Genomic DNA, 72,089 nt, shown 5'->3' on the forward strand with positions numbered 1-72,089 from the left:
GATCTTATTAACATCCAGGGATATAATCTAAATAAATGGGGGTCTAACAATGACATCCACGTAGGATTTTTTTGACCCACCGTTGGAGATGCTCTTAGCAGCCATGCAATTATCCATCTTACAACTCATCTCACGTGCGTATCACGTGATTACCTTCCTTAGAGAGAGTTTCATGATGAGATTCACAAACTAATCTTCTCCGTGGCATTATTAGTAATTTTCCAATTATATTATTTTCTTTTCTCTAGAGACAGAAAATACAAAACAAACAAATTGATTCATTCAAAAAGAAACAAACAAAAAAGAAAAAGAAAAGGAAAAAGAAGAACAAAGAAATTAAATTCAGGGAGAAATTCTCGATGAAGATTTTCAGAGATGTGCGTTCCTCACACCCAACTAAATTATTGAAGTCAAAATGTTTTCTAGGGTTTTATAATTCTTCAATTTACTTGTACTTTGGTTATAATTCTTCACTAATTGATCTTCGATCTGATGTCCAGGTTTGGACAGTGTGGATTATTTGATTAGTTTTCAGAATTAAGGTATGCAATTTTAAGCGACTTCTTGTTTTTCGTTAAGTTCAGTTTTATTGACTAGGAGGTATATATACAACTTCAGAAAACACAATGAGTTGAAAACTTAGCTTATTAGGGTATATTGATCTGGATATGAGCTCATGGGAACTTTATATACTGATTTCTGAACTATATGTCAGAGAAGTGTTATATAATGTTGAATTTCTGGAAAATACAAGAGAAACCCTTTCCTGTGGCAGAAATAGAAAATTGGAAGAAATGAGTGTCAATTTGTGTTTGATTTCAAGTTGTTTCTCAGTGCTTATAACTTCACGATCAGAGCTCTTACGGTAGTAATAACGGCAGAAACCATTGTCACTCAAGATTTCAGTTTGGTTATGTGCGTAGGATCAAAATGGCGTTCTCTTGTGTCAACGGAGCTGTGGATGGCCCTGCAATATTGCAGGTGTCGAAGTGGAGTCCATACGAAACTCGACTGAACCTTTCAGAATTTTCTGGAGCTTTTATTTCTCCAACTAGGGAGCTGCTGTTATTACTTTCATATCAATGTGAAGCTTTATTGATTCCTTTGATCACTGGTAACTTTATTTAAAACTATGCATTGTACTTTTCTTGTTGTTTCTGATTCTGGCAATGAAATTTACAATTAATTTAATTATTTTTCGTTCGTAGGGGAGTCTAGGGATACAGATGACCTGGGTAGGTGTTATCCGGAAACTCACCACGAGTCAAGTGATGAGAATTTACAGTCTTCAGGTTTGGTGGATTCTATTCAGTCAGATTCGTTGGATGATATCCCAAGTACTCCTGGAGCTGTAGAAGATGATTATGATGGTGGAAAAAATACATTTTCAAGATCTAAGCGTTATCCTGTTCTTTCTGGTGTCAAATCACTGGCTTGGGGGCACTACGGGGATGGTTACAATCAGCACAAAAGAGCTGCTTTTAGAGAACTTCTATTTGTGTCTGATGATCATGGCATCACTGTTCATGCTTTTCGTTACCTTGGTAAAACCCATGGAGAAACAAAACAATCGCCAGAGTGCATGGATGGAAATGGGAGGTGGGAGAAATGGGGTCATTCTGCCACTTCAGTTGATAAAAGTTGTTATACTCAGGCAACTGAGGATAGTGGCTCGTGTCGAGTAAATGGGAATGTTGGATCCGAACAAAGATCAAATGATTCCCCTGGTGTATTCATTAGCAATGACTCCTCTATAGAAAATTCTGCATCAAAGATATGGTTTTGTAACAAAGTTGAAACTATTGAATCTGGGAGCAAAATGTCGACAAAGTTCCCTGCAAGTCCATCGTTTCCTTGTTCAGCAGAAGTTGTTTCGTTTAGCATTTCTAGTAGCATTTCGGTATTTTTGGGCTTCCTCTCTCGGTCCGGTACTGCTTCAGATATGAAGCAACAACATGGTGATGGAACACTACTGCAAGGTTTAGCTGCTGATTCGGGTAACTCAAATTCAAGTTTTATAGACCAAGATGTCAACTATGATGAATTCAAATGCTTAAGGATATTCTCGAGCACGTCAAGTCGCTTAATTGGATTTGTCATGGCGCTAGAAAGTCCTGTCTTGGGCAGCGCTAGTGAAGAAAACGAAGTGAGATTTAGCAAGGTCTTAGTTGTGGTTACTACAATTTACCAATGGGGGATACAATGGGTTACCACACTGAACCTTCATGATACGTCACTGAGTCAGGGTCTAGTATCTGAGTGGACTGATTTTCAGTTTTCTGATAAAGGCGTTGTTTGTCTCAATGCGTCTGGTCTAATCTTCATTTATTGTGCAACGACAGGCAAACTTGTAGAATGTCTTGATGTTTTGCAAGTTTGTGGAATCAACTCAAAACAAAAGCTGCTGAGGGAAAGAAAAGCGACCGCTGGGGGTGGAGATGTGGGTCATAGAAATGCTGATAGGAAAAACGACCTAGATGATAAAATTAATGGTAATGCAGGTTACCTAAGTGAAGATCATTCCCGCTCTAAGAGAAATTTTAAAAAATTGATGGTTTCTTTGAGTTCTTCACTTTTGGCGGTTGTTGATGAATATGGTGTTATCTATCTAATCTATCCAGGCGATTATGCATCAAAAAAAAGTTATTCTGCTAACAAGTTGCTCCCACACTATGGGCACTCTGGACTCGATGTCTTTGTTCGTTGGGAGATTGGAGGTTCTGACATAGGCCATCATGAGAGTTTACATAACGTATCCTTGAGCAACGATAGATTCAACAAAGAAGATGGAAAGTCTTTGGAAAACCAAAAGTGTCACCTCCAGGATAATGGGGGCAATTATAGTTACTATTTGAGTGTTTTTTCTGCTGCTTCACAAAATAAAGATCAGGGAATTTCGAGTTCTATAGTATCATCAAACCCAGTACGCAGGATATTTCTACCTAGAAGTGGACGTAGTAAAGATGATACCATTTGTTTTTCTCCCCTTGGAATCACACGACTCAGCAAGACTTGGGATGTAAATGGCGGAAAGGGCTTTCACATTATTCATACACATATGCAGGTAGATTCAACAATCCACGAGGAGAATGTGTTGGCTTCTCCTCTCCCAAGGCGTGGCCCTCTGGATACGGAAGGAGTGTTTGTTGGTGAAGCTCTTGGTTGCTGTTTCCAAGGTTGTTTGTATTTGGTAACAGAAAATGGTCTCTTTGTTGTTCTTCCCTCAGTTTCAGTCGCAACAACTGGTAATCCAGTAGAATCGGTTTGTTATTGGCGGCCCAGTACCTTTAATTGCACTGCGGATCAGAGTGAAAAAGATTTTGGGACCAAGAAACTCAAAGAACTCTGGCCACCTTGGAAAGTAGAAGTTCTGGATAGAGTTCTTCTGTATGAAGGCCCTGAAGAGGCAGATCTCTTATGTTTGAAAAACGGTATTCCTTGTTCCAAATTTGATGTTAATTATTCAATTGTAACTACTTTGTTTATTTAAAGTTCAGCGTTTTCTTTATCTTTCGCCTTTTGTTCTGAAACTTACATGAGGAAACTTGTGAAAGATGGTTAAACTATAGAATGTCTTCACATATGAATGTGAACACATGATTTGGCGTTGTGCATATGTGTTCACGCATGAATGTGAGTTCATCAACACCAAATCCACATACAAGGCAACTAAACTATAGAATCATATGCACAGAAATTATTGGTCAAGGTGGTTAGAAACTTGTGAAAGATGTATAACTATTTCGGACAAGAGACTTTTTTTATGTTCAATTGTAAGATTTTTTAGTTAAAGGAGTGCAAACGGTTTAGAGTAATCTGACATTGTCTTTCTTTATCATCATCAGCAAATCGCCCGTAGGATATTCTGGGTGTAGAGAGATTATTTGTGTTAACTGAATTCTCATTGAAGTCCTTGGTGTGATCGAGGTTTCAAAGTTAGTGAAGATTGCTATATGAAATGTTACTCCCAGCTTCAAATCATGTTATATCTCTTTGTGTTTGTCTTGTACCAAACTACTTCCTTCAGGATTTGTGTGTCCTATATTTTATACTACCCAATTGGTCTGCCTTTTGATCTATGCAACGAGGTAGATGTACGGTACCTGAGTTTCCAGTAATCGGTCTCTCTCCAAGTCCATGGTTTTTGTCACTACTGTGATTTTTGTTTGGGTTGTTAGCTATGCTATTTAGCATTTTCTCATAATTGATACACGCTTTTGATACGATGAAATGAATGTTCAGTATATTGCTAATTTGCAGATTGTGAATGTCATATCAGGGTGGGACTTGAAAGTTGCTCGGTTGCGTCGATTGCAGTTGGCTTTGGACTACTTGAAAGCTGATGAAATACAACAGTAAGTTACCATCCTGTACCACTACGTCTTGTTATAATTTGTCGCTCAACATATAAAAGTCTTACTGGTGATTTAAATCACTTTCTAAGTGTTTGTTTTTTATATTTCGTTCGGAACAGATCTCTGGAAATGCTTGTTGATGTTAATATGGCTGAAGAAGGCATCCTTAGATTGCTCTTTTCTGCCGTTTATCAGATATTCTGTAGAGCTGGGAATGATAATGAGGTTGCTCTTGCGTCAAGGTACGTCATGCATGTTCCCATGTATTTGTCATATTTTTAGTTTGTGTGGTTCATTAACGCTCATCCTTACCTTCTTAATGTTAAGCTCATAGTTCATCTATATAGTTATGCTCCTGGCTTTCAGGTTGTATTTACTCGGCATTGGGGATAATTTTCGAAAATGTATTTCTGTATATGTTTATGGAGATATGTGGCCAACGTGAAACAAATAAATCTTAAACTATCCATTTTGTGCATTGAGGTTGAGTATGTGAGTATCATTTTCTCATCTTTCATTTTATTGATGCTTAGTTGTATCTCGCAGACTTCTGTCTTTAGCAGCAAGCTTTGCAACCAAAATGGTTCGGAAATACGGGCTACTACAGCATAACAAAGAGAAATTTCAGGTCCAGATTGTTTTAAATGGAGCACAAAGTCAAATAAACAATTTGAGGAGGCTCCACGAGATGACTCACTTTCTAGAGGTTATCAGGAGTCTGCAGTGTAAACTTGGTGCACGTTTCAGAATACCGGGACAAGGATTGGTATAGAGCGGATTGCTATTGTTGTATACAGATAAGTCTTTCCTCGTGTAAGTTTCAACATGGGTTGAACTTTTCTTTTTGTTTTTGTGACAGGTGGATAGAAATTCATTGCTGGATGACTCTCATCCTCAAAGTTCTAGTCTTGTTATTGTACCTTCGGAGCTACGAAACCCACTGGAACAGGCCTTATCTGCATCTGAGTTGGCATTTGAGGACACTGAAAAACTCGCTTTGACTCCTGTTCAACCCATCTCGATCCCGCCTACTTCTGACTCGGACACGTCCAATGCATTATCTGTTGTTGCAACGAAAGACGAGATTCAGGGGAGACTATTGATTCCCTTGGAAAATCCGAAGGATATGATTGCACGCTGGAAGATAGATAATATGGATCTGAAGGCCATTGTCAAGGATGCTTTGCACTCAGGTCGTCTCCCTTTAGCAGTGCTTCAACTACATCTGCAGAATTTCAAAGATTTAGTTACTGAGAAAGAACCTCAAGACACTTTTAATGAAGTCCGTGATGTTGCGAGAGCTATTGCTTATGAACTGCTTTTGAAGGTAACATATTAGTGATTCTGTAAACGAATGTGAATCTGTTATATAGTTTGTGCACTGATTGCGTGTGATCAATAGGGAGAGACTTCACTTGCTGTAGCAACATTGCAAAGGCTCGGAGAGGACATTGAGGTTAGCCTCAAACAATTGTTGTTTGGTACTGTTAGAAGATCTCTTCGAATGCAAATTGCAGAAGAGTTGAAAAGATATGGGTACCTTGGACCACATGAGTGGAAAATGTTGGAGAGGATAGCTCTTATTGAGGTTTGTTAACTTTTCTCCTTGGGGTTTCTGTTCTTTCTTATGTGCCTTTCGTCTTATGCCTTGCAATCATCTTTGGTTAATCTTATTTTCACATCTCTTTGGGTATTGGTTCTCTATTGAGTAACACTTGGTTGTTTTCTTTTGCCAAAGAGGTTATATCCGAGCAGCAGTTTCTGGAAAACCTTTCACGGTCGTCAAAAAGAACCTGGAGATGCTCCATCCAGTTTGACTTCGCTAGAAAACAAGTTGCACATGATGTGCTTGTTGTCAGTAAACAACTGTAAAATTGAATGCGGCGAGATCGATGGAGTTGTGACAGGTCCTTGGGCAAGTATAAGTGAAAGCTGTGTGTTTCCCGTGGTTGATGAAGATATAACACATGCTGGATACTGGGCTGGTGCAGCCTTGTGGTCTGACGCCTGGGATCAAAGAGCCATAGATCGTGTAAGTTATATTTTGTACTGCATTTTTAACCTGATCAAATATACACATCATCATTTTAAAACATGAGCTTGAATAACGCTGGTCCAATTAAGATAAATGGTTGGAATAATATTGGACTCAAAAACTTTCACACGTGAAATCTTTTTGTGTTTTTGCAATTAACCAGAGTTAGGAAAACAGAGGAGATCGCTAAGACCTCTGACAAGCCGAAGTGTTTCCTTGATCCATGCTGGGGCAAAACCTTCATGGGTTCATTGGGGATTCTCATCAAATAGATATTAGCTTGGGCATGGGTTTGTCACCACGTGTTGTGACCTTTTTAACATGTATAACTTCCCAAAGCTATATTTACCAAATAAACTGAGTCTGCTTCTGTTAGTGTCATTCAGTTGAAAACACTCTGATAGCTTCTTCACATGGTTCGGTGGTTTTCCTCGTTGAAATTGCGGTCTCATCTCGTTTGAAAACGTTATGTTGTGCCAGTCTTACTTTTTGAGGTGATTAATAGCTGCACCCTTATCACATGTTCTTGTCTACTGATATTGTATAAGCAGAGACTGTAGAGTTGCAAGAAATACTTCCCATCAACAATCCGTACTTTTAGTTATTTGTATGTATCTGATTATATATTTGTTTCTGTGTATAGCTTCTTGCATTCTGTTTTGGATGCTTTTGTATGTACATGAATATGTTTATATTGCTCCACAGATAGTGCTGGATAGGCCTTTGCTTATGGGTGTTCATGTATTATGGGAGTCTCAACTTGAGTACCATATGTGCCATGATGACTGGGAGGAGGTCTATAAGCTCCTGGATATGATTCCTTCAACAGTTTTATCAAATGGAAATCTCCAAATAAATTTGGATGGTCTAGATTCTGCTGAAACAGAGGGGTTCAATATGGTGTCTTCTCATTATGACAAGTATATTTGCTCTCCTGAAGAACTGGATGATGTGTGTATGACTGTGCCAAATGTTAAAATTCTGAAGTTTCCTCCTAATTATATGTGCTCGGCGTGGTTGAAAGGGCTCTTTGAGCAGGAACTTGCCAAACGATCAATTTTCTTGAAGGAATATTGGGATGGTACAGAAGAGATTATACCGATTCTGGCTCGCGCAGGCTTCATTACCAAGATATCTAAAACCTTCGTTCTGGATGAATCTATCGAGGATGTACCTGATATTAATTTCTCAAATGTTGGTGGAGAGTTTGACAGACATGCTGCTCAAGCTTTTCATAAACTCGTTATACGCCATTGTGCTCAACATGACTTATCAAATCTTCTGAACCTTTACCTTGATCACCATAAGTTGGTTCTAGATAATGATTCTCTTATATCGTTACAAGATGCTGCAGTAAGTTCCCTAGAATCCAGTGTGTTTATTTTTACAAGTGCACTCTAAAAATCCGGTTTCTTTTTCTTTGTTGTTTGATTTCTTCTCGCAATTTGTTCTTTCAAATTTGGTCTCGCTTTTATTGTGGGGTCTAGGTTTAGTTGATTTTCTGGTCGATAACAAACTGATCTGGGTTTTACCAATTCAAACTATAGTTTTCAAAGCAGACACATGAACATTCCTTTCTGTTATTTTGAACATTACAGTATGTCAAGATTTCCTAGTATTCTAAGTTCCACACTAGTTCGCTGTGCAGCCAAAGGTACTTAATTGTAGATTATCATGGTCACACCATCTTGTACAACAACAATTATTCGGATAATATCTGTCATATTTCCGTGGCAGAGAGATCGAGCAATAAGGGGTTCACTTAGAACCATCTTTGTTGACTATCTCTCTCTCTCTCTTTAAATTTTTTTAATTATCTATGGAGTCCGTTACGTAAACACTCGGTTCAATTTAGTTTTGGTTTTGGCGTCAAAAGGTTGTTGTCAGTTTTGAGTTTGTGGAAGCTAGTACAAGAACTTATCTGCTTGTTCATGGGTTTATGACGACAGTGTCTGATATATAATGTTTTCCTTCTGCTCTTCCTTTTCTTTGTTTGTGGTAAGTGTGCTTGCCATATGATTTGGAGAGCATTCTTTAGCACTTACGATTTTAGTGTTGATTTCTGCTTTATGTACTAATGCATGAAACTTTCCAGGGAGACTGTGAATGGGCAAAGTGGTTGTTGCTCTCTAGGGTTAAAGGACGTGAATATGATACATCCTTATGTAATGCCCGAGCTATTATATCAAAAAATGTAGTTCTTGGTAGCAAAATCAGTGTCTTAGACATGGAAGAAGTAATACGTACGGTTGATGACATGGCAGAAGGAGGAGGAGAAATGGCTGCTTTAGCAACCCTAATGTATGCTCCTTCTCCAATACATAAGTGCTTGTTCAGTGGAAGTGTAAAAAGGCGTTTTAGCTCCTCAGCACAGTGTACATTGGAGAATCTGAGACCTGCTCTTCAACGCTTCCCTACACTTTGGCGTACTCTTATTGCGGCTTGCTTTGGGCATGATGCAAATGGCATTTCTTTGGTTCCTGATGCAAAAAGTGGTCAGTTTTTTTCCTTAAATCTTGTTCGCTTTCTAGTTCAATTGGCATCTGCAGTATTCATATTGTCTAAAGTTTTGGGCGAAAGTACTTTCTTTACAAAACAAGCACAAATGTGATCTTTCAATTGGCAGTATTTGGCAACTCAGCTTTGTCAGACTATTTGAATTGGCGTGAAAGCATCTTCTCTTCTGCTGGGCATGATACTTCATTGGTTCAAATGCTTCCATGCTGGTTTTCGAAGGGCATTAGGAGATTGATACAACTTTTTGTGCAGGTCATTTTTTCTTTCTTGCACCTCTAGTTTGTTCTTTTGTCTTGTAGTGCTGTTGTGAATATAGTGTTTCAGGTCGCTTAAATAACTGAAGAACTTACTTGTAAAAAACGATGAGTGAAACAACCAAGGCTCATTAAGTTGGAGCATCTCGCCAGAGCAAATCTCACCTCAATTTAACGTTAAGTGAGATATAATCTTGTCCTTGACACTCAAAGGAATGAAGAGGTCAAGGAAGGTTTGAGGAAATCGTGTCTAACTCAAAGCTCAGCTTTTATTCGGGAACATACATTCATAGTAATTTTATTAAGTGAATGGCATGTTATGCAGAAAGTATACCCTCTATAAACAGATCAAAAAACTATTTGACACTGACACATTTTTTAACTAAAGCTGTAGTAGTTTCACACTCACTTCATCAAACTACTTTGGAATAATTTAGTGAAATTGTTAAAATGTCTTGGAAAAATACTGTTGGATCATATCTGCCCAGATGGTTCAGTAAACTGATTCAAGCAGTTTTCTACTGTTACAATATATAGTTTTTCTTGTTCCAGGATTACTTTTTTAGAGCAATGTCGTTTGTCATCATCTTTCCTGACAGGTTTTGTTCCCATTTTGTCTGAAAATTCAGGGACCTTTTGGGTGGCAATCCTTAGCAGGGGTACCTACAGGAGAATCATTTCTGCATAGAGACATAAGTTATTTCATTAATGCTCATGAAAATGGTGAGGTTAGTGCAATGTCTTGGGAAGTGGCTATCCAGAAAAGTGTCGAGAAAGAGCTATTTGCTTCTTCATTGGAGGTTTGGCCCTGCTCTTAAACGACACTATGTTTATATGTTCATAATCACGTTGAACGAAAAAAGTTCTTTATTTTTATTTTTTTTAATCTTATATATATATTGCGTAGTACCGTTTTTGTCTACTTCCATTTAAGGGTAACCTTTCCTTCTGTATTTTGTACTTGACATCCTATGTATTTTGTACTTGACATCCTATGTTATATGATGGCTTGTTGTGAACTTCTATTACAATAGCAGTATTACCAAATACATCTCATAAGGCGTAACAGACAACTTATGTCATATTAGCCATAGCAGGTGTGAGTCCTCCATTGTGGTAATACTATTTTAGAAAAGTCCTAGGGTCTCCTCTCCCTACTATCAACCAGTGGCTTTAAATTTTCACGCTAGTACCCTCGTTGACTTCGGCTTGACTAATGCTTAAACCCATATTCTGACTAGCATTTCCAAATTCAACTCTTTTCACTAGGGAGTGGGTTTCCATTTTATGCTAACTCAGTAGTGGTCATCTTTGATCCTCGTTTTCATTCAATGTAGGATTGTATTAGTACTATTATTAGCAGTCTGTAATTTATGAATTAAAGATGCTTGAACTAATTTAAGTTCGAAATTGACTGATTTTCTTGTTGTTGATTGTAGTAACAAATTTTGTTGGAATTTAGGAGATGATGTTATGATGCAATTGTCTGATTTAGTTCGATGTTATACAGGAGACAACATTTGGGGTGGAGCACTACCTGCATCGGGGACGTGCTCTTGGGGCTTTCAACCATCTTCTAGGCCTGCGAGTTCAGATGTTGAATGAAAACAGCCATAAAAAGCAGTCCGGCGCTTCATCTGGACAAGCAAATATTCAGTCTGATGTGCAAATGCTTCTTGCACCTGTGACTCAAAATGAAGAGTCTCTTCTTTCAACTGTATGAACAAAATCATCTCATTTTTTGGATTCAGTAAATGTTATGCTTATCCGTATTGTAGTTCTCAACTAAGGTTCCCTAAACATCTTAACCACGTCTGCCACTGCTTTGGCATGGCAGTTTAACATTATTCTAGTTGGACTATTGGTATAGACCAGAAGTTTTGATAGTATTTGAAAAAACCTATGGAAAATAGTTCCATTTGCATCCTGATTCATCATTGAGTGCAGAGAGTTATTTGTGATGACTGACACCAGGTGACTGGAATCGGGCATTACTGATAATGAAGGTGCTTGAAATTTTAGTTCTGTAAATTGTTTAAAGTTCCCCAAAAGTTTCATCTTTGTTTTTCATGTTTTCCCATTTTAGGTAATGCCACTTGCTATTTCGCACTTTGAGGATTCCGTGTTGGTTGCTTCATGTGCTTTCCTTTTGGAGCTTTGTGGCTTATCTGCAAGCATGCTTCGCATAGATGTTGCTGCCTTACGAAGAATTTCTTCTTTCTACAAGTCCAGTGAGTATAATGAGCATTTTCAGCACTTTTCGCCAAAGGGTTCAGCATTTCATGCTGCCCCCCGTGAAGGTGATATTACAGTTTCTCTAGCTCAGGCTCTGGCAGATGATTACATGCACTATGACAGTAGTGGTACTGCTGATCAAGAAGAGATTCCTAATATTGGAGTTACAGCCAGTAAGCGTTCTTCACGGGCTATACTTGCCGTTCTACAACACTTGGAAAAGGCTAGTGTCCCATTGATGGCTGAAGGGGAGACTTGTGGATCTTGGTTATTAAGTGGCAGTGGAGATGGAGCTGAGTTTAGGTCTCAACAAAAAGCTGCAAGCCAGCACTGGAGTTTAGTTACAGCTTTCTGCCAGATGCATCAGATTCCTCTAAGCACAAAATATCTTTCCGTACTAGCAAAAGACAATGATTGGGTACTCCCGTTCTCCTTTTGCTTGATATTCTCCGTTCTTAATATTACTTTTAATGTTGTTGACATTAAGTTTGATTATTTTTAGGTCGGGTTTCTGACTGAAGCTCAAGCTGTGGGGCACCCGTTTGATGCAACTATCCAAGTGGTAAGTTCTGTATCCTGCATAGCTGCCTAAAAATTTCTTATAGTCAAACCCAAATTTGTGTGTATGCGAACACTGAATTGTTACTTTTCAGAATATTATAACTCTGTGTGAAATGCATGCCACAGATTAAGGTTAATCCCAATTCATAAATTCATACTTTAGCAAGACAACAATGCTGAAATAGTTGCAGAATTCCTTTACGGAATTTGTTACATTTGTTCTCTGTTCTAACTGATAGATATGAAATGTTTCAGGCATCTAAAGACTTTAGTGATCCACGCCTGAAGATACACATATTAACTGTTCTGAGAAGCATGTATTCTACTAGAAAGAAACCTGTGTCTTCACCAAATACAGCTCCTAGGGGAAAAACAAATGAGATTTCCTTGTCAAGTGAAAACAATGGGATGGTTCCTGTGGAACTTTTTGGTCTTCTTGCAGAATGTGAGAAACAGAAAAGTCCTGGTGAGGCTCTGCTCTTAAGAGCAAAAGACATGCGTTGGTCTTTACTGGCGATGATTGCGTCCTGCTTCTCCGATGTCTCTCCTCTTTCATGCTTAACAGTATGGCTGGAGATTACAGCAGCAAGGTTAGCATCAATCTTTCTGCATATATCTGTATTTTGTAGCATATAATTTCTCTGAAGTATTGGAAACTGATGTATATATCGATATCCACTCATTTATTTTCCTTAGTTTCATCAACATTTGTTGGTCGTAGGTCTCACTCGAGAAGTTTTCCTTGCAGGGAAACGTCATCCATTAAGGTGAATGATATTGCCTCTCAAATCGCAAATAATGTTGGAGCGGCTGTGGAAGCTACCAATTTGTCACCAGGTGGTAATAAAGACCTTACATTTCATTACAGTAGGAAAAACGCGAAACGAAGATGCCTGATAGAGTCGTTATCGGCTGTTACTGCATCAAATGACTCTGGTAATCCTGGCGTTGTCAAGAGATCTGTTTCTACAGAACTCTCTCCTGAAGATGAAGATAAAAGAGAACTAGATGATGAAGATATCAAGGTTTTAAGTGATCCCGACGAAGGACTCACCTCTTTATCCAAGATGGTTTCAGTTCTTTGTGAGCAACGCCTTTTTCTTCCTCTATTGCGGGCTTTCGAAATGTTTCTTCCATCTTGTTCTCTCCTACCGTTTATTCGTGCTCTTCAGGTTTGTGATTAGGTTCAGAAGTTTGTTACATAATGCTCTCTTTAGCACTAACATGATAGGGAAGTATAATTTTTAAATTTCACTTCCAGTATGTTCTTTCATATGTCTTTGTTGTTTCTTTCTGATGACCGAAAAGTTTGGTTATTTCTGATGCTGGTCTTAGACATTTTCACAAATGCGGCTATCTGAAGCATCTGCACATTTGGCATCATTTTCGGCTAGAATCAAGGAAGAGCCTTTCCATGCAAGGGCAAACATAGGAAGAGAAGGGCAGGTGGGAGCTCCATGGATAAGCTCAACAGCTGTTACAGCTGCAGATGCGATGCTTTCAACTTGCCCCTCTGCATATGAAAAACGCTGCTTATTGCAACTCCTTTCTGCAACTGATTTTGGGGATGGAGGATCTGCTTCGACATACTTTAGGCAACTTCACTGGAAAATCAATTTGGCCGAGCCTGCTTTACGGAAAGAAGATGACTTATACCTTGGCAATGAAACTCTAGACGACGCTTCACTTTTGACAGCACTAGAAAATAACGGACACTGGGAACAAGCACGTAACTGGGCAAGGCAGTTGGAGGCCAGTGGAGGACCATGGAAATCTGCTGCTCATCATGTTACCGAAACTCAGGTAATAGCAATGCATTTAAGTGCAACTCCTTATTATCTTTCTTCACAGTGTAATAATATTTTATGTTGTATCCTTAACTTTCCTGCATTGTTCTTCTTGTAATTGGGATGCGGTTTATAAAGCTTTGTAAAATAATACTGTTAAGCTTCTGGGATACAAGTGTTCGAAAGCTAATGGCAAGCAGATGTGGTGGAGATATACCCTTCGAGAGTAAGATTGGGCAAAATAGTCGTATGTCAACTTCTTTATAGCAATTACTGATGATGAGAGTGACACAACAAAATAGAGGACCAAAATTGAGGTGTAGGTGGAACACTTAAGAGTTGCATGAATAAAGGGGTGGGGTGAGTTGTGGTGATGAGTGGAGGAGATGTAGCATCTGACCCAGAAGTACACAGACATTGTTTGTTACTGGTTCCTGTTAGGCACAGGTACTCCTCTCTCTTATTGGTTTGATGTTAAGAGGAAATGACTGTTGACAGCGGATCAGAACTAGTGAACTTCGGAAGTTGTGTATTCAGGTGTCGGGTGATGCTGTGCCAGGGAGATCTTTTTTAGATGCATAGATTTGTGCTCCACTCTTGTTAGATACACGACCCCTTGTGTTATATACTTCGAACTGATTATATTTTTATAATTCTGCAGGCTGAAGCCATGGTAGCAGAGTGGAAGGAGTTCTTATGGGATGTCCCAGAAGAAAGAGCTGCATTATGGGGTCATTGTCAGACTTTGTTCCTAAGATATTCCTTCCCCGCATTACAGGTTATACACATACTGGATTAGAAATCTTAATTGAAATGCTGTTAATCATTAGCTTACAGTATTTCCTTGAAAGTAATACTTCTTGCTACTTTTCTGCAGAAAATATATTAGCAGTTCTTCTTAGTTGTATTTTTTTTGATATTATACAGTGATATGTTGGTTGCAGGCAGGATTATTTTTCTTAAAGCATGCGGAAGCTGTGGAGAAAGATATTCCAGCAAAAGAATTGCATGAAATGCTACTACTAGCCCTACAATGGTTAAGTGGAACCATGACCCAGTGTAGTCCGTAAGTATTTTTTTCTTGTAATGGCTCAGAGTTTAGATGTAAATCTTATATTCCTGTTATTTTAAATTTTAAAGAGGTGTATGGTCGCGGAACATTCCAGAATGCTCAGTGGCAGGGCCTAAGATATTTCATCTTGATGGAGTGTCTGAGTGAAGCACCATTTTTTAAGTTTCATATCACTGAGAAATTCTGCCTCTCATAATTGTTCTTGTTTTCTTAACTGTTATTTATTTGTTAACCCAGAGTATATCCTTTACATCTTCTGCGTGAGATTGAGACTAGAGTATGGCTGTTAGCTGTCGAATCAGAAGCTCAGGCCAAGTGTGAAGGGGATTTTAGTACGCCCATTTCAGGTCAGAACTTTACGAGTGGAAATAGCTCCAGTATCATTGAAAGGACGGCTAGTATCGTTACGAAGATGGATAATCATTCAAGTTCAATGAAGATTAGAGCTACAGAACGACACGATATGAGGGAAAGTAACCATATACATGTACGCCATCCACAAGCTACTGATCCTACTAGTCCTCCTGCTGCTTTAGGGGGAATGAAAAAGAAGCGTAGACCGAAAAGCTATCTTCCATCTAGAAGATCACACGTGGAATCTATAGAAAAGAATAACGATCTTGATGATAGTATTAACTCCCCCAGCAATTCCAGGAGTAGCACCGAACAATCTAAAGGTTTGCCACTTCAAGAAGATGATGTCGGAGTAGAGGCATCTGTTTCCAGGTGGGAGGAGAGAGTTGGACCAGAAGAGTTGGAAAGGGCTGTGCTATCTCTCTTGGAGTTTGGACAAGTGGCAGCTGCTAAACAGCTTCAACATAAGCTCTCTCCGTTGCATGTGCCTGCTGAATTCTTAGTCGTGGATACTGCGATTAAGGTTGCAACCGTTTCAACTCCTAGCTGCAGTGAAGTGTCTGTGTCAAGGTTGGATGCAGAAGTCCTTTCACTTGTAAAGACATACAATATATTAGAGGACAACAGTATCTTCGATCCTCTTCAGGTTTATTCCAGACGCCGTTGATGTTTTTTACTGCGATGCTAATATCATATGCACAGTGTATCTGACCACTGTTTTATTTTACTTTTATTTCTCTTTTGGTTCATACTGTTCTGGTTATTTCATCCTTCGACTGTACTCATTTTTTTATGCATAATTGCAGGTACTGGAAAGTTTAGCTACCAAATGTGCAAAAGATGGTGGGAGTGGATTGTGTAGGAGAATAATAGCAGTTGTAAAAGCTGCCAACGTCTTGGAAATTTCATTTACTGAAGCATTTGGAATAAGGCCACTTGAACTGCTGCAGTTGCTTTCTCTCAAAGCACAAGATTCACTTGAGGAAGCAAAACTCCTAGTGCAGACTCATACCATGTCACCGGCTAGTATTGCGCAAATTCTTGCCGAATCTTTTCTCAAGGTTTGATCTCTCAGCTTTCTCTCACTCTCTGTGTAATAGGGTACCAAATACTAATGTATTGCTAACCCTTTCTGCATTCTTATAGGGTCTATTGGCTGCACACCGTGGAGGATATATGGATTCTCAAAAGGATGAAGGACCTGCTCCTCTTTTGTGGAGACTCTCTGACTTCTTGAAGTGGGCAGAGCTTTGTCCTTCAGAACCAGAAGTTGGCCATGCGCTAATGCGTTTAGTTATTACTGGTCAGGAAATTCCACATGCTTGTGAGGTAATATGTTTCTGAATTTGCTGCTAGTTTTTTTTATTCCCTTAATTCTAATTCCCATGATGTTGAACACATCATATGGCATGCTTTCAATTGCTTATTAACTAAAGAAAAGCTAAACTTGATGATGGGTCAATGTGGTCATGCTTTCAATTGCTTATTAACTAAAGAAAGGTTAAAATTCGTAGGAAAATTATAAAACAAAGGGGATGGTTCTTTCTGATGCTGATTTTTGTTTTGATATTATAGGTGGAACTTCTGATTCTCTCCCATCACTTCTACAAATCATCTGCTTGTCTAGATGGAGTAGATGTCCTTGTAGCCCTTGCAGCAACCAGGGTGGAATCTTATGTGTCTGAGGGGGATTTTTCATGTCTGGCTCGTCTGGTGACTGGAGTGAGCAATTTCCATGCCCTGAACTTCATTCTTGGAATTCTTATAGAGAATGGTCAGCTGGAGCTTCTTCTTCAGAAGTATTCGGCTGCAGAAACAACAACAGGAACTGCAGAATCAGTCCAAGGGTTTCGATTGGCTGTTCTAACGTCACTGAAGCTTTTCAACCCAAATGATCTCGATGCATTTGCTATGGTTTGTTCATGAACTCCCTTAGTTCCAATTCGATGTGAAAATTGAAGGAAACAACCATAAATTCTAAGATATCCTTTTGTGTCTATCGTTATAGGTATATAATCACTTTAATATGAAGCACGAAACAGCTTCTCTACTCGAGCAACAAGCCATGCACTGTATACGACTGTGGTTCCAACGCTACGACAAAGAGCAAACGGAAGACCTTTTAGAATCAATGCGTTATTTCATTGAGGCTGCACAAGTTCACTCTTCCATTGATGCTGGAAATAAAACCCGCAATGCATGTTCTCAAGCATCCCTAATTTCCCTCCAAATTCGCATGCCTGATTTCTACTGGCTAAACCTATCGGAGACAAATGCTCGTCGAGCTCTTGTAGAGCAATCTCGCTTCCAGGAAGCCTTGATAGTTGCTGAGGCTTATGGATTGAACCAACCAGGTGAGTGGGCCCTGGTACTATGGAACCAAATGCTCAAACCAGACCTGACAGAACAGTTTGTGTCTGAATTTGTTGCTGTGCTGCCTCTCCAGCCATCGATGCTTGTAGAGCTTGCTAGATTTTACAGAGCCGAAGTGGCGGCTCGAGGGGACCAATCACACTTTTCTGTATGGCTTTCACCAGGAGGGTTACCGGCAGAATGGTTAAAGCATTTAGGCCGGTCATTTAGGAGTCTATTGAGGAGGACAAGAGATTTGAGGTTACGTGTTCAACTGGCTACTGCAGCAACTGGGTTCAGTGATGTTTTGGAAGCATGCTCAAAGGCATTAGATAAGGTACCAGAAACTGCCGGACCACTTGTCTTAAGGAAGGGACATGGTGGGACCTACCTTCCTCTCATGTGACAAACTGTTCATGGAAATACTGTTAGATGACCTTATGTTGTAAAATGAATGCTCGACATCACGTGTAAAGCATCTTTGGGAAAAGACCACTGTCAAAATACTTGGGGATGTGAATTAAAATTCACAAAGAACAGAAAGTTTGGAGAGCTTCAAGAGGTTATTGTCCAAAAAGAGTTCTCATAATGGGAGAAAAAAGATGGGCCAAAAGCAATAGTAGTTGAGCCTCCGTCGGATTAAAAGTTTTGCAGGTTCAAGACACCTTTCAGATATTTTATACTTTTGGGAGTTTTGACTGATTCTTTGGAGTTCACAGCCCCGTTCTAGTTTTGTCTGTGTATTCTTTCTTTCTTTGTATTTCATACCTGTCGTTCCATTTTCTTTCAGTTTGTTGGCTGCACTTATAAAGAATGCACCCTTTTTTTTGTGTGTGCATCTGTGTGTATATGATTTTGTATCAGATGGAAATTTAGCAGCCGGAATTTGTAGAATATTTGAGGGCTATATATGGTTATGCATGAAACACTGTTAATATCATTCCCTTCCCGGAAGGATCTTTGATTCTACTTCATTCACATAAATATTCTGTGAAATTTTCATGTTCGTCTATACATATAGAGACCGCCGTCTTGTGGCTAACGTGGGATCCGCTCAAGGACCTGCCCGGTTTAGGTAATATCTAATGCGTTCCCCAACAGGGGGGTCATTTTCGGAGGAGAAACTATGCGTTTTTGGGACCTCCGCGCTCCCTGGAACCTCTTAATGGGTCCAAGTGAGTGCTATGGCAATCCGTGCTTACACCATCTGACAGTCATTTTCTCGCTTCGTTTTACTCCAGAATTATTGTGCGGACGGATATTTGTAGATTCACGCAGTAGGCATGTGAAAAGCACAACTTGTACCATTTGCTCCCAGGACTTCTGATGACCAAAGACCTACCAGAAGGAGGGGCAGTTGTTTTTTTATTTGTTTAATGTACAAAGAGCATAAAAAAATTAATAATGTTGATCAAAGTAGAAACAAATTTAGAATTAATCTTATCAAAATTTTCAGCCTAATACAGCGCCAAACCGACGAAGAATGATAACAACACCATTCTCGTTAAACTCATCAACTGAACCCGTTTTCCGGCATTCTCTATCTGCACTGGGAATAGACAGCTTCCTGTAGAAGCATTTACGGTTGTAAGCATCCCTGTCCCATGGAAATCACATGCTTGAACATCCTGATCTTGCATTTGGAAATACATATTATAGGCGTATGATATATTCCCATAATAATCCAAGTGGTTGCAAGATGATCCGTAGCCTAATGCCGTGCAATCTCCTAATGAGCATGCATAACTCAAGTCGTCCAGCACAGTATCTGTTTTGTTTTGTTCTTTGTTAAAAACACACCATTGTTTAGTCAAATACTGAACTCCTTGAGCTGTTATCAAGTACTTTTCTTGTCCTTGCCCTGTGAGATCCATTGCAAACTTTGGTTTTCCATCGTATCGAAAAATCCCCCAGTGTCGTTCGAATGGTCCAGGCGCAATACTTTTTTGATCTTCATCGAATAAACTGAAGAGATAAACATCCAAATGACCTGGCCTTAATGGAGTTCCTTTTTTACTGCTTGCCATCTTTTTTAGTAATCCACTGTAGAACTTCTTAGCAAGGCCGACAGTTGCAAATTTATTTCCATCCGTTGGCCAACCAATTTCACCTACAACTATCTTCAAATTGGGAACACCAGCTTTGGTTAATGCCCAAACTAGAGTGTCATAATTGGCATCGAAAACATTAGTGTACTGCACGCCTTTATCGATGATTGATTTCCCTCCGCCATCAAAAAATGCTAATTCAAAAGGGAAGTTTGGGTTTTGGTAGAGACTAAGAAATGGGTAGATGTTAACGATGAACGGTGCGTTATTGTCGTGGAGGAATTTAACGATTTGGTGCATAAGATCCTTAATGTCACTTCGGAACTGACCTTCCGAGGGTGTATCGTTTGCAGATTCGTAGACATCTGCATTCTGAGGGATACTAGCTTTGATCTTGTCACCATAACCGTGCTCGTTAAGAGCTCTCTGGATGTTCTGTAATGCTGGGAATGTTGTTTTCAAGTTAGAACCGTTATACGCCGATAGGAATGGTTCATTTCCAACAGCAACGTACCTACAGATGTTCATTAACCCAAAATGTCAATTTACATTCCAAAAAAACAACAACTAACATCTGGCCAATCTCCTTGAATTTTAACACCCAAGGTGAGCTAGGCGCTCGCCTAGGCGTCCAAGGGGCGCCTAGCTAGTAAAACGCCCCAAGGCGAAAACATGTGAGCAATTATTTATTTTTTCCTGGGCGCCTAACACAACATAGCCAACGGGTTTCGACCTTAGGTCTAGCCACGGATCACACCTTGTGTTTCAAAAGAGAAGACAAGATGGCAGTTTCCCTAGCAAAACAGGTCAGTTCGCAAAAATCTAAAACACAGCCGGCTGTAATGTAAAGGAATCTGCATTTTCACTTACTTGATGTTGACACCGCCATCCTTGATATGTTGAGAAATGTTTTGTTGGACCCAATCTTTAGCATGATCATATTTGCCAAAATGCGCCAACTTGTCATTAGGAATTGCAACCATAACTTCAATATCAGTCCCAGCAAATGCCTTGACAGTCCAGTTATCTGATTCAAACAATTTAACTTTCTTAATTCCATTAGCTTTTATCATTTCAACAACTGTTGATGGCAACATATGATGCGATGACATTCCTCCCCAATTCACACCCAAACTTATTGTCTCTGCTGCATTGGATGTGGCTGCCGAGACCCATAACACGCAAATGCAGGATAAGAACCCCCACATTAGGGTCTCGTCCTGACCCATGCTGCTATCACACTTCACGTAGAAAAAGAGATAATTTGAGAGAGATCAATCAAAGAGATAAAAGAGATGGAATGTAGATTAGAAAATGATGTTTTAAGAGAAGAAATCTGAAGAAGATTGAATATTGTTGGATGAATTAGGATTTGAGGTTTGTTTTCTTTCTCTTGTCGTAAGAAAATGTGTTGGTTGGAATTAAATCTTAACCAAAATTAGAGGAGAAAGGAGTGGATTATTTCTCATCCATGAATTTAACAGATAGACAAAATATAACCAGATGTTTTTTTGGTACCTAGTTTGCTGAAAAAACCTACTATCATTTTTCCGCGTAAATGTAAATGTAGTCCTCTCTGTATACAACAAAAGTAAAACACACACAACTAATTTGCATTATTATTATCTCATATCATCAAATCTTTAATAATAATATCTCATTCGTTCATTTAACGGGTTGTCTACACGTGTTTGCTACGGGTCAGATCTTATTCATGAGTCATGCTGTGACGAGATCATCCTCGCGACAACTTCCATAAAAGTACATCTTATATCCACTGGATGTTATAACAAAGATTTGTTTGTATCACAAGAAAACACATAAGAAATATATGTATTTATATTTTTTTCTCTAGTTATATTTTTATAGTTACGTCCCTTTATTTAAGAATCCTATTATTGGGGCTTGAATTTTTTGGAATTTGGGGGCTTTATATGCTATGTAACATCCTTAGGGAAATAAGGGGACCTAATTTTTATGAAAAGTCAAATATACCCTTGACCACTATTATACCTAAAATCAAAACTAAATTAAATTTCTAAACTAAAATTAATTCACCCAACCCTTTTTCTTTTTCTTCTTCTTCTTCTCAAAATCAAACGAAACCTTGAATTTTTTTTTAATCAAATCTCCATCGATTTTCAAAAATGTTTATTAAGATTTATTCTCAATATGACAAGATCATGACGATTTGGATCATCATAGACTTGTTATGATTCTATTGTTTATGAAGGTGTTGAACCACAAATTGAAGATTGAAGATTAGGTGAATGAATCTGTCCAAACACAATTAAATCCTCCAGAATGCTAAGAATTCAAAAACCCACCATTTATTTTGTCTTTAAATTGGTTTAACGGGTAAGATTGAAGAATTTAGGGTTTAGGAAAACTGGTTCTGGGAGAATTACGGCTAGGAGTTCTTTTCGACCTAGCCGTAAATGTGTAGAAACGGTTGGACTCAAAGAACTCCCAACCGTAAAATAACTATCACTGTTGAGACTTTTCTAGCCGTTAATTGTTCTGTATCTGTATAAAACAAGGAAAAATTTCCAAAATCGGCTGGGAATTCCTAACAGTAACCGTAGGTTCCCAGCAGTTCTATTAGTTTCCCAGCCGTGAAGTTTTGTGTCGGTCGGGTCGGAAAGTTTTCCTATTTTTGCTTAATCATGAATTTTATCACTAAACTGATTTCAATTTACAGTTACAAAAAGCCCACACCCAGGCAAAGAAAAAATAGAAACTGAGCCCATAACATAAGCCCAACTACAAAAATACAAAAAAACAACCAAGACCTGCAAAAACAAAAAACTACAGAAATAGATTTATTTAAAATCTGAAATACAAATTATCTTCATTCTCCAGGTTCCTTAGCCACTGAGGCTTTTCTTCATAGTACTGCACCTCTCCCGTACTGAGCAATACACCTCTCTTGGCCATTTTGTCAGCTGAGAAATTTACCTCTCTATATGATTGCCTGAATGATATTGCAGGAATGCACATCTTAATCTTGATCCATTTGTTCAACACTATCCAAGGAATCTTGTTGTTCATGAAAGCCAGCACCACAACTTTTGAATCCAAACTAAAACATACATCTACCAATTTTTTTGTGATAGCCCACTCACCAGCAACAATCAATGCCATGACTTCTGCCAAGTAATTTGGTGCAATCCCCAATCCACCTGAAGTTGCTCCCATGTAATCTCCATATTGATTTCTTGCAATAAATCCAATTCCTGCTAGACCTGGATTCGCTTTGGAGGCACCATCACATCATGTTAAAATTTGATTCTGAGCAGGGTATTTAAAGAATACTTGTTTCACTCTGGTATCATGGACTTGAATTCCTGAAACTCCAAAGAATAACAGTATAAGCAAATCATACATTGTCCCCCATCTTTTGCCTTTCATTCTAAAACCGCATTCCTTTGCACATCTTGTAATTTTTATTTTAAGCTTGTCTACTGATGGAGTTGCATCTTCATAAATAACTGAGTTTCTTGTAAACCACAACTCAACCATGACATTGAAAGCACATATATACCATACCTCCTTGATTGCAGGACTTTTCCTTTTAGCAAAAGACAAAATTTCATCAAAATTTATGGGACTGGGACAATGAAAGATACCACTCAGCCAATGCCACACAGTTTCATTGAATTCACAATGCCATAAAACATGCTCCATTGTATCCTGATCTTTACCACACAAATAGCATTTAGATACTGTGGAGAAACCTTTTTTCCTTATTGTTTCTTCAGTTGCACATGCACCCCTTAGTATTTTCCATAGATTTGTAGATGTGTAAGGGTGAATGCAAGGTTGCCATACCTGCTTAGTCCATGACACTCCCTCATAATTTTTTCTGATCATTTGAGCAGCATTTGATACAGAGAAAGTTCCAACTCTATCCTTGTCCCATATTCTTCTATCTTTCTCCCCCATCAAAACTGGCAATTCTGCAACATCAAAATAATGCCACATTTCTGCAGGGATGCACCATTCACCATTTTGAATTAGGTCCTTGACTTTCATTTCACTATTTTGCAGAATATAGTCATCTTCAATATGCATCTCAATCAAAGCAGATTCTTTCACCCATTTGTCTTTCAATACTGAAATGCTTGTTCCATCCCCAACAATCCACCTACTACCTTCTTGTATCTCAGTAATTACCCATTTAAGTCCTGGTCAAATTGAGGATTATTTATGATATTTTATCCAGGGGGATTTTGTGTTTCCCCTTCAATATAAATAGCTAATCTGCATTACCCCCTTTTTAGATCCAAAATTGGCAAAACCCGCTTTTTGTTATACCTGCCGTTAAAACCCCTTGATTGTGCTCGTACAACTCACTTGTGTATTAATTAATTAAAATTTAACAAGCAGAGTGCACGTGCGTTGCACGTTGGTCAACCTTAAAAAAAAATTATAACGGAGGTGCCCGCTAGACTCATAAACAGTTTTACCGAGTACCATCCCGATAAGAAATTCAATGGAATCTGGGACTCCCTGTATACCGGTAATAATGGTTCTTCTTTTTCCATCTCCCTTACGGAATCATAGTCGAAAATACTGTCGCTAAATTTAGCATTTTTCAAAGACCGATGCTAAACTCATCTCTAAAGTTCCTGAGAAAAACCTCAAGAGCACATCTATAGGCAGTTTAGCAACCTATCTAGCATTGCGATGTGTGTGGATAAAATGGGCCAATCAATTTATACGAAGATTTATTGTCGGTAAACTCAACATTTTTGGAAAAATAATGTGGTAAGTGTATTGCACCTAATGAAAAAGTACTCTCCCAAACGTGGCATCAAAGGAACATAGGTAACACGTGCTGGAGCGGCAGTTCCTCAACTCTAATGTTTTATGCACTTTCTTGTCTCTCTAATCTCATTTCCATTCTCCATTCCTTTTCTTGTTTCTTTTTTTTTGGTTTTTTTTTTGAGTGATCGCTCGTTATCTGGAGTAATTTCATAGATAGGTACTCATTAGCTTTCGGAGATCGAGATGGGAACTCGGGGTGAGGGTGGGGGTGGGGGAAATTCTCTCTACAAAGCTACCAATACCGCCTACAGTTAAGTTATCAAAACAGTTGTGTCCTACTACAACTGAGGAGAAAGAGTTTATGTCAAAGGTTCCCTATGCTAATGTAGTAGGTTCTTTGATGTATGCTATGGTTTGTACTCGTCCGGATATTGCACAAGCTGTTGGTTTAGTTAGTCGTTATATGGCTAATCCTGGGAGAACACATTGTTATGCGGTGAAGGGAATTTTGAGATATCTTAATGGGACATTGGATATTGGTTTAGTGTTTGAGAAGGAGCAGAATTTCAAGGTCTGTGGATTTGTTGATTCTGATTATGCGGGTGATAGAGATAAGTATCGTTCTACTTCGGGGTATTGTTTTACATTGAGTGGAGGACCTATCAGTTGGAGGTCTATGTTACAATCAATCGTAGCTTTGTCTACTACGGAGGTAGAGTATATTGTTGTGACAGAGGCTGTTAAGGAAGCATTATGGCTTCGTGGTTTAGTTAAAGACTTGGGGATTATACAACGTAGTGTTGTTGTGAACTGTGATAGTCAAAGTGCTATTCATTTAGCTAAGAACCAAGTTTATCATGCACGCACCAAGAATATTGATATTCGTTATCATAAGGTTCGAGAAGTGGTTGATAACGGGTTAGTACAACTATTGAAGGTTGATACTTAAGGTAATCCAGCAGATATGTTGACGAAAGTCGTTCCGAAGGTCAAGTTTGAGAAGTGTCTCAGCTTGATCAGTGTTGCTCATTGTTAATCCCCTAGGGGCATTAGAGGCTACAGTTAACTTGTGAAGATCAATCTCAGTTTGGTGGAAACATCGTCAAGGTGGAGAATTGTTATGTTTTCGATGTTTTAGGAAGGTTCCAGAATTTTCTAGAATTTTCTAGGTGTTTCCTTATTTTGGTATATCTAGAGGTTTCCTGTTTTAGTTAAACTCAAGGTTTCCTTTCTTAGTTATGTTTAGGTTTCCTAGTATAACTCAAATACTTGGAAGACAAGTTTGTAACCTATATAAATAGGTGTACAAGTCTTAAGGAAAAACACACAGCACAATTTAGATAAGAGTTCTCATACCTAGAGAATTTTAGGGTTTAGAGCGTTTTGTTCTAAAGAATTATTTTGGTGTTTGTGAACAGCAATTTGCTGCTCATAGTTTGGGATTTAATTCTCTGTAATTCGTACTAATAATAAGAGTTGATCGTAGCCGTTTGTGGACGTAGGCACAATGCCAAACCACGTTAAATCTTGTGTCTTTCTTGTTTCCTTTGGTGCATCTTATTTTCTGTTTTCTTTAGTTCTACGTGATCCAAACAACTAGTGTCTTGTGAAGAGGTTAATTCTAAGGTATTAATCCTAACAACAATCACCTTCCCATGATGCTTGAATAATTTTTAAAAAGACAGGATGAGTGGTCCAAACAGGTTGATATCTGAATGGAATATTATGTGGTTTATCACTCTGAGTAACACCTCCTAATAATGCTCCATGATCAGATGCACCTCTAACTCCTACCTTATAACACCAATTATCATATTTCCCCAACCATTGTAGATTATAAAAAGCTCTGTCCAAGTCACATAAAATTCTCTTTTTTCCCACTCTGTTATTACGCCATGAGAATTGAATTCCAGTTCTAGGAGCTTGAATTAGATTACAAGTTTCTATGCAATCCCTGAAATCCTGCATTCAAACTTTTAGAGGTTGCCTTCCACCTTTTTTTCATCACAAGATAGAACCACATTAAAATCTCTTATCACCAACCATGGTAATTTCATCTCATTTATATTTTTCAGCTCTTCCCATAAACTTCTTCTATCAATTGTAAGGCAAGCAACATTAATCCCTGTGACTAAAACATCCCCAACCTTCACTGTTATTGATTGTCTTGTAGAAGATACCACTGAAGGAGTAGATAAACAAGAATGCCAGAAAATCCATATATTTCCCTTTACAGAATCACTAGAATTATGAATAATCATTTTGTTCATACCAAATAAATTCAGCTGTTTTATGATACTTTTAGAAGCTCTTACTTTAGTTTCTGAAATCCACAAAAGAGAAGGACCAAATTGTTGTACTAAACTTCTTAGTTTGTCTTTGGTTTGAATTCTTTTCAAACCTCTGACATTTCAATAGACAACTCTCATAGAGATTGAGGAGTTTGAGAAGCATTAGAGCTTCCCACAACATAATTATTACCAACTGAATTATTTGCTTGTTTTCTAGTAATAACATTTGGAGCAGTTTTAGTTGTTTTTCCTTTAGTAGGTCTACTAATAACTTTAGAAATTACCTTCTCTTGTTTACCAGCTACCTCTATCAGAGCATTAAATTTACTTGGGAAGCAAAAATCTTACCACCAGTTGTACCATCTATTTGCACATTAGGCATTCTTGCCTTAGCTGCTTTACCAGAAACATCTTTCCATTCACCTTTTCTCCAAATTAGAATTAATATTTGATAAAACTTGAGCTGTAATCACTTTAGCAGATTCATCTATTGTTATTGGAGTAATAATTTGTATAGAGGGAATACTACTGCCAACATCTAGCAGTTTCTCAACAGAAAGACTTGGAAAATCTTGAATAGAATCTAAGTTACCATTAAAACCCATAGTACCTTCAGTATTGGATTCCAGTTGTCCACTAAATGGGATCAAAACGTTAGTACTTACTTCTTCCTGTAATCCTTGTTCTTCTTGAAGATGATTATTGATTTATTGAGGAGGAGGACAAATATCAAAACCCATTGTATTTTGAGGTGGAGCTTTCTTTGAAGTATATCTCCATTGTTGTTGAGTTGGAACATTCTGTGATTTTTCCTTCTGTGCTTGCTCTCTTCTCTTAATTTTACATTCTGCTACATAATGCCCAATCATTTTGCAGTGATTATAGAATTTAGGAACATTAGATACTCTAACTGCCTGTTCAAATTTACCATATTTTGATTCAATCCAAACTTTATTAGGAATTGCTTTTGATAAATCAATTTCAATCAAGATGCTAGCATAGTACCCAATTTCTTTCTTCAGAGTCATATCATCTACACGAATTGGTCTTCCAATTGCACTACCCATTGTCATCAGTATATTCTCCTTCTAGTATTCAATACTTAGTCCTGGGAATACAACCCAAACAAAAGCAGAAGAAGTTTTTTGAAGCTCAGGTTGAAAATCTCGCTCGTAATATCTGAGTCTAAGAACTTGAGATTTAACCTCCCAGAAACCTTCATAAATGTATTTCATGTCCACACGATTCTCTAATTTGATAATGAAAAAACCTTTACTAATTGGAATAATTTGACATTTACCACTAAGCTTCCGTTGTTTTCTCAAGTTTGCTTCTGCAACTGTCAATTTCAATTTGACAAGATCCAATCTACTTATTAAGCTAAACTTTCATCAATTACCACATTTGAAATAAAACACAGGAGCCGAATTGTTTGGTGGAACCCAAGTATAACCAGATCAGATATTTTTTGCAATCTCATATTCTGACTGAAACTTTGAATTTTCCGACATATTTATGTCAGATTTCAATATTTAAATAAATCATTACGAACGTTTATTCACCTGAAGTGATTATATGTAACAGTAATCTAATTAATTCAGGCGAAGTACTGAAACCAGAGATCGAGAAGAAAATTTCGCTCGATTCAGTCGCCGAGTTGTAGAGCTTGACTCGGTCAAGTTTGGAAAAAGTTGGCTTAAAATCATGATTGGAAAGTTTTCCCAGCCGTGAAGTTTTGTGTCGGTCGGGTTGGATAGTTTTCTCAGCCGTTATGATTTATGTCGGTTGGGTTGGAAAGTTTTCCTAGCCGTTATGATTTATGTCGGCTGGGTTGGAAAGCTTTCCCAGCCGTCGGTTGGCAAACGGATAGGTTGTGTATTGCTTCCTAACCGTAATTGTCTGAATGAATGTTTCTCTATTCTTATATAATTGTGTCATTTTTGGGAACCAATACATAATAGCATAAGCTTTCATAACATTTTTCAGTGAAACGAAAAGGAATACATATTTCATAGCATAAGCTTTCATTACATTGCAAACATGGGTCATAATAATAGTGGAAGAAGTCACCGTAGATACTTTGTTCCAAGACATGATACCAAGCATGAAGTTCAAACTTCTTGCCATGGACATCCTCATAATCAGCTTCGGCCATCTCCCACTGAAAAAGCAAAATAATTTTAAGTCGGTTTTACATAAAACAATTTTTGATGGGCCAATTATTGACAAACTTACTCTTTGTGCACGTGGCATATTAAAATCGATGGAACTACCAAGCCGTAAACACCATATACATTCATGAAAAATTAAAATTCCAAGACGTAAACCACTAAAAATTGAAAATCAGATGTTTCCTGGCCGTAATTCTCCAACTGCATTGAATTTGAGTTAATGCGTTTAGTTTTTCGGGGAACGACTAGTTTTTGGAAAAGCTAGCCGTGGGGTCATTTTTTTCTATTAAATGACCCTTCTCCAACTAAGAATTTCTGCAAAAACACACTCCCTCCATCTCTCTCTCACAATTGTTGCAAAAAAAGGAAGAAACATGGTTACTCCGTACACCACCGAAGAAGATATGACAATCGTTAGAGCGACGCTCACGGTGAGAAAGCATGACAAAAATCAAGGCATTAACGCGGGAGAAAGTGATGATTCTCAATGGAACTGTATATTTATGGTCTCTGTGGCCATAGATGGTATTTAAAATGGAAGATCGATGAACCAAATAAAGGATAGGTTCAAGGAGATTTACCTAGAAATGGAAGTTTTTAGGGTGCAATTGGCACGGGTGAAGGAGATGAGTCCCTAAATGTCCCTTTTCAATAGAGTGAGTATGTGCAAGTTTTCTAATCAAGTAAGTAAGTTTTGAATAAAATACTAAATTTACTTTGATTTGTTTTTTAGATCGCCCGTGCTCTTGGCCGTTACCAAGCTATTCGTCGCAAGGAATTTGAGCATGAGAAATGCTATTGGATCACGAGAGAGTTTATTGAGATTTACAACTACCCTTGACTATTTAAGTGTATTGCTCCATGTTTTATTTTTTGCATTTGGGTATAACTATTGAATGTAACGTGGCCTAGCCAAATTATGTAATAGTAACATTATTGATGAATGGAAAGTGAAAAATTTGATATAATACGACAACAAAATTTACAAAACCAACCATAGTAACGATTGGGTTTACCAACCGCAACTAGCCGTAATTATGGGAATCGCAGTTAACGGCCAGAATATCCTGTCGTAACCTGTTAAATCTCAATCGAAAAACCAGCTTCCAAACCGATATCGTAATTACGGTTGAGAAACTATAGGAACCCAGCCGATATGTGGTTTATGATTTGGTCGTGGTCCATTATTCAAACTGTAAATTTGAATTTTCAGTTTCTATGGTCAAAACGGCTAGGTCGTTTTGCATTAAAACCTAGCCGAAAATACTTGAAAAATTATGAAACTATTTCTTTTGAGAATTGAACAAACATAAAACAAAATAGACCAAAACGGTTTTTCATTCATTGAATCGGAAAAGCATACATATTTCATTATTGATAAGATAGATCATAACAATCAAAATAAACCCTTATTTGTATCGGTCAAAATCATAGGTAGTATTTTCTAAGATGCGATAGCTATCATTTTATTGAAACTCTTTCCCATGAACTGCCTCATATTGGCGGTGAGCCCTCGACCACTATGGAAACAAATACGATATGTTAGATAATGTTATATAGTGTTACTTAATCTTATCGCACTTGGCATTGTGGGATTGACTTCCTTTTGGTCTTTCATTTCCTTTTTGAAATCTTCGCATTCTTCAAAGACTTTCTCGAATCTCTCCTTAACGCTTGCCAAAATTCTTCCATTATGATTTCCTTTTAGTGCAACAAAAACTATGAAAACACGGTTCCAAAAAGACAAGGATGTTTGATCCACATCAATGTCTAGATCTTCATCATGTTGTCTGACCGTCGCCCATGCTCTAACAATCGCAGAATCTTCTTCATTGGTGTAGGGAGTCACCATAGTGTTTTTTCTTCTTTTTTTGGATGGGAAATAGATGAGAATGAATATGAGAGCTTATAACTAGAATTTGGGTGAGAAAGAGATGATATAATGGTCTCCTTTTACAGGGGTTAATGACAACGGTTAATTGTTTTTGAAAACTAGCTGTTGAGAGTGTTCATGCATTTAATGCATTGGTTGAGAGTGTTCAGGCCTACCAATGTCTAGGTATCTCAACCGTGTTTACTATTTACGGCTGGGTTTTCATCCGTGATTGAGACACAAGTGTCTCTGGATAAGTATTCGGCCAGGAGTTCATACTAACCCAGCCGTAAATTAGTACTACGGCCAGAAGTTCTTACTAACCCAGTCGTAAGTTTGTATTACGGCTAGAACATCTTATTAACGAACCGTAAAAGCTCTCTAACTGCTGGAACGACAACATTTTACCATCCGTAAGGCGTAAAAAACTCATATTTTTTCCAGTTCTTAAAGGATTTGAATCAATGGAAATTTCTAATGGGGGTTGATTACAAGGTGTTCTAGACTAGTTTCAGGATAGGTTTCATCAGTTTTTCTTCAAAGTTTTCAAAAAAGTTCATCAAAATCACCCTTCTTCTTCTTTTAAATCAATTTTTTTTTTGATTCTCAAGAAATTAATCACTAAATTAGTATAATCCATTTGGTAACCGTAATTAGTTTACTTAATAACCATAATTATCACTAATCAAATCGAGGGTATATTGGGCATTATGTAAAATAGAGGATAAGGGGTTATCAAAACCACTATTTCATGACCCACTAATCCCCCCAAAAACCAATCCCCCTATAGCCCCAATAATAGGATTCTTTGTATTTGCTTCTTATTGTCCCTCAAACTCATTTGTAATGGGAATATGAATCCTTAACTTCACTTTTTTCTATCATACTTTAACTACATATGATAGTTTTACCCAATGTCGATCACTTGTAGGGTCTAGATAAAAATGATCTCAATGTTTTTGTTAATCTTCTAGGCATATAGTTAGCGATACAATTTTTATGGAAAAATCATGTGAAGCGATCAAACAGGAGTGATAGTATTTTCTGATTGCTTCGAAAGTGGATACTATTCTTTGATTATATATTTTAGAGCATCTCCAATGCTAGAGGTCAAGATAATCCTATGTGGAGATCTTATTCAGGGATACAAAGTAATATTTGAGACCTCCACAAATGAGGCCGTTTATTTCTTAAATGTTCTCCAGGGATACCAAGTAATCTTTGGTATAACATCCAACGGATATAAGGTGCACCCTTATAAAAGATGTCACAAGGTGATCTCGTCACAACACGAATCTCTTATTCATTTTAAGTTTCACCGAGAAAGTTTAAAGATTATGTCTCCATAATCTTTCTATTTTCCACCCCACATAATTTTTAAAGTAAATATATCTTTTGATTATAATTTTTCCTATTTAGGCCTATTTTTATGTGCCAGTCAAAACACTCAGTATATCACGTTTGCATCCTTTATGGATATGGTAAAGTGGTAAACGTAAGTGGCTAAGTCTCAAGTTTTGTTGTGTCTTTAATTTTAGTTTCCGCAATTACAATTGTTGTTTTAGTTATAGTTAAACATCGACGTTAATCCAAACACTTGGGTTGATCCTTTAGTAATGTTCCGTTTTAGACTTACTGTTAGAGCATAGCTCGGTTGAACCCATCAAGCGTTGGTATGTCAAGTTTGGTTGTCATATTTTAGTGAATCAAAACTCATCTAAGAGTCGCTTGATTACGTACTAGATACAAATTCGTATAGGTTAGACTAGAGAGTCTAGGAATATTGAGACATACAAGTATTACTCGAAGACCTGAAGAACATGAAGAAGTAACGAGCTACAACGACGACATCATCCTTCCTCTTGAGGTTAATAATATTGACTTGAATTGTTTCATTCGTATCTTTCAAGTCGTGCTATATTGAAAACATAACTGCGAAGCAGTGAATGAATATTTTACTCTAGTAGTGAGACATGATCATATGATCATAGTATTAAGGAATTAGACTACGAAGTATAACGCTTATCTTTTTAACTTCGTAGATATGACATCGACAGAATCTTATGAATGCTGTTATGATTATGAGAAGGGATATTATGACTTTGGGTCCCAATTTTGTGACCAGTGTTGTGTTTGGGTCTTTGAAAATTTCAAATTAGAGTTTGGGTCCCAGGACTTAAGTCGATCGTCCAAAAGGGAGTTAAATAATCGAAATTACTAACTTAAATTCAACTTTTCATTTATTTACTATATATATCCTCATCTCCTTTGTTTTAGTACCGTCTGTTTTTATTCTTCTTTGAGGTAATTTATCAAACATATGGCGTGCCGTTTTTGGAGCTCGAGAAGGTGACTTCAGCTGGTTTTATGAGGCTCCTTTTATAGATTTTCAACCCTGTAAGCTCGAATTTGAGTACAACTCAAAATCGTAAACATCCATAAACTGAAGTTTCTAATATATCAATCATTCAACACCATTTTAACTTCATTAGTGAACGGTACCAAACATCACATTCTTCCTTCTTTAAAACTTGCTTAAAACTCGAATTTGTCAATTTGAACCAGTCTCGCTAAGACCCTTCAATGAAAATAGGCTAAACACGTAATTTCTCAGCCTAATTTCAGTTGAAAGTGAGTGACTTGATTAATCTCTTTATAGAGAAGCTTTAACCGATCAAATCTTCTATAATCTGTAACACCATTACAACCAGCTTTCGCTAGATATAAACAAAATTCACAACCTAAACCAGTTGTACATATCCCATTGATTTAATCTTTCTCTATTTTATTAATCTCTTTATAGAGAAAAACGAAGTTTAAAGAAAAATATTTTTTGTAATGGTCAAACGGTCAACGTAAGTCTTGGGACCCAAACTCTAATTTGAAAATTTCTAGGACCCAAACGCACCACTGGTCACAAAGATGGGACCCAAAATCAAAATATGCCTTATGAGAATGGGTAAAGGTGAAGATTTCATCCTAGGAAACAATGTTTTACATTCGTTTAAAGGAAGTACATTCATGAACTTGTTTTATGAATCAAAAGGGAAATCCCTAGGCTTATTGGTATGGCTATTCATTGCAAATCTTTGGATTATCAATATGTGTGAGATGGTATAACCGATCGTAACTTGTTATGTATCTTGGTACAACTAATCACAATGCCTGACTTATGATTTGGTATGACTAGTTTTGATTAATTAGTGTAACCGATCCTAAGTAATCACCTGAGATGGTATGATCGATATTTGTAATTGGTGTGACCGATCCTATTAATTGATGTGATCGACCACAAAGAGTTGTGTAATCGATCCTTGTAATTTGTAGTTGCAGGAAATCCTACAACACACCCCTTGTACTATCATGACTAGGGCTCTCAATGGGTACCCATTACCCGGACCCGGAACCGGACCCGGTATATTTGGGTCCGGTTCCGGGTCCTAAGGTTGGACCCATTAGCTACTTAGGACCCGGCGGGTAATTACCCGATTGGACCCGAATTTAAACGGGTCCAAACGGGTAATACCCGTTGGGTACCCGCGGGTATCGGGTACCCGTTTATTCATTCTTTTATTCATGTTTTTAGCAAAATTACAAGTATTTTTGCTAGTTTTAGCTTTGATATTTTACTCATTTAAATTTTTTCTCTTACATTTAACCTTTATTTAGTACATTAATAAGAAATAATAATAATTTTTTATAAAAATTACTTAAATCCAAGCCAAAAAGAGAAATATATTAAGTTTTTGAGATTTTTTAAATAGTTTTATTAAGACCCAATGGGTACCCGGAACCGACGGGTACCCGGGTATTTAAACGGGTCCGGTTCTGGGTCCACAAGTTTAGGAACCGGACCCGGAACCGTTAGGAACCGGACCCGACCATTATAAGTAGGATCCGGGTCCGGGTCTAGTGATACCCGGGAGGACCCGGACCCGTTGACACCCCTAATCATGACTATGATTTCTAGATCTAAACTTATTTGATATGAAAATAAAGATAAAAGTGCTAAAATTATAAAGAGAGACGCAAGATTTACGTGGTTCGATCAATGTGATCTACATCCACGGGGTTAGGTTTCACTATGATTGTTTGTAATTACATATGAATTACAATTGAGACTCCATTAATGAGTATTTGGAGCTCTTGGTTGAAGAAGGAAGAAGAAGGAGATAATAATAATACAAATTCTGTTTTCTCTCTCTCTAATTGTGTCTCCCTCTCTCATCCTAAAATGTGTATCCCTTTTTAATTATTATTCTTTCTCTCTCTTGCCATTCTCTTTATATAGGATATTACATAGTGGATGACAGCTCATATGTAGTGGATTACAGCTCATATTATCTCAGGCTCTCGGTACGTTCTCTCAGGATCTTGCTACATTCTCGCGAGATCTTACTATTGTGCGATATATTGATCCTACATCTTGCCTCTTTTTCCTTGAATATTACTTGAAGAGCGATCTTTAAGGAAAAATCCACCTTGTTGTAGTTGTTGGAGGAACGAGCGAAAGAATATTGGACTTGAAAAGTACGTACGTGCCTCTATTCTTTTGTGAAGTTCCGGAGCGTTGCAAAGTAAATAAGAAGTATTAACCCTTGAAGTATAAGAAGTATGAAGTATCCTTGAATAAGTATGCGAAGTATGAACTATCCTTGAAGAAGTATAAGAAGTACTCAATCCTCGAAATATAAGAAGTATCCATCCTTGACTGCGAATAAGATGTATTGCAAAATTATTACCCCGCGTTCTCTGCCTCATGTTGTGTTGTAATGCAAATAAGAATTTAGATTAGTATTCAACATTTCTTTTATCAAAAATTTTCATTTAATTGCAAGTTCAAATCGTTTTTCTTTGTTTTGATTTCCTTTGTATAACTTGTTTCGTCTCATCCGATAAACATCTTTCATGGAAATGATCCTAATGAGGTCTTATGCATCCTGTTGATGGAAGGTCTTACTAGCCTATTGATGAAAGGTCTTATTTTGCATCCTACTACTCTCCATGTTAGATATCATTCTCATTTGAAACAAAGCAAATTTTCAAGAGAAATATATAAATTGATCTGTGCGAGATTTTTCTCGTTTCTTTTGTAATTGTGGAATCTTTGTAATCCTGAAATTTGTGTAATTCTGCGATTATATCGCCTTTTGTAAATCAAATCAAAAATCTTTTATTTTCTGTAAAAGTAAAATGTTCAAGGAAAGTGGTACTTAGCTTTTATGTGATTCGCTGTTGTTGTCAATCTCGCGCGAAAAATACGGTGCATGAAGTATAAATGTCGCTTAGCAAAAATAGATGCGAGAGGCAAGAATTGAACCCGCGACCTGCTACATGCATATTCTCACACCATACCAATTTTGCTAGGCCTCTCTTGCGAAATAATCAAAGTTCTTGCGAAGTAATCAAATTTCAACTGTGTGAGAGACAATTTTGTATAAATTTCGTGTAACAAAAATAAACATGCGAGAAACAAGAATTGATCCCGCGACCTGCTGCTTGCATTCATGCCTCCTGACCAACTGTGCAAGCTTCTTCTTTGCGAAATATCTCTGCGAAATTATCATCAACTCTCTTCTGTGCGAAATAATCAAAGAAATATTTGTGCGAAAAAATACGCATGTGTTGGGACTTAATCACACGACCATGAACTCATTAACTTCGCAGATGACCAATTATGCTGCCTCTTGTTTGCGAAATAATGAAACAATATTGCGAAATTATTCATTTTCTCGCTATCTGTAAAAAAGAAGAAAACTATGTTCGCAGGCGAATTCGAACTTGCGACCACGAACGCACATACTGCTCTCTGGACCAATTTTGCAAGAACCTCTCTGTGAAATTAATGCATAACTTTTTTCCTTATTCTTTTATTCTCCCATGCAAATGAGAAGAAAATGAAAAATATGTGTCTCTGCGAATTCGAACCCGTGACCTATTTGTTGTTCGCTCAGCCTTGAACCATCTATGCGAATTTTCTGTTTGTGACAGAAATTGCAGCATCTGCCTCTTATCTTTTCTTCGTCTTTCCCTTGTTTCTTCTCCTGAACATGAAAATCTTCCACTGAAACTTCCATTTTTTCCTTGAATTTCACCACAACAACTAATTTTTTCTCTCACTCTTTCATGTCTTTGAATTGTTGATGATGTTTACTCCCTGAAAGTGTGATTTCTTCCATGAAATTTCCATTTTTGAACCTAAACTTTGTAGATCTAGAAAAATATGAACAATAGCTAATCTTCATGAAAATTTCTTGAACCAACAAGTTACAGGAAGGATAAATCCTTTACTCGTTCCCTGTTTTAGCGCCAAAAATGTAGTTGCAGGAAATCCTACAACACACCCCTTGTACTATCATGACTATGATTTCTAGATCTAAACTTATTTGATATGAAAATAAAGATAAAAGTGCTAAAATTATAAAGAGAGACGCAAGATTTACGTGGTTCGATCAATGTGATCTACATCCACGGGGTTAGGTTTCACTATGATTGTTTGTAATTACATATGAATTACAATTGAGACTCCATTAATGAGTATTTGGAGCTCTTGGTTGAAGAAGGAAGAAGAAGGAGATAATAATTATAATACAAATTCTGTTTTCTCTCTCTCTAATTGTGTCTCCCTCTCTCATCCTAAAATGTGTATCCCTTTTTGATTATTATTCTTTCTCTCTCTTGCCCTTCTCTTTATATAGGATATTACATAGTGGATGACAGCTCATATGTAGTGGATTACAGTTCATATTATCTCAGGCTCTCGCTACGTTCTCTCAGGCTCTTGCTACATTCTCGCGAGATCTTACTATTGTGCGATATTTGGATCCTACATAATTGGTGTAACCGGTCCTAGTAATTGGTGTAACCGATCCTAGTAACTGGTGTGACTGATCACAAGTGTTAGAGCATTGCTCGGTCGAACATGCATGTGTTGCGATCTCAAGCATGTTTGTCAATATTAGTGATCAAAACTATATGTCTTGATATCTAATTTACTTATGACTAAGTCTCGGTCTAGGATAATTAAGTGTGGTTGAGCTTCAGACTCCATCACGATCATCTTACGAAGACGAAGAACTACTCGAGGAACCAGTGGAACTTCATCCGACTAAAAAGGTATGTGGAGACTTGAACTTATCTATCACTCAAAAGTCTACTCTATCTCCTACTCTTGAGACAAAGTCGTATAAGTATGATAGTATTGATGCATACACATTTGCTATTTGGAGCCGAGTTTACTCGCCTATCTTTTTCTCGAAATATGTGTTGGTAAGCGTTTGCTTTAACCACATTCATCTTTACCCGTGGCGAAAGTCATGATGACGTTTCAATCTTGAAAATAGCTTTGATGACGATAGTCGTGAATAACGATTGTTATAACATTATAGAAGAATGTTTCAATGATTGAAATGTAGAGTTGAGATTACCAACTATGGATATAAGCATATATAGTGTGTTCACACATTAGTGTATAAATCCATGTGCCGGAAACCAAGTGTGTGCATATGTGTGCATACGGTATTGGTGAAGGAGACAGGTTGGGTACGCGTACCAGCGGAAGTTTTCAACCAAAAATTTCTGCTGAGTTTGTAGTTTGCAAACTAGTAAACCAGTCACCTTAGGTACGCATAATCGTACAGTACCCACGGAAGTTTTCGAACCGAAAATTTCTGCTGAGTTTGTAAAATCAAATCCGGTAGCTAAGGTACACATACCCGTACGCGTACCCAAACTGGTTAAGGAATGGAATCTTTGCAAACCGTGGGTACATTGTTCATGAATTGGTTCAAATGGATCAAACCGATTTTGTTTCAATTGTGTCTATGAATAAAGACCTAAGCAATTGAACAACTCTTCAACTAGTTCTTATGAGTCATTTGAACTAGTTATGAGAAAGATGAATACAGTTAATATGAAAGTGGTCATATGGCTAACCATTGGTTAACTATTTGTGAACCAACTAAGTGTACACATTTAGGTATGGTTACTCAAACCTAAATGAAATACATTTCATTTGTGTGTGAAAATCTAAGTTTCGATCTAACGGTTGAAAGATATTAGCTTGGTTGAATCAGGTTTTTCATCTAACGGTGAATATCGAATGCTTTTTTACCAAGGTAACTTGGAATGCAAACCCTGATTTAAAAACTATATAAAGGAGACATCTAGCAACTGGAAAAACTAATCCCCACACCTCTTGTGTGATACTAGTTGGTTTTTCTAGAGTCGATTCTCCTTTAACCTTAGGTTTCTTCTCGAGACCATGTAGGTTAACACCTGAAAGACTTCATTGGGATTGTGAAGCCAGACGAAACTACTTCTCTTGTTGTTGATCGATCTGATCTTGCAATTTTCTATCGTACAAGTTCAATTGAATAATTAACTTGAGATTATATCTCCGATAGGGCAAGATAAAAAGAAATCACAGACATCTTCGTCTCATCGTTTGTGATTCCGCAATATCTAGTTTCGCTACCATACGATTTAGATTATTGTGAGGTGATTCATAATACTAGGCTGTTCTTCGGGAATATAAGTCCGGGTTATCAATTAGTTCCTATTCACCTTGATCTATCAGAAGACGGAACAAAAACTCATAGGTTTATCCGTGGGAGAAAGATTTATCTATTATCATAGACTTTTCTGTGTGATACATATTTGTTTATTAAAGTCTTTGACTTTGGGTCGTAGCAACTCTTGGTTGTGGGTGAGATCAGCTAAGGGAATCAAGTGTGTAGTATTCTGCTGGGATCAGGGACGTAAGGAGCGAAACTGTACCTTGAATCAGTGTGAGATTGATTAGGGTTCAACTACAGTCCAGACCGAAGTTAGTTTGTAGTAGGCTAGTGTCTGTAGCGGCTTAATACAGTGTGGTGTTCAATCTGGACTAGGTCTCGGGGTTTTCTGCATTTGCGGTTTCCTCGTTAACAAAATTTCTGGTGTCTGTTTCATTTCTATTCTGCATTATAATTTTTTTATATAATTAAAATATCACAGGTTGTGCGTTGTATCGATCAATTGTGAAATCTAACTTTTTGTTGTTGATTGGAAATTGATTGATCCTTGGATATTGGTCTTTCGTGCCATCCAAGTTTATATCTCTAGTATTTGATAAAGACTCGCAGATTGCTTGAGTAATGATCAAAACGAGAGATAGAGATATTAACTCCTTGATATACTTTTTATTAAGATTAAGTTTGACTATCTAGTTGATTATCTTAAAAGTATATTAGAGTTAGTCCATACAAATCGCTAATCGAAATATTGGGTGAGGTTGTTGTACCCCCCGCATTTTCAATTGGTATCAGAGCAGGCAAACACGTTTAAAAGACCTTACAAGTCTGTGTTTGTAGCAATCTGATTCTGTGGACAAAGTAGTATCTCATATCTACGCATAGTGTATGTCTTCCCATACTTTTGACCATGTCAAGTGTCTTGGTTTTTCCTCAAAGGATAATTCCTTAGCTGATTCTTCCGAATCCAGAGAAAGAAACGAGACAATTGATAGGATGTCAGAAGTAGATAGGAATAGCACCAGAACCAAAGAAAATCCAACTGAGACGATTGATTTTCACAATAATTCTCAACTCTTGGATGAATTTGAGAAGTCTCTTAGTCGAGAACGTGAACTCTATAAAATTATTGAATCCTTCTCTAACAATATTAAAAGACTCACTTAAGAAAATCTGCTACAACAAGAAAAGATTAGTATTCTTGAGAATATTGTTAAAGAGGGAACAATTAATGAAAAACGTTTAATTGGGACATACTTCTCTGATTTGAACAACCTTCGTGTTGAAACAGAGAATATTGCTGCATCTCTTCACCTATCCCAAAAACAGTCTATCCCCTTAACAAAGGAAAACACTATAATGAGAAATTCTTCGGTGTCACGTGCTGAGTCTCAATATGAGTTACCTGACATGAAGAAATACTCACCAAAAGAAGTCCCTGCAAAATATAAACAGAAAACTTCCAAACGGGACATGGGTTTGAAACAGATACCTTTCAAAAATTCTCTTCCACGAACTTGTTCCTTATGTGGGAAAAAAAAATCATAGTGCTAAACGTTGTTTTTCTAGGAAGAAACAGATCCCTGATCTTCGGAAACTTCTTCTATTTACCATCAACCGAGTAAATCATCTGGCGGCATCAACAATGGATTTCACTCCCACAGAAAACCAGAATTCTCGTAAAAATATTTTTAATGACCACTCATTTCAAAGTCTTTACAGGGATCGTGTTTTTACTCATGGTGCAAAAACACAGTTTCCCAGTGTACATGAGAATAAAACTAGTAGATCTAAATCTAGAAGATGGAGACCTATCTCAGGTAATCTTCTGGAACCAATTTCTAGAGGTCCTAGACTTAGTTATCAAAAAATTCCATTTAATGGATTCTCTAAAAGGGTTGTAAGAAATGTCTATGGATTTGAAAACAGTCAAAGAAAGGTAAAAAATACAAAAGTCAGACTGTCGGATGCCACCCCCAAATCATCTCTCAACACTCATGATGAGATCATATCTCGTCCTGCCACCTAAGTATAGGTATTCTCATCCTTGAATATAACTTGAGAGATACAAGGATGTTTGTAAGAGAGATGCTCAAGTATTTTGTTGATTACCATCCGTAGGTTTGATGTCTGTTATACAGGTTGAGATTTTTCAGTTATTCTCTCTGTATCTAATGTAACTCTTTTGCTCTATCTTATCAGATATTGAGTCTTGTTTAAAAGAGATATTTTGAGAAACAATATGTATTTTCTTGGGTCCTTTTTTGACCTACTGATATTTTTGGGTCCACGAACGTCCAAGTATTCTTTAAAATCTAGGGTTTCTATCAAGGGTGTCTCCCCTGGTTGATAACATATATATGCCTTGTATGTGTTTATCTTATTCCCAGAAAAATATGCCTATGGGAACCTCTGTTGAACCTCAGCAAGAAGTAAACATTAAGATGGAAGGAAACTTCAAAGGATGTGATTCATCTCAAGATCTGATTCTGAAAAAGATGCTTGAAAGAAAAGAGTATAACTCCTGGATAGGAGAATCTGTCAAGGATTTAATCTTCGTTCATAATGAAGTTAAGAACGAGCTTGCTAACCTTCACTTGTGGTGTGATATGCAAAGACACACAAAAGCTTGCAAGTATACAAGGTCAAGATTTGTAATAAAAGGGTGAGTAGGGGTTTGTCCACAGGGAGAGGAGCATATAAGAAGTTTTCCTAGGCTAACAATGGTGACAATGCACTATGGCAGTGAGCTAAGGGCATGTAAATGGCATGAACCAAAGATGCAAGGTAAAGCAATAAAGAAACAAGCTAGGAAAAGAAGCACAGACAATAACCAAGGCTTGGAAGGTAAAGCAGCAAAGAAACAGCCAAGAAAAGCAGCAAATAACCAAGGCTTGGAAGCCAAGGGCAAGGGCAGGATTGTGCACTGACTTCAGTGCACAGTAGCTACAAAGTGCAAGAAAATAAAAGGCAGGAAAAATAACTGAAATTGCAAACACACAGGACTGAAAATATAAGTGACTGAAAGGGAATTGGTGGGTAAGCCAAGGCTTATGATCCACCTTGTGTCCTAATCAAGTGACATGTTTCTAGGTTATGTTCATTCCTAAGCATACAACTAGAAATGAAAGAACACCAACTTGCTCACTAGTCTACCCCTAGCATTGGCTGTCTTTTGACAGTACAGCCAATCACAGGCTCTATGAGCATTGGCATCTCTCCTTTGCACAATCAAAGCACAGCAACAGGAAGTAACTATCCTAGCTCAATTACTCTTGACAGTGCACAAGGCTTCACTGAGCCTTGGCCTGAAGCTGATTAGCTCATGCTAACCATGTATAAAACATTCACATTCATCATATGATATAAATTAAACACAAATTACAACATATCAGATAACTACAAACAGAAGCAATTTTCAACTGTCACTGATAAGCAACTAAAATTTGAAGTTCATAAAAAGTGTAGCAAATTCTCTACTGGCTAGTCCAGAGAGGTATACCGTGTCCTCTACATACTTCATATGACATCAATTTATACCCATTACACATAATTAGGTTTTCCCCCAATTTTCCCCCAAAATCAGTAGAACTAGGGTTTGGTGAAATTGATTTACCTACTGTTGATGAGATATTCGCTCCATCTCGTCGACCCAATCTTCTCCTGCTTCTTCTCGTTCCTCTCGAGCTCCAATTGATGCTTTAATCATCATATATATCCCCAATTTCTCACCTAGGGTTTCAGGCAGAGAGATGAGAAATTGAGGTTATTAATGATGCTAAAGAGATGGTACGTGATGGGTTTAGGTAGAATAGAGTTGGGGAGAAATTAGTGGAGTGATTTGGGGTGAGGTGGTGGTGATGGAGACGGACATGGTGGTGGTACGGGGCATGGCGGTTCTGCAGAGGGGGTGATGGAGGAGATGGTTCGAAGGAGAAAGGGAAGGGTGCGTTTGTTTGAGGTGTAGGTGCTCGGTCGCTAGGGTGTGAGGCGAGTGTATCGAGTTTGATGATCTGCGACGCTGAGCCGTGGGATAGGGAGATGAAAGACCAATCGGACGGTGAGATGAAGTGAAGCTTGTAGCGACCGCTGGATTTTTTGATACAACGAAGTTAACGGCTCTAGATGGGGTTAGGTATTGTAGTGTAAGGCGGAGATATCAAACGTTGATGAACAGCAAGGGAGCGACCGCTGGATCCAACAACCATCTAATCCGAAGGCTTGGAATTTCAGCGCTGTGGTGCTTGGCAGAGACTTCAGATTTTGATGCTCTATGAAGGAGCGACCATCGGATGCTTCTGAGAACTGATCTGACGGTTGTGAACGGAGGCGCTTTTGTGTGTAGAAAATGAGGTTGTGCGCACCATTCTTCGCGGCTTCCTTGCGTAATTTCTCCCGGCTTTTCACTACTTTTCTGCTCTTTTCGCTCCGCGACTCATCCGAACTTTATTTATTACCTAAAAATGCAAAATTAATTAATAAAAATATTTATTCTTGAAAACAATGAAAATACAGAATGTGGGATAAAATGTAGAATTAATGCATAAAAGATGAGTTAAAATGCCAACAAAAAGGGATAAATATATACATTATTTGGCACTCATCAACTTGCAGATAAACCAACTCATTGATGGACAAGAAAAAATCCTTGATAATCAAAACATCTTGATCATGAACTAGAAGAAGGTCATCCTTGATTGCGTTAAAGCCAGGCATCTTGCTCGCATCGTTGACCGAAAAAAAATGTTCTAACTCATGAAAATGGTATCTCTACGGTCAAGAAGATCAAGGATATCAGTGACTCCTACTTTGATGGACCTTTTCAAAGGTATGAAATAATCAAAGAAACCTGATTTATTTGTCTAGTAAAACTTCTTAAGAGAATTTTATTTTTGTTTTATCTTAAGAGAATTTTATTCTTGTTCTTGTTTTTGTTTTTCAAAGGGTTTAAGAAGTAAACCTGAGTACACATAGCTATGTCCAACGTTTTCATCTTCATGTTTTTAGATTTATTTATTTAAATTATAAAGTTGTTTGGGAAGATGATTTTTGCAGTATTAATCTTTATGGTTTTATATTGCAATATGTTATGGGATATGTTTGTTTGCATCCGTGAACTATTATTGTCCCATATGTTGTCAAAATTTATCTCGTTTGTATGTCGATATGCATATATTGATACAAGATCGATGAACTTTTGACAAACAAAAATTAAGCCTATTATGTCATTTATTTATGGAAGATAGGTTAAAATATTTTGTTTTATGAGGATTATGTCTATTGTATGTCATTGTGCAAATAATGATGGGAAATAGAATGAATCCTTGTATATTCCGCAGTATTGATCTTCCCTGATCCATATTTTATGTATATATTGTGCGGCTCCATAAGTTCTCTTATGTGAGCATTTCCATCTAAACAAATCATAGATTCGTTTGTGATTAATTTGGTTGTGTATTCCGATTAAATTAATCATGGGTTCTCTTGTGATTAGTTTGATTGAGAATTTTTGGATACAAAATCATGTCCTTATGGTTTTTTGGTGTCCAAAGAAATCCTTCTTTTCTTGTAAAAGTAAGGTCGCTCTTTTTGTTCTTTCGGGAATCACATCAAATGGGAGAGAGTTCTTTTGAACTTGCGCTTAATTTCCATATCTTTGTGGGGAGTGCGGTTGTGGAATATTTGAGGAGTTATCTTGTATCTTTATAAACTCCTTGATGAATGCATTTAGCCTCGGCTCTATGATTGCATCTAAACAAAGTTGATATGTACTTTTCTTTTGTCTTTAAGTGTCTCCATGATAATTTCATTAGGATCCCGTTTTCATACCTTTGCCAATTTTATTGACAAAAAGGGGGAGAATTAATATGTAGTTCACACTACAAATACATATGGTTTTCGGATAATTATGTAAGGGGGAGAGGTTTTCGTGTTGAAACGAAGTATTGACTAAGGGGAAGTGATACATATCACCATAGTATTGTTGTCGAAGTTGTGATATAAGAACTTTGATACTGTGTAATAATACTATGCCACTGTATAACAATGATCGAGAGCTTTTGTTTTCTCATTTTTATGGCTACGGAACTTCAACAACTATGATGTTGAACTGAACATCTATGGAATCATGGGAGTACTTGGAAAAGACGAAGTTTTCGAGTAATGTTGAAGCACCAAGGAGATCAAGCATGTAGACGAGAAGCTACAAAGTTTTATCTATTTTGTAATCCATATGTATTGATAGTTTTGTCACTAAAATTGACAAAGGGGGAGATTGTTAGAGCATTGCTCGTTCGAACTCGCATGCGTTGCTATCTCAAGCATGTTTGTCAATATTAGTGATCAAAACTATATGTCTTGATTTCTACTTTACTTATGACTAAGTCTCGGTCTAGGATAGTTAAGTGTAGTTGAGCTCCAGACTCCATGGCGATCATCTTACGAAGACGAAGAACTACTCGAGGAACCAGTGGAACTTCATCCGACTAAAAATGTATGTGGAGACTTGAAATTATCCATCACTCAAAAGACTACTATATCTCCTACTCTTGAGACAAAGTCGTATAAGTATGATAGTTTTCATACATACACATTTGCTATTTCGAGCCGAGTTTACTCGCCTATCTTTTTCTCGAAATATGTGTTGGTAAGCGTTTGCTTTAAACACGTTCATCTTTACCCGTGACGAAAGTCATGATGACGTTTCAATCTTCAAAAAAACTTTGATGACGATAGTCGTGAATAACGATTGTTATAGCATTATAGAAGAATGTTACAATGATTGAAATGTAGAGTTGAGATTACCAACTATGGATATAAGCATATATAGTGTGTTCACACATTAGTGTATAAATCCATGTGTCGGAAACCAAGTGTGTGCATATGTGTGCATACGGTATTGGTGAACGAGACAGGTTGGGTACGCGTACCAGCGGAAGTTTTCAACCGAAAATTTCTGCTGAGTTTGTAGTTTGCAAATTAGTAAACCAGTCACCTTAGGTACGCATACCCATACGCGTACCCACGAAAGTTTTCGAACCGAAAATTTCTGCCGAGTTTGTAAACTCAAATCAGGTAGCTAAGGTACGCATACCCGTACGCGTACCCAAGCTGGTTATTTCTCAAATCGGTAGTTCATGAACTTAAAACAATAATTTATAAGGAATGCAATCTTTGCAAACCGTGGGTACATTATTCATGAATTGATTCAAAATGATCAAACCGATTTTGTTCAATTGTGTCGATGAATAAAGACCTAAGCAATTGAACAACTCTTCAACTAGTTCTTATGAGTCATTTGAACTAGTTATGAGAAATATGAATACGGTTAATATGAAAGTGCTCATATGGCTAACATTGGTTAACTATTTGTGAACCAACTAAGTGTACACGTTTAGGTACGGTTACTCAAACCTAAATGAAATACATTTCATTTGTGTGTGACAAGCTAAGTTTCGATCTAACGGTTGAAATATATTAGCTTGGTTGAATAAGGTTTTTCATCTAACAGTGAATATTGAATGCTTTGTTACCAAGGTAACTGGGACTGCAAATCCTGGTTTAATAATTATATAAAGGAGACATCTAGCAACTGGAAAAACTAATCCCCACACCTCCTGTATGATAATAGTTGGTTTTTCTAGAGTCGTTTCTCCTTTAACCTTAGGTTTCTTCTCGAGACCTTGTAGGTTAACGACTGAAAGAATTCATTGGCATTGTGAAGCCAGGCGAAAATAATTCTCTTGTATTTGAGCGATCTGATCTTGCTATTTTATATCGTACGAGTTCAATTGAATAATTGACTTGAGATTATATCTCCGATAGGGCAAGATAAAAAGAAATCACAAACATCTTCGTCTCATCATTTGTGATTCCCCAATATATAGTTTCGCTAACATACGATTTAGATTATTGTGAGGTGATTGATAATACCAGACTGTTCTTTGGTAATATAAGTCCGGGTTATCAATTAGTTCATGTTCACCTTGATTTATCAAAATACGGAACAAAAACTCATAGGTTTATCCGTGGGAGACAGATTTATCTATTATCATAGACTTTTCTGTGTGATACAGATTTGTTTATTAAAGTCTTCGACTTTGGGTCATAGCAACTCTTGGTTGTGGGTGAGATCAACTAAGGGAATCAAGTGCGTAATATCCTGCTGGGATCAGAGACGTAAGGAGTGCAACTGTACCTTGAATCAGTGTGAGAATTATTAGGGTTCAACTACAGTCCAAACCGAAGTTAGTTTGTAGTAGGCTAGTGTCTGTAGTGGCTTAATACAGTGCGGTGTTCAATCTGGACTAGGTCCCGGGGTTTTTCTGCATTTGCGGTTTCCTCGTTAACAAAACTTCTGGTGTCTGTGTTATTTATGTTCCGCATTATATTTTGTTATATAATTGAAATATCACAGGTTGTGCGCTGTATCGATCAATTGTTTGGAAATTGATTGATCCTTGTATATTGGTCTTTGGTACCATCCAAGTTTATATCTCTAGTATTTGATAAAGACTCGCAGATTGCTAGAGTAAAGATCAAATCGAGAGATAGAGATATTAACTCGTTGATATACTTTTTATTAAGATTGAGTTTGACTATCTAGTTGATTCTCTTAAAAGTATATTAGAGTTAGTCTGTACAGATTGCTAATCGAAATATTGGGTGAGGTTGTTGTACCCCTGCATTTTCAACAAGCAATACCATGTGTATATAGTAACCGGTCCTGGTAATTGATGTAACCAATCCTGGTAACTGATGTAACCGGTCCTAGTAACTTGTGTGATCGATCACAAGTGTTTCCATATTAGGGTATAACTGATCCTAGTGATTGGTAGAACCAATTGAACCCATGGATGTGATTTGATATTTGATCAATCACATAGTTGTCTTGGAATACAAATGAACCAATTGTAAACTTATTTGAAAGTGTGGTATAATTGATTCCAAGATTGTAAATATGAAAGAGGATTTACAAAGAAAAGATGTCAACATACTTTGAACACGAACAATAACTCTTATCTTTTATTGTTCAAAGATATTCCTTAGTACTCAAGGAGATCTTGTACCAAAATAAATTAAGAATCTTTTAATTAAGGTTGTTAATTTCATATGCTTTAATTACCAGCAATTAAATGCATATCTCTAGAGAATAAAAATTAGTAATGTACATTTACTAATTGGAGATTTTCTATTGAGAGATTTTGGAAAATATTTGACAAAGCATTTCCTGGAATTATGAAAACCGAATGGGCATTTATTGCATATCTTGAGAATACTTTCGATTTTGGAAATTCCTTGGTGTCCAAACATCCTTGGTCTATAAATACCTAAGTTTGAATTTCTATCAAACCATCCTAAGAGCCATGCAAACTTCATCTTTTTGTTGTTTCTGGTGGAGACGTCTATCCGGAGAAGAAAGTACCCTAATTAGGCGAAATCTCTTACGACCTCTCGTTTAAAGACTTATGTGGGATCAAGAAGCTCTACGAGTACCGTTGGTGGGAAACTACATAATTGCAGTGTTATTAGTTTTCGATTAATTTGATTGACTAACGGTTATTGAAACTTTGATTGCACCTCTAGTTTGTTTATTCTTGAGAATCTTCTCTTCTGATATAAGATTCACTCAAACTAGATCGAAGTATCGACGGGATCTTTAGAACTGTTTGCAGATCTAATGACATCTTGTGATAATCCATTGTTAATAGACTCCATTGTGCGTGATTGATCACAAGAGATTCAAGTGGTGTTGTGCAGGTTTTAATTGAAGATTAAAGAAGATTTCTTATTGGTTTCTCATATCTTTGTGTAGCACAAACCTTGATCGGCTGGGATCCAACTAGAATCGGATTTATTCTATTGATTAGTTGCGTGAGATCGGTAACACCTAAGAGTTCTCTTGAGATCTATTTTGATTGTTACAAATCCGAATCTTATTACTTAGATAATAGAGATTGGATTGATCTAACCGGGCAAAGGAGATTATTAGTTTAAACCAAAAGCATTTGCATATGACTTGAGATATTTTTATCTTGAAGAATCAATAGAGTTGTTACCAAACAGATTTGTTGTTCCTTTACTGTTTGGAATACGATCCAAAGGAATTGTTCCAGTGCGTGCACTAATCGAAGTCGGAAGCGCAGGGATACTGGAGAAACTAAGTGAACTAGGGTTAGTTTCTTGGTCTCAACTATACGAAGTTGGTTTAGATTTTGCATAGTGGCTTAATTCTGAGAGTATTCAATTCTGGACTAGGTCCCGGGGTTTTTCTGCACTTGGGGTTTCCTCGTTAACAAAACCTTGCCGTGTCATTTACTTTTCCTTTCCGCAATTATAATTGGTGTTTTTATAATTTAAAGTAAATTACACAAACGTTAACTCCGCTTTACTCGATAGTGATCCTATAGATTTTGGTTAAGTCCGAACCTATTATCAAGTAATCACACTTTGGTTGTCGTATTCTCTCGATCTCATATCCATAGACGATCACATAAAGTGTGAATACCGATGTGTCGTATTGTCTCGACTTTGTCCAAAGACAATCACTTTTGGTAAGAGGACTTATAGGTGGATAACTTAAAGATTGTGGTGTATTTGGGTACCCTCGTCTTTTCATATACTATATACCAAGTGCATACTTTGTTATTTTCATCTTCTTGACAGTTTCTGCCTATATTAGATCAGATAAGGTATCGTACTTATAAGTTGACATCTAAAAGATTGTGGTGTACTTGGTACTCTCGTCATTTCATAAGTCAAGTCTCGGATTAGGTTAGAATTTGGTAGTTGAGTATCAGAATCACCCTCGAAGACTGAAGATCGACGAAGACATTTGGATAAGTTTACCAACAAGGTATGTGAAGACTGTACCATTCTATTTTACTTACTGTCTTACCATTCTATCTTTATCTCGTATCACTTCTAGTAGATTTATTACAAAGAAGAAATTTCGAGTCAAGCTTCTCTTGTTAAACATCTTGAAATATGATTCAAGCATTAGACGTTCAAAGGTCTTTAACAATATTAATCTGGAACAATTTATTGTTCAAAAATTAATTTGTGGATCCATTGAAAATTTCCCAAGAAAATGATTTTATCATTTGGGAATGTTTCAAACATCAAAGAAGAGAAATTCATAACTTCTAATATTTCGGCTCAGGGTAGGTTGGTGAACCACTTTCCAAAAATACAAGGAAGGTTGGTCAACCCGTTTCACAAACCTTAAGTTAAGTTTGGTACAATTCACGAAACCGGTTCACGAACCGTGGTGATCTAAATCTTTCATGTTGGTGTAAAAGGCCAAGAAGTTGGAAAACCCGGTTCATGAACCGTGTCCATCTGAGTTCTCGAGCCAGTTGGCGAACCCAGTTCACGAACCGAAGCACTCTGACTTGTGAACTTGGCCGACGGTTGACGAACCGTTTTTCCAACAGTCCCCGTGGATTTTAACATATGCTCAAAGACTTATTTTTAAATATTTTTAGCATTGCTATGACTCTCATAAACACCTTTAAGACATCACTTATCACTAAAACACTTGTGTACGTGTATCATGATTAAATTTTTAAGTGTTTAAATGAACATCAAATTGCTTATAGTTCAAAAGATATATTTGCCAAAAGAACAGTCATTATACACGGTTCACGTACCTGGACCACTGTGTATATTCTTCTAATGTGATTTCAAGACTAATTCTTACATGCTTACTTAAAACCTATTAGAGTTTCATTTAAACAGAGAATGCATGATTCTCAAGTTATCTTAGCTTGAATTCTAAGCAACCCTCGGTCTTGAAAAACTATAAATCGAGATGCTCTTTCAAGTCCGCAAAGTTCTCTTCGTCTCAGACTTTGTGATTCCTCAAGATAGATATATGAAAACTATTCTTAATTAATAAGTTGAAGATTGTTCTTGAGAGGTGGTAAATAATACAGGCTTCTGATTTAAGTGAGTGTAAGTCTTCCGGATTTGTGAGTTTGCTAGCTTTATCTATTGCAAACAAATTTTCAAGCTTTGATCTAAATGGCAACCAAATAGCCTTATCTGTTAGAGGAAGATTGATATCAAGAATTTTCACTTAGGTTAAAGCAACTCTTCTGATACAAAATAATCTTGCTGGGTAGAATGGAAAGATGTTAGCATTTCAAGAAAGGCTAATTTTGGTTAAAACTGTATTATGAAGTATCCCTGTATAAAATATGTCAATCTACAAGTGGCCTAAGAGTGTTCTTAGAGAATGTGAAAAATCATCAGAAATTTTCTTTGGTCAGGAGATGCATCTGTAAGGAAAGTTGTTACTCTGAAATGGGAAAAAGTTTGTTCTCCTTTAGAGGAAGGAGGACTTGGCATTAGAAGATTAGAAGTTATCAATAGAGCTCTACTAATGAAACTACTATGGAAGATTCAACAAGGTGAGGAAGAATGGTCCAAAATTTTTCAAGCCAAAATTCAAGTCTAAAGATGGTACCTGAATTTCTTACTACTCCATTTGGCCTGGTCTAAAATTTGATATGACTGATGTTAAGAACAACACAAGATGGATTGCAGGTGATGGGAATGATATATCAGTATGGGAAGATAACTGGGTGAAGGACAAAGCACCGAATATTCTCTATCCTGAGAATGAATAAATTCACTTACATAAAAACTTGAAGGTTAGTTATCTTCTTGTCAATGGTGAATGGAATATTCCTACTGAGTTTCTTGAATTTTTTGATCCACTTGAATTACCAGTAGTAGATGGTTTAAAAGACAGAATGATTTGGAGTGGTACAACTATAGGTAAATTCACTGTAGCATCTGCAGTTTAGTGTATCAGAGACATCTACCATGTAAAGAATGAGTTTAAAACAATATGGAATGCCTGTGTTCATCCTACATTGGCCAGCAATGTTTGAAAAATTGCTAGAGGACTGTGTGCAACTGATGATAAATTGAAGAAAATGGTAAGACATTTGGCTTCTAGATGATATATGTGTAAAAAAAACTAAAGAAACTCTAGATCACATTTTGTGGAGCTGTGATTTCAGTAATAGACTTTGGCTCTGGATAGGTATAGTTTTCAAATTCCTTCCAAGACATTCTGGGGATGGAAAATCACAAAATTTCTGTGATAAAAGAATTATGGCTAGTGGTTGTTTTCCTAATTCTGAGAGAAATATGGTTGTTTTTGATGAAGAGGTGGAGAGTTTGAATTGATAAAAAGAAAGATTATTTTTTTTAACAGGGGAATGTGAAATAAGGTTGAAAGGATCGATGAAGAATGAAGACTATGATCTTCAGATTCTGAGTTTTTTTGGTATCAAATGCAGGAAAACTTATAATGCCAGAATAATGGAAATCTTCTTCACTTTACCAACTGCCCCAAGAATTCTTATTTGTTGTGATGGAGCTTCTAAAGGGAATCCAGAAGTGGCAGGATATGGCTTTGTTGCAAGAAACTGTGAATGGAGATTCTTAATTGTTGTAGCAGATGGAGTTGGTGTTGCAACAAATTTCTTTGCTGAAATAATGGTAATAGTTTGTGCAGGTGAGTGGGATGTGCAGAATAATCATTTGGAGGTATGCTTTAGATCAGATTCACAAGATGCCATCTTAGCCTTCAAAAGCAATAACCTGCCTTGGTTTATTATCTCAAGATGGAACAAATTTTGTGCTACTTTACTGGACTATGATTTTGAACATGGTTACAGGGAGATAAATTTTACAGCTGATAAAGTAGCAAAACAGGGGAGTAATATGGGTGCATGTGTTGTCAAAATCTACACAGAGAGTGATACTTTCAGCTTAGAATCAACCTCACAGCCTTACTATAGATTTTATTGATTTTGTTTTCCATCTTTATGTAAAAGCCTTTGGCTTATTTGTTCCCATTTTGTGTTGATAAAAGCCTTTGGCTTTTTTATACTCATTTGTGCTGATAATAAGCTAATAAATACAATTTTGATTGAGCAAAAAAAAAAAGAAGGTTGAAGTAACTCTTAGGTTGTAAAGGACGTCATGTTAGGGAATCAATTGCGTGGATCCTTGCGAGTTTCAAGAGACATCAAGAGCGCGACTGTAACTGAATCGCCTGGAGAGTGGATTCAGTCCCAACTACATTCCAGTCTGAAGTATGATCGCTTGTGTCTGTATCGGCTTAATACAGTTTGGTGTTCAAACCTGGACGAGGTCCCATGGTTTTCCTCGTTAACAAAAGTATTTTGTGTGTGTCTTCTTTTTACTTTTACGCATCTTCTGATTTCTAAAAGTACTACAGAGGTTCATACCCTATCAAAGAACGAAAAAGTTGGTGGTGTACTTGGTACTCTCTCCTTTTTTTCCTCTATTGACCTAGGTTTCCTTTGTGAAACATTATTAGGTCTACGACTAAAAAGACTTCGCTTGGGAATTCGTGAAACCAGGTCCGACTATCTTTTATTTTGATAGTTCGTGTATCCTTATCTTGTTGTCCTGTTATTGAGGTTTTCATAATCTCTTTCAGGCAATATATATAGTAATTGCAAAGTTCTCTTCGTCTCAGACTTTGTGATTCCTCAAGATTACTATTGGGACTATCCTGCAAGAGATCCCCAATAGATATCGGTCCTGCTATATAGATCCCCCAATTGGGATCGGTCCTACTATAGATCCCCAATAGGAATCAGACCACCAATCCCGTTGATTCCTTTCAACTACGAAAAAAGTTTCGCAAGTCTACTTCTTTAATATCATTTAAATGAACATAATTTTCTAGCTATGTAATCAATCTTAAGTTCATTACAGAATCTAGTATCAAGTCAGAAAGATAGTGTCTATTCGTAATTACGAAGTTCATAATATAAATTTTATATTTCGTAAATAAATATACCAAAGTTGTGATACAACTTGTATATTCTTCCTCGACACTTTGATCATAATAAAATGATCAAGTATCTAATACTAGAGTCTCATATATATAACTTTACATGTTATGGTTTCAACCAAAATGACTTGAAAATAACGTTGATAGAAATGGAAACAAGTCAAGTCTTGTATTATTAACCTCGAACATAAGGACGATATGTTCGTTGATATCGATACCTCTTCAGATTCTCCAGGTTCTTCAGAGTGATAGTTATATGTCTCAACATTTCTAGACTTCCTAATCTAACCTAACGAGACCTTGAGTTTTGGAACTATAATATGACAACCACACCTGACATACCAACGCTTGACGTGTTCAATTATTGTTTCGAATATGAATTTGTACACATTCACTAATGAAGTGACATTTCAATCTCATCTTTTAGTTTGACTTTAAGAGTTTTATAATGAAGGACGAAATTGTTAGCATGTATAGTAGTGAGTTATCCATTTTTTTTTAATAATAAAGAGAAAATACCCTCTAGCGTTATATTTCCAAGTTTCTTACCCTAATTGGATGGGGGCATAAACCAAGATATATACTCGTTAAAATAATTAAAATTAAAGAAATTAGCTGAAATTCTGAGATTTTTTCCGTTCCAGCTGTTTTGAATGTTAAACATATTACTATAAGCTGTCCTATTGGCATCCCATATCATCTCAAATTTACCTGTCAAAATAAGAGATGATAGTTTAACAAATTAGTTTTATACCGCAATCATATCATGGTGGGCACATCCGTTAACTACTTAACATATCAAATAATCATGTCAAATTAACTTGTCAAGCAATCATCTCTCATCTTTGCACACCACGATCTATTCATCTACAAAAAAAAATGAGCACTTTAAATTTTTCCATAGTGCATTTTCATGATCTTTTGGTTCGCATGCTGAGTTGCACTTACACGAACACGATGATGCGGAAACGACACGACATGGACACGACCTAACTCTAAAAGATCTAGGACGCAAACACTATATGTATATTATAAATCTAAATGGGTATGAATTTTTTTCACGTACTTCATAAATCTAATGTTATAAATGGTTACTAAACTTTTTATTATACCAAATAATACATCGTATTCCTAAATAAGAGTTTGATAAACTTTGATAATTAGTTAATGTAATGATGTATATGTATAATAAATACCGTCCAGCGCAAGAAGTATGCGTCCAAACTCGTGTCTAGGCTCATTTCCGATAACGGCAAGGTAGAGAAATTGAAGTTTCTTATTATCAAAAAGCTTGATTACAAAAAGGTTTTCCCTGTGATTAAATAGGAGATACACAAAACTAATTTTGGTTAAAAGATCTTCTCAAAATAATATATTTCCTAACTAATAGGATACCTAACTATATAAACAAGATATTATATATACAAATATATATATATATACACACACACACGTATCTCTTAATACTCCCCCTCAAGTTGGAGCACGGAGATCACGAATGCCCAACTTGCGAATAAGCAGCTCAAACTGAGGACGTCCAAGTGCTTTGGTGAAAATATATGCAAGCTGAGAAGTTGTGCGAACATGTGAGCAGTTGTGCGAATATGAAAAGTGATAATAGTACCCGACTGAATTTGGTCGCGTACATAATGACAATCAATCTCAATATGTTTGGTGCGCTCGTGAAAAACAGGATTAACAACAATATGAAATGCAGATTGACTGTCACAGTAAAGGCGCATAGGATGAGAGTGGAACACACCGAGATATTTTAATAATGCCTTTAGCCATATGATCTCACCACAAGTATGAGCCATGGAACGATACTCAGCCTCAAAAGAAAAACAAGATACCATGTGTTGCTTCTTTGTCTTCCAAGATATAGATGAGCCTCCCAAAAATAATAAAGTAACCAGTAAGCGAACGACGACTAAGAAGGCAGGAGGCCCAATTAGAGTCACAATAAGCATTGAGTTGAAGAGCATTATCCTCGCGTAAACTAATCCCTTGACCAGGATGTCCTTTTGAATAACGAAGTACTAGGAGAGCATCTTCCCAGTGAGCAACCTGAGGAGACTGCATGAATTGTGCCAATACATGCACTAAGTAACATAATTCAGGATGCATAATAGTCAAGTAAATCAACCGTCCAATAAGCCGACGATACTGAGATGAATCAGAATATAAAGGTTCATCATCTAAAGCTAAGCAATAATGTTGATCAGTAGGTGAAGAAGCTGGTTTGGCTCCAAGAAGATCAGTTTCAGAAAATGTATCCAATGTATATTTCGTCAAGATAAAAACAAACCATCATCCCCTAGGGACATTTCAATACCAAGAAAATACTTGAGATTACCATGAAAACATCGGCTTAAATATGCTTTAAAAGCAGCAATAGCAGCAGAATTATTTCCAGCAATAATCAAATCATCAACATAAACAAGTACATGGAGTTCTCACCTCGCCGAAGAGTAAATATACATGGGACTGTATAAACCTGAAAGACTTAAATATGCCTGCAAGCTTAGAAAACCAATTCTGTGAAGCTTGACAAAGACCATACAAAGATTTATGACGACGACACACTTTTCCCGGAGAAGTAGTCGAATAACCTGGAGGAAGTTGCATATATATTTTCTCATCAAGATCCCCATGTAGAAAGGCATTGTGAACATCCATTTGATGTAACTCCCAATCACTAGCAATTGTGACTGCTAAGAATATTCTAACAGAAACCCTTTTAGCAACGAGAGCAAATATTTCATGATGATCCACCCCTTCAACTTGCCTATTACCATAAAAAACCAATAAAGCCTTATACGATCGACACTGTCATCAGAGTTATATTTAATTTGTAAACCCATTTACAACCAATAACCTTTAACCTTTTTCCATGGTGAAACATCAGTAATGAATAACGTGTCATTCTTACCAAGAGCACCAATTTCTTTAGCATAGTTGGTAGGTTCTTTAAGAGTGGCAATGACCGCTAAAAATCGAGTATGATTAGCAGAAAAAATAACACAAGAGGCATAATTAGTTACGGGATAAGGCGTACCTGAAGACGGTGACGGGTGAGAAGTGGATGAACCGGGGTATATAACTTTAATGGTGTTGCATACATAATCACGTAACCGAGTATTAGGAACCCTTGAACGAGAACTACGTCGAACATCTGAATCATCATTCACAACTGAATTATCATGTCTATGTACCTCATCCGTAGCAAGAGGTAATACTTCTGACAACACGTTGTCAGGTAATAATGCATTAATGTCAGGCTACTGTGAATCACCAGACACGATCTGCGGAACGTCATCAGAATAAGCAACTGACGCGTCTGTGACTGTGACATTGTCTGACGAAGATGAATGTCCACTTCTCCTGACATCCAAAATCTCAATACAGACACCATTGTTTGTGTTAGACAACAAAATATTTATGTCTTACCGTCCTGTAGTAATATCCACCATTTCGTCCAAGCCAAACTGACAATATGCATTAATATGATCTAAGATAACAGTTGCACAAGGAAATTTGTCTTCAAAGAATGCCACGTCACGAGATACAAAGAATTGTTTCGTTTCCAAATTAAATAACTGATAGACGCATTTTTGTGTCTAATTTGATCTCAATACTATATATTGTTGGCACTCGATTTTGTACTAATTTCGTTATTTTATGTCTTTATAGGAATTTTTAGAGAAATAATCCCTTGCGGCGAAATGGGCTCGAAAAGTAGCGTTTTACACCCCGGAGAAAATTACTAAGGGAGTCCCAGAAATGTCCCGGAGGAACCCAGAAAAATTACTATTTCCACCCAAAAATTACTATTTCCACCCCAATTGCTATTCGCACCCAAGCTCTGGTTAAGGGGCATCCGTCTTCTCTTTAAATTCAAAAGCAGCTTTTTGGCGGGAAAAATATATTCAAAACTGGCAGATTTGTGATCGAGAAAATGAAGGTGTTCTAGTGCGATTTAATCGCTGAAATTTGGTGGGAAGTTGTGATATGACATAAGTAAGCTAGTGTGAGTGTTCTTTTATCCCAGAATTGGCTACAATTTTCTAGACAATTCACGAGCTCAAACACAGACACACACACACAGGGATAAGATAATCACGCATTATAGAGAGTTCTGGAAGTGTTCTGCTCATGTTTGATGGCTCGAGCAACACTTTGGGTCGTGATAAATCATTTTGGCGCTGCCGACGCGGATTTGTGTATAAGTAGAATTTTTAGGTTTTTATTATTTATTTTTACTATTATTTGTTCCTTTTTACGTTTCTTTTTGTGTCTTTGATTTACAGGTTCGAAGTGGAATACTAAGGACTTGGGAACAAAAAGCTTAAAGCTAAAAGCTAAAAGAGAAGAAAAAAAGAGACATAATTTTTTTTTAGGATTTGTAAATAGGCTTTATCTTTCATAATTTTTGTAATTTTTGGACTTTTTATTTGGACTTTATTCTGGACAATTGGACTTTATTCTTTTTTTAACCCTACGGAAGGGTATTATTAAAAAAAAAAAAATTATATAAACTGTGTGCAGGGAAGGACGACGATTACTATATCGTCTCGGCGCCTCGAGTTCGTACACGGCATAGGAGTCGTGGCCCGAGTCGACGACAACGGTTCATCCCCCGTCTGGTACGGGAGGTAAGTCCAATCGAAACACTCGCGAATCCCCTGCAAGCGAGTTACTGTATGCCTTAAGGTGATAATTGTTTGAGGACGAACCAGACTGTCTTTATTTTCCTAGTAAAGGGCAAGGCCTGGCCTAAACAAGATAAGGGTTCGGATCTCATCACCGTTCCCTTCTTGCCCGTTTTAGGAAAACAAAACCTAACGCAAACCCAAGCTTTAAAATCTGATTAGAAAGAGACCTATAAGGTATCGAGCTTGTTAGGAAAATTTTTCGAAGGATATTGGTTACCTTTTAAGCAACTTCAAAGTTCATGGTGACTTCTGGGAGTTGAAACAAGCCTCCTTGTAACGCCGGTGAGGCCTTGGGTATCAAAGCTCCATTGAGCTTCCCTCGCCTCAGTTTCATCTCACATTATCTCGGATTGATCCAGAGGGGTTGCTCAAACTGTAACGAATTCCCCTTCGAGAGATAGAAGCTGGTCTAGAAACAATCTAAGTGGAGCCATCGTGCTTTTTGTTTGCTAGAAATCTTTAGGTTTGCTTTGGTGGAGTCGAGTCGGCCTTGTTTGTGATTGTATAGAATCCCTCTGTAGTTTATATTTCTTCGGTGATGAATTGATAGACACATTTTTGTGTCTAATTTGTCCTCAATGTCCGTATTGTTGGAACTCTATTTTTGTACTAATATTGTGTTTTTATGTATTTTTAGGAAATAAACATTTTTGGAAAATTTGGCTCGAAAAGTTGATTTTGGCAACCGGAGGACAAGTGTTATTCGGACTCTCGCTTTTGGATAAGGGGTAACCTAATTACTAAGGGGCACCCCAGGACACCCTCTTCTTCATTTGAATTTCGATTTTGGCGGGAAAATTGGTTCATCAACTGGCAGAATTTCAATCGACAAAATGAAGGTGTTGTGGTGCGATTCAATGGCTCAAACTTGGTAGGAAAATGTGATATAGCCTAAGGAAGACATTTTGGGCAGTGGGTTTGATCGTAATTGGCTGGAAAACGCGTGATGATTCACCAAACCAAAACAGAGCAACACGCACTGTAAGCAAGCAAAACTGGTGTTATAGCGTGCATGGAGGAGTTCTACTAGCATTGGACGAGTGCTGAGGCGTGGAGAAGGCAATTGGGAGTGTGTAGGAAGCAATAGTACGTAAGAATCTTCTATTTTTGGCAATTATTCCCTATTTTTGGACAGCGGAAATAATGAAGATTATCTCGAGTTATGGCGAGATTAAACGCGCCTGTTGGGTATAAAAGGACCCCTTGGGTTTAGTATAGAGGTGGTCGAGAGTTTGGGATCGAGAGGAGGAGTGTAGAATCCATAGGAATTGAGAGAAAAATTGACAGAGAAACTGCTGCTGCTGCTGCTCTGAAGAACAAGGAATCGACCACGGTTTCTTCATCCAAATCGCAACAGTTTCTTCATCTTCGCAATAGTTTCTTCAACCGATTTGCAGCAGCATATTCAGCCACAGAACTTTATATTCCGTCACCATTTGTTTCTCTGTAACAGTCCAACATCGTCTTCGCAACAGGAACTGCTGTTGCGATTTCTCTGTTGCGATTTATCTTATGCATTGTTTACTCATTTGTAATCAACTTTGGAGCAATAATAATATATTTTGAGATGAATTACACCATGATGAGCTAATCTTAATCTCTGGGGCAACGGAGGAAGCAATTCCACCAATAATAAAAATTTAGAAATTTCTAATTTTATTATTTATGCAATTAAATTTATTTAATTATTTGCCTTGAGTATATAGAATTTTTCCAAAGATTTTATTAAATAATTGTTATTTTGATTGATGGATTATGCTGGACTTAGAAGTTTTTGATACTCCATGCTTTTAACTTACAATTATTATTTTACAAAATCAATTTTTGCAATAATTAAAACTATTTAAAAAAGGAAAAATATGCATAATGAATATTAGAAATCTCATTTTTATTTGGTAGAAAAGTGGAATCCTTAGCCCCAGTTTCCTCCAAAAAGACTTCAATCACTTGCTATTTTAATTTTATTTATAAAATTTATATAAATCTAAAAGAAAAAAAAAGTTACCTTCACAAGTTCGAAAAGAACCTAGTTTTTACCACTATCTACAACAACATTTGAAAATACATCAAATTTTTGGCGCCGCCGACGCGTACCTGTGCTTAGGTAGAATTTTTTTTTTTAGGTTTATTATTTTTTTTCCTTTTTACGTTTCTTTTTGTCTTTGAAGGTTCGAAGTGGAGTATTAAGGACCTTGGAAGGAAAAGCTTAAAGCGAAAGGAGCGAAAGAGGAATTTTTTTTATATATATAGAAAAGAGAGAGAAAAAAAAAGAGAGATTTTTTATATTTTTTTTTAGGTTATTTTTTCTTTTTCTTTTGCACTTTACTTTATTTGGACTTTGGACTGGACTCTTGGACTTTATTATTATTTTTTTTAAACCCTACGGAAGGGTACCCTTAAATACAAACTCTGTGCAGGGAAGGACGGTGATTACAATATCACCTCGGCCCCTCGGGTTCGCACACGGAATAGGAGTCGTGGCCCGAGTCGACGACAACGGTTCATCCCCCGTCTGGTACGGGAGGTAAGTCCAATCGAAACACTCGCGAATCTCCTGTAAGCGAGTTACTGTATTCCTTAAGGTGATCATTGATTGAGGACGAATTTGGACTGTCTTTATTTTCCTAGTAAAGGGCAAGGCCTGGCCTAAACAAGATAAGGGTTCGGATTTCATCACCGCTCCCTTCTTTCCCGCTTTAGGAGAACAAAACCTAACGCGAACCCAAGCTTTAAAATCTGATTAGAAAGAGACCTATAGGGTATCGAGCTTGTTAGGAAAAATTTTCGAAGGATATTGGTTATTCTTTTAGCATACTTCGAAGTTCATGACGGTTTCTGTGAGTTGAATGCGTGACTGCGCCGCCTTGTACTGCGGTGAGGCCTTGGGTATCAAAGCTCCACTAAGCTTCCCTCGCCTCGATTCAACTTACTTTGACTCGGATTGATTCCAGAGGGGTTTGCTTAAATTGTAACGAATTCCCCTTCGAGAGATAGAAGCTGGTCTAGAAACAATCTAAGTGAGCCATCATGCTTGTTGTTTGCTAGAAATCTCTAGGTTTGCTGTGGTAAAGTCGAGTCAGCCTGCTGTGTGATTGCTAGAACCTTCCTGTTAGGATTTTTATTTCTTTTTGATTTTTTTTAGTGTATGCCCGATTTTGTTAATAGGGCTTGGAAAAGAAATACTCTAGGTCTATTGATTAGCGACAAACCTAGTAGTTCTTCTGATTTAAGCAGGGAGCTCGAAGATTGTTCTTTTGAGAGCCCTGTTTTTGGAAACTTCAGTTTTGAGAATCTGTCTCTTCGTGAAAATCTCATAACCCCTAGTACTTCTGTTGTGCCAGCGATGGCAACTTTGAAAGATTACATGTTCCCAACTAGGACTAACCGAGCTTCATGCATTAAATTGCCAGCCACTACGGCTAATTTCGAGATAAAACCTAGTATTCTCCAGATGATCCTTATATTCTTAGGAAAAGATGATGAGAACCCTTATTTCCATATTAGGGACTTTGAGGAAATTTGTGGGACAATTAGAATAAAAGACCTTACTGATGAAGTATTGAAACTTAAGATGTTTCCCTTTTCCTTGAGAGATAAAGCCAAGACCTGGCTGAACAACCTACCATCTGAATCCATTGAAACATGGCAGGAACTTATTGCTGTTTTCTATATGAAATTCTACCCCAAGCATAAAACTGCAGCTGTTAGGCAGACAATTAGTGCTAGTGTGCAACAAGAGGGAGAGTCTCTTTATAGATTTTTAGAGAGATTCAATGATCTCCTATCTCAGTGTCCTCACCATGGATTTGATAAGATGAAACTCGTACAAATTATTTATGATGGTTTAGACTATTCGACCAAATCCATGGTTGAGTCTATGTGCGCCGGTGAGTTCACCAGTAAAAGTGATGATGATGCTTTTACCTTCTTAGAAGTTATCGCTGAAAAATCCCAACAGTGGGAATCTTGTGTTGAACCCCCTAAAAGACTCTTGGTCAATAGAAGTAGCACCAATGTGGTAGATACGAGTTTTGTGTCTGATGCTAAGTTTGCTGCTTTGTCTAGAAGGTTAGAAGCTTTGGAAATGGGTCAGTCTAAAAATAGGTCCCTTGTTGAACCTAATAGAGCCTCTCAAGTCTCTAGTTGTGGAATAGAGCCCGATAATTCATTTTGGGAAGGTCAGGTTAGTGAAGAGCAAGCTCATGCTGTCTATAACAATGCTAGGTTTGAGAACCGTCAGAAGATTGACCCATACTCAGAGACCTACAATCCTGGTTGGAGAAACCATCCTAATTTTTCTTGGTCTAAGGGTCAGAATCAAGGACAGCCTAGTAATTCTCAGCCTCCCCCAGGATTTGGTTTTAAGAACTCTTCGGGTCAAACTCAGTTTCAGAACACTTTCGAGAAAAACATCTCTGCCTTAGAGGAAAATCTCATAATGCTATCAAAGAACCACATGAGCTTTCAACAAGAAACTAGGCAAGAATTTGAAGAATACTTCCCAAAGTCTTGCCGAATTAAAACTTCAAGTAGGACAAATAGCTAAGTTTATAAGTGAGAGAGAAGATGGAAAGTTCCCTAGTCATACTGAACCTAATCCAAAAGGGGAGAAATCATACCATCATGTGAATGCTGTCACAACCCTTAGGAGTGGAAAGAAAGTAGACAACAAGGTTGCCATGCCTGATGGTGAACATGCTGTAGTTCACCCGTCTGAACCAGAGAATGAAGAGACTGATAGAGTCTCTAAAGAGACCAATGAGGGTCAGATTGAGTCTGATTTTGTTCCCAAAGCCCCATTCCCACAACTGCTAGTTCCGACTAAGAGGGAGTCCAACTTTAATGATATATTGGAGGTTTTTAAGCAGGTTAATATCAACCTTCCATTATTAGATGCAATTAGGCAGATTCCCTCTTATGCCAAGTTCCTTAAGGACTTGTGTACGCGAAAGCGTAAGCTCAGTGTCCAGAAGAAAGCCTTCATAGCTAGTCACGTGAGTTCTATTATTCAGAATACCACTACTCCTAAGTATAAAGACCCAGGGTCCCCTACCATTGCTTGTACAATAGGTAAGTACCGTGTTGAGAAAGCATTGCTTGACTTAGGAGCCAGTGTGAACTTACTGCCATACCATGTGTACCATAAGCTAGGACTTGGTGAGATGAAACCTACCCAGATGACACTTCAGTTAGCTGATAGATCCGTAAAAATTCCTCGTGGTGTGATCGAGGATGTTCTCATAGAGGTTGACAAGTTTATTTATCCAGTGGATTTTATTATCCTAGATACCCAACCTGTCCCTGACCCAGAGAACCAAATACCAATGATTTTAGGTCGCCCGTTTTTAGCCACATCTAATGCGATCATAAACTGTCGAAATGGTATTATGAATCTATCTTTTGGTAATATGACTATTGAGTTGCATATTTTTAATGTCAATAAGCTACATTCTGAGCTAGATGACACGTGCATTGAAGAGGTCAACATGATAGGAACCTTAGTTCCGAAGTCTGTACCAAACACCGAATCGGAAGACCCATTAGAGAGTTGTCTAGCCCGTTTTAGCATGGATTTCGACGATGATAGCAACATTGAACAAGTAAATGCTCTGTTGGATTCTATTCCTATGTTAGATACCGATAGATGGAAATCTAGGTTTGAACCATTACTAGCTACCGAATCTACCTTCAGCCCTTATTTCGAAGAGCCTAAAGATCCTCCTAAGTTGGACCCCAATTATGCATTTGTAGGCCCATCTGAGATTTTGCCTATAACTTCCGATTTGGATAGTGATCATGAAATTAGGCCAGTAACCGTGCTTCAACACAATAAGGAAACCCTAGGGATGACCATAGAGGATATGAAACATATAAGTCCTATAGCTAGTATACCTCAAAAGAATTTAGAGGATGAACCACCTGATTATTACTCAGAGAAAGCAATTGACCTTTTTCAGGAACCGGATGGTCTAGAAATTAGGAATATTGTGACTAGTTTATGTAGAGATACCCAAAACTCTAAGTTTGGGGGTAGTGAACTAGAAGAAATTCAAGCCATAGTTAAAGGTCTTACGGAGAATAGTGGTTACCCTAAATTTGGGGGTAGAGATTGTCAATTATCCCCAGTAGAAGTCCCTAACTTGGGACTCAAGCCTAGTGCATCTGAGGTATCGCTTGAGTCTATTCAGACTCCACAACCTGATCCGCCTGATACTTTTCAGGAGGAAATCCATATATTAGAAACCCGTTTTTCGGATGAATCTATTTTTCAAGACACTCTTATGAAGCCCAACTGGAGGGTCTGGATAGATCCGGTTGTCTTGCAAGAAACCTTAGATGAGGATGTGCTCCTTCTGTTCATTTTTCTGAACCAGTGCAGTTGTCTCATATTGGTGTTAACTCTATTTGGTATTATGGACCCACAACTCTTTCGGCTATTGGTATATGACTTTGGAAGGTGAAGATCCTTTTTGAGGTATTTGATGTATGGCTGAAGACTTTAAACTTAACACTTCTTGGGAGGTAACCCAATCTCATGCAACATGGTAATATCTTTCCTTAACTCTTTTTCTTCAAGTGGTAACAGTTTCTCCTTGTTCATGCTTTTAATTTTATCTTTAGAACATTGAGGACAATGTTAGATTTAAGTTTGGGGGTGGGGAAGAAACTTTTTGTTAGTTTTAAGTTGCAATAAATAAACTCCAGAGCCTAGAAATTTACGCCTATTAAGGATAGCACTAACCAATCTAAGTGGATGGAAACATTTTTGTTTTAGGAGTTGAGGAACCAATCTGACTAGATGGAAACATCTATAGAGTCTATTCATAAAAGCACAGAGCTCAGGTGTTAGAAATAACATGATAGTTTCGCCATATCTCGTCGAGTCCTTTTCACTTTCTATTTTTAGTTTTCTTTTATTTCAAGTGATTTGGTGGGGCACACGATTCAAGTTGTTACCTTTGCTAGGGTGAAATAGAGTGATTGAGTTATCAAAAAAAAAAAAAAAAAAAAGACCGGACCAGTTAGACCAATCGGAATAAGTATTAACACTTGGATAGCAATATGCGTGTGTTCTCCCTGTTTCCGTCGCCTAAGCAAGCGTGGAATGCAGGACCCGTGGGAACTATCGTGTAATCTGCTGACAAGAAGCATGCGCTTGGATCAAAAAGATCTATTCATGCCGTTAAGTAAAAAAAAAATGGTTATTGTTATGTGTAGTCAACTGCTGGTTCCCTTGTATTTGCCAGTTTGTTGATCTAGATTTAAGTTATTGACCACTAGTTCCCTTGTATATGCCAGTGTTTTAATATTAGTCAGACCGGTATCTCAGTCATTTAGGTTAGGTTCATCTTGGCAGAGGCCTTCAGACAGATATGGGAAACACCGTTCACTTTTCAACCATCTACATTTTTCTTTCCATCTTCTTAATCTTTTCATGTGATTAGTCTGACTCCGAGTATGATGTCCATCGTGAAACTATCTTAGTAGAGCTCTGTCACTTATATGAATTTTAGTATGCTTGAGTGCAAACTCGTGTACAACAATTGGAATTTCGCATCAGGGTTCTTCCTCTTAGAGTCAATAATTGTATGCCAACCAAGGAGGTTCTTTAGTGCTTTCCAAGGTTCTGCGTACATAGCTAGGGATTGGAGTATTGGTTTTTGTGGGTACACCTCTGATAAACCCACCCGAGATTAACTCGGTCACTTTTCAAGAATAAATTTTGCTCGAGGACTAGCAAATAATAAGTTTGGGGGTATTTGATAGACACATTTTTGTGTCTAATTTGTCCTCAATGTCCGTATTGTTGGAACTCTATTTTTGTACTAATATTGTGTTTTTATGTATTTTTAGGAAATAAACATTTTTGGAAAATTTGGCTCGAAAAGTTGATTTTGGAAACCGGAGGACAAGTGTTATTTGGACTCTCGCTTTTGGATAAGGGGTAACCTAATTACTAAGGGGCACCCCCAGGACACCCTCTTCTTCATTTGAATTTCGATTTTGGCGGGATAATTGGTTCATCAACTGGCAGAATTTCAATCGACAAAATGAAGGTGTTGTGGAAAATGTGATATAGCCTAAGGAAGACATTTTGGGCAGTGGGTTTGATCGGAATTGGCTGGAAAACGCGTGATGATTCACCAAACCAAAACAGAGCAACACGCACTGTAATCAAGCAAAAATGGTGTTATAGCGTGCATGGAGGAGTTCTACTAGCATTGAACGAGTGCTGAGGCGTGGAGAAGGCATTGGGAGTGTGTAGGAAGCAAGAGTACATAAGAATCTTCTATTTTTGGAAATTATTCCCTATTTTTGGACAGCAGAAATAATGAAGATTATCTCGAGTTATGGCGAGATTAAACGCGCCTGTTGGGTATAAAAGGACCCCTTGGGTTTAGTATAGAGGTGGTCGAGAGTTTGGGGTCGAGAGGAGGAGTGTAGAATCCATAGGAATTGAGAGAAAAATTGACAGAGAAACTGCTGCTGCTGCTGCTCTGAAGAACAAGGAATCGGCCACGGTTTCTTCGTCCGAATCGCAACAGTTTCTTCATCTTCGCAACAGTTTCTTCAACCGATTTGCAGTAGCATATTCATCCACAGAACTTTATTTTCCGTCACCATTTGTTTCTCTGTAACAGTCCAACATCGTCTTCGCAACAGGAACTGCTGTTGCGATTTCTCTGTTGCGATTTATCTGTTGCATTGTTTACTCATTTGTAATCAACTTTGGAGCAATAATAATATATTTTGAGATGAATTACACCATGATGAGCTAATATTAATCTCTGGGGCAACGGAGGAAGCAATTCCACCAATAATAAAAATTTGGTAATTTCTATTTTTATTATTTATGTAATTAAATTTATTTAATTATTTGCCTTGAGTATATAGAATTTTTCCAAAGATTTTATTAAACAATTGTTATTTTGATTGATGGATTATGCTGGACTTAGAAGTTTTTGATACTCCATGCTTTTAACTTACAATTATTATTTTACAAAATCAATTTTTGCAATAATTAAAACTATTTAAAAAAGGAAAAATCTGCATAATGAATATTAGAAATCTCATTTTTATTTGGTAGAAAAGTGGAATCCTTAGCCCTTGTTTCCTCCAAAAAGACTTCAATCACTTGCTATTCTAATTTTATTTATAAAATTTATATAAATCTAAAAGAAAAAAAAAGTTACCTTCACAAGTTCGAAAAGAACCCAGTTTTTACCACTATCTACAACAACATTTGAAAATACATCATGAATCCTTTTGAGGAGACGCCACCTGCGATGACGTTGCGAGAATATATGTCTAGAAATTCTCGTTATAAAGAGACGTCTTCGGAAATGACTCTTGGTGAATATATGCGTGGGCAGTGATATATGGATACTCCAACTTTTATTGAGGAATCACCTCTAACGATCTATGAGAAATATTATAAACATAGACCATGTAGTTGGGAACAAAGCTTGAGAATTCGTGAATATCAAAAATTATATTGTGATGATGATGAGGAGGAGGATGGTGATGATGATTATAATGATATTTCTAGTTCAAATCCAAATAATTTTAATAATTATTTACCTATTCAAAAGGACGAGGATTTGACTAGAAATACCCCCGTTTTAGACGATGATTACGAAACCGATGATGGTTTAGAGGAACCAGTTTATCTTTTGAGAGTACTGTTTTCGAGTCAAACGATTTAGAAACAATAGTCTTAGAAGAACTCGTAGAGATTAGCGGGGATGAACCTGACTTAGAAAAATCAATCGCCCACTTTCAGGAATCTGATGACCTAGAAATTAGGGAGATTATGACCAGTCTACCTAGAGACGCCGAAAACTCTAAGTTTGGGGTGATTATCATTCTCCGTGTTCTTTAACTCTTAAAAATATCCCTCACTTGGGACTTGACATCAATGCCTCACCCATCTTACGAGACTATCTTCGTACTCGTTTTCCCGAACTTAATAATATTCAACACGAGTCTCAACTGTTAGAAACCCATCCTCTGGTTGATGTGGTTAACCCAGGCAATAATACCAAGATTGACTTTGTTTTCCCACCAAAAACGTTTCTACCAATTGTGGGAACTTTTGATTTTAAGATGTGTCGGTTATTAAGTTTTGAGACTAAACCTAATCACTTTAGGATATTAGGGTCGACACATTTTCTTAAGGAAGACCCCTCTTTCATTGTGGTCAGCTGTGTGAGTCAAATCTGATTGACTTAGAGGATCCCCAGTTATTCAGGTTGTTGTTATGTGCTTATAAGTTCTTAGTTGAGTTTTTCCAGACTCTAATACCTGAACCGGATCTTAGCTTTGAGGAAATCCAACCGATGAAAACCTTTTATTTAGACCCTTTTATAGAGCCTGAACCTGAACCACAACTAGATGTAGTTGTCTTAAGCAAGGGTATGTTCGGTATCTTCTTGGTCTGTTGCAGTTTCCTCTTCTTGTGGGTAACACTTTTTGATCCAGATGACCCACAGTTATTCCGGCTACTACTATATGATTCTACGTGGTGACTAATCCTTGCTTAGTCTGGCTGAAGACTTTAAACTTAGCACTTCTTGGGAGGTAACCCAATATTCATGCGACATGGTAATATCTTTCCTTATCTCTTTTGCTTCATTGGTAACAGTTTCTCCTTGTTCATGCTTTTAATTTTATCTTTAGAACATCGAGGACAATGTTAGATTTAAGTTTGGGGGTATGGGAGAAACATTTTAGTCGCATTTTTGAAACTTCTAGCGTCACATAGTACCCGGTTAGCTAAGTTTACATACTGTTTCTCACCGAAAAGATAGAAATTGGAATGCTAGAGATAACAACCTATTGAGACATTAGAGAAAAAGACATTGAGATCCTTGAAATTCAGGAGAGAACTTGTTCCTTTTAGAGGGTAACCGTGATGGACCTAACCATCCATGATGGAAAGGCAAGTAGGTCAGAAGGAAATGCCAGAAAGACAGAGCAACCTCACAATGTAGTCTTAGTTACTGGATTACGACTCTCTCTCAGTAGAAACTTATCATCATCAACAAGCGGAGTGACATCAAAATTTATGAAAAAGTTGAAGACGTTTAAGGTTTAGAAGCAACAATAGAAAAGAATAATTCAAAAATCAAAGTTGAAGACTTAGTTACAAGAAGTTACAAGAGATGATATAAGTTGTTGAAGTTCATGATACCAAGACATCACAAGTTGTGAAGATCCAAGTTTTGAAAGTCCTTCTCTCATGGCCATGTAAATTTTTGTCTTGTAATTTTTTGTTTTCAAAAAAAAAAAAATGAATGAAAAATGAATGAAAAAAAAATAAAAAATAAAATAAAATGAAACATCATTACGTTCTTTTGATTCAATAAGGCCATAGGGAAGAAGAAATTTATAAGTCAAGCAAGAAATCGAAGAGAAGAGTTAATTGTCAAGGTTCTATGAGGTTCGAGAGTTTATCATCAACAGTTGAAGACCGAAGAAGGCGTTGTTTCTACTGAGCACTGTGAGAGAGTCGAAGAAAGATGCATTTTGGTTGCTTTGTTAGTCTGCTTTCAATCTGGCACAAGATTTCTAGCACTGGTTTAACTCATCACACGTAATTAGTCCAGCTGTGTAGCAGATGTCCCTCTCATCTTTATCTCTCTCCTAATCTTATCCAGCTGTAAAGCAGCGGACGCATCTTACAATGTTTATCTAGCTGTGTAGCGGATATCTCTTTATCTAGCAGTCGTGCGGATGTGTCTCCCCTTTTCTTCAGTCAGCTTTAGAGCTGACACCTTTAATTTCTCTGGCATTCTAGTTACTTGGAGATAGGTTGAGAATATGTATGTCCTCATAGCTCTTTGGATACTTGTGACCAATTAGAAGTCATGGTTTTTGTGGGTACACCTCTGTTAAACCCACCCGAGATTAACTCGGTTTTATTTTTTAGTTTTGCTCGGGACTAGCAAATAATAAGTTTGGGGGTATTTGATAGACGCATTTTTGTGTCTAATTTGATCTCAATACTATATATTGTTGGCACTCGATTTTGTACTAATTTCGTTATTTTATGTCTTTGTAGGAATTTTTAGAGAAATAATCCCTTGCGGCGAAATGGGCTCGAAAAGTAGCGTTTTACACCCCGGAGAAAATTACTAAGGGCGTCCCAGAAATGTCCCGGAGGAACCCAGAAAAATTACTATTTCCACCCCAATTGCTATTCGCACCCAAGCTCTGGTTAAGGGGCATCCGTCTTCTCTTTAAATTCAAAAGCAGCTTTTTGGCGGGAAAAATATATTCAAAACTGGCAGATTTGTGATCGAGAAAATGAAGGTGTTCTAGTGCGATTCAATCGCTGAAATTTGGTGGGAAGTTGTGATATGACATAAGTAAGCTAGTGTGAGTGTTCGTTTATCCCAGAATTGGCTACAATTTTCTAGAAATTCACGAGCTCAAAACAGACACACACACAGGGATAAGATAATCACGCATTATGGAGAGTTCTGGAAGTGTTCTGCTCATGTTTGATGGCTCGAGCAACACTTTGGGTCGTGATAAATCGATTTGGAGCGTGCTGGGAGGAAGTTTACGTGTGAAATTCCAAATCTGGTAAGAAAATATTCAAAAATAATGTTATTCACTGCCGAGTAAAGACGACGAATTATTTGGAGTTATGGCGAGGGATTTCAGCGTGTCTTGAGTATAAATATGATCTTTGGGTCTACTAGAAGGGGTGTCGAGAGTTTGGGGTCGAGAGAGGTCCAGAGAAGCAGAAATCAAGAGTTGATGAAACTCTGTTGCTGCTGCTGCTGATGATGAAGAACACCAAGAACACGAAGAACGGACTCGCAAGGACAGTCGTTTATGAACAGTGTCTAAGACGCACAGCCGTGGGTCGCAGCAGTCTAAACAGCAGCAGCACTTGTCTTTTATCGTTCATTCTGTGACGCTTTTTGTTCGTCGCAGATTACAGTTTTACACCATTTTCTCTTCTTCTCATCATTTGTAAACCATTTTTGAGCCATAATAAATTATTTTGAGAGCATTTTTACTATGATGAGTTAAACCCCAACACTGGGACACGGAGGAGGCCGAGCTTCATACATGGGTAATTTTATTAATTCTTTTTAAGACTTTTGCATTAAAAATTAATTGAAATATGATTTGATTAAATTGGGTGTTATTTGATTAGATGGGTCATGCTTAGCTTAGGTGATTTGATGTTCCATGCTTAACATTTACAATCAATGTTTTGAGAATCTACTTTGGCAAAATAAGAGTCCATATATGTTTTGAACGATTATTGTTGAGAATAAATCATTGAGCCCTATGTTATGAAGATTGGCCGAATCATTAGTC

At 37.3% G+C, this 72,089-nt stretch overlaps 2 protein-coding genes across 2 annotated transcripts; one reads left to right on the forward strand and one right to left on the reverse strand.

Moving 5' to 3' along the window:
* Nucleotides 1–219: 219 nt before the first annotated feature.
* LOC113357230 lies at nucleotides 220–18,491 on the forward strand. The gene is made up of 27 exons (XM_026600570.1): nucleotides 220–377; nucleotides 501–542; nucleotides 924–1,114; nucleotides 1,209–3,431; nucleotides 4,280–4,355; nucleotides 4,475–4,597; nucleotides 4,902–5,121; nucleotides 5,215–5,682; nucleotides 5,758–5,943; nucleotides 6,094–6,387; nucleotides 7,096–7,743; nucleotides 8,486–8,885; nucleotides 9,017–9,159; nucleotides 9,791–9,961; nucleotides 10,672–10,878; nucleotides 11,248–11,814; nucleotides 11,899–11,958; nucleotides 12,213–12,547; nucleotides 12,706–13,129; nucleotides 13,293–13,760; nucleotides 14,406–14,522; nucleotides 14,689–14,810; nucleotides 15,054–15,816; nucleotides 15,977–16,231; nucleotides 16,317–16,499; nucleotides 16,746–17,084; nucleotides 17,179–18,491. Exons 3-27 carry the CDS (start codon nucleotides 931–933, stop codon nucleotides 17,926–17,928), a joined length of 9,726 nt encoding a protein of 3,241 aa, XP_026456355.1. The 5' UTR covers nucleotides 220–377; nucleotides 501–542; nucleotides 924–930; the 3' UTR covers nucleotides 17,929–18,491.
* Nucleotides 18,492–18,806: 315 nt separating this feature from the next.
* LOC113357231 (glucan endo-1,3-beta-glucosidase 8-like) lies at nucleotides 18,807–20,943 on the reverse strand. The gene is made up of 2 exons (XM_026600571.1): nucleotides 20,441–20,943; nucleotides 18,807–20,084 (listed from the first exon to the last, which is right to left on the reverse strand). Exons 1-2 carry the CDS (start codon nucleotides 20,797–20,799, stop codon nucleotides 18,980–18,982), a joined length of 1,464 nt encoding a protein of 487 aa, XP_026456356.1. The 5' UTR covers nucleotides 20,800–20,943; the 3' UTR covers nucleotides 18,807–18,979.
* Between the last annotated feature and the right edge of the window lie 51,146 nt (nucleotides 20,944–72,089).

Source organism: Papaver somniferum, chromosome 3 (genome assembly GCF_003573695.1).
Source record: "Papaver somniferum cultivar HN1 chromosome 3, ASM357369v1, whole genome shotgun sequence".
Taxonomy (NCBI): Eukaryota; Viridiplantae; Streptophyta; class Magnoliopsida; order Ranunculales; family Papaveraceae; genus Papaver; species Papaver somniferum.

Coding starts and splice junctions, on each gene's coding strand:
- LOC113357231 (XM_026600571.1), bottom strand. CDS start 20,799: ATGGGTCAGGACGAGACCCTAATGTGGGGGTTCTTATCCTGCATTTGC. Junction 20,085..20,440: donor GATGGCGGTGTCAACATCAA/GTAAGTGAAAAT, acceptor GAACATCTGTAG/GTACGTTGCTGTTGGAAATG.
- LOC113357230 (XM_026600570.1), top strand. CDS start 931: ATGGCGTTCTCTTGTGTCAACGGAGCTGTGGATGGCCCTGCAATATTG. Junction 5,683..5,757: donor CTTATGAACTGCTTTTGAAG/GTAACATATTAG, acceptor TGTGATCAATAG/GGAGAGACTTCACTTGCTGT. Junction 10,879..11,247: donor AAGAGTCTCTTCTTTCAACT/GTATGAACAAAA, acceptor TTCCCATTTTAG/GTAATGCCACTTGCTATTTC.